Raw genomic sequence first — 66440 nt, 5'->3', positions numbered from 1 at the left:
TCTTGTTCCTGATCTTATGGGAAAAGTGCTTCCTCTTTCACCATTAAGGATGATGTTAGCAGGTTTTTCACAGAAACTCTCTATCACCATGACAAAATTGTATTCTATTCCTAGATCACCATGGATTTTTACTATGAATACTATTTTTTTTTTACAAGTTTGCCATGTTTGGATGTTGGGTTTTGTCAAATTAGTTTCTACATCTACTGAGATTATAGGATTTTCCTTTTTCTTAAAAATGACCACATTGGTTTATATTCAAATGTTAAACTGTGCTTGTGTTCCTTCCTACAATAAATGCCACTTGGCTGTGATATATTCTTTATGTTTTGTTGGATACAAGTTGCTAAAATCTTAAGAACGTTCACATCTGGGCAGCCCGGGTAGCTCAGTGGTTTAGCGCCTGCCTTCGGCCCAGGGTGTGATCCTGGAGACCTGGGATTGAGTCCTACATCGGGCTCCCTGCATGGAGCCTGCTTCTCCCTCTGCCTGTGTCTCTGCCTCTCTCTCTCTCTCTCTCTCTCTCTCTCTCTTTCTACTGTGCCTCTCATTAATAAATAAATAAAATCTTTTTTAAAGAAGAATGTTCACATCTAATGTGCATGAGAAATTTTAATGTGCCTTCCTCCATTCTTTTGTCTTTTCTGGTTTCAAATTAAAGGTAATGCTGGCCTCAGAATAAATTAGGAACTCTTCCCTCATCTTCATGTTTCTAGCAGAGTTTGGATTGAATTGACTCTATTTCTTCTTCAGTGATCGGTAGACTTCTGTACTAAAGACACCAGGGCATAGAATATTTTTAATGAGAAGTTGTTGGTGGGGGGGGTGGTTGTCTGTTTATTGTGTTTCATTTTGAGTAGGCTCCACACCCAGCATACGGCTTGACCTCATGCCCCCAGGATCAAGAGTCACACACTTTACTGACTGAACCAGGCAGGTACCCTGGGCAAAGGTTTTAAATTATACATTTATCTTCTTTAATAGATACTGGGACATTTGGGTTATCTACTTTTTTTCATGACTAGGCATTAGTAGTTTGTGTCTTTCAGGAAATCAGTCCATTTCATGTAAATTGTGGAGTCCTGAGTATTTTAGTACACAGGGCATTACAAGGTTTTTCCATGTTTGCTGTTGGGAGCAAGACTTATTCCAGCCCATAGGAGTCCAGAGATTTTTTTCTACCTGCTTCTTTTCAGAAGTACTTTCAGATGCCTCAAGAATTTTCCTCCCATGCGTGACTGACTTGAGTGGAACGTGAGGACTCTGGGTGCTCCCTCTCCCTCCTTCCCTTCCTAGCTCTCTGGCTTCACACCCCCACCCCCGCCCCTCCTCTGGTAGGCTGCCTGAAAATGCCAGTCACTTTGGCCTCCCTGATTTTCCAACTCCGTCTCCTCATGTTGAGGAGAACCCTGGGCTCTGTATGGACCTCTCTCTTCCTGGAAACTCACTTACCTCATGGGGGAGGTTGGGACCAGAAATAAATATTTGGGAGCAAGTACACAGAGCTAGTAAATAAAACCGCAAGGGCAACTGGAAAGAGCTTGTGGTGGAGGCAGGACGGTGTCCTCAATATAAAACCCACAACGACAAAGTACACACAAAAGAGACTGTGCTGTAGGAGGAGAAGAAAGACACCAGTAGAAGGAAGCTTGTCGGAGAATGAAGTTCTGGAAACCAGGGCAGGGAGAGTCTTAAGAAACTAAAGGGCTTCGAGTGTCCTTGCCCCAGAGGCCCTGGGTTCAGCGCCAGAGGGGCTTACGGGCACAATGCCACCCGTGCCATGGGCACATCCTGGGCTGTGACCTTCTATATGCCCTACATGCTTGTTTCACTGGTTTTGCCAACATGGAAAACTGGTCCCCTTCACCAGAGAAGACTCGAGGGGGGCGAGTGAATGAGACGGGCAGAAGTGGCACAGGCCAGACTTTGAGAAGCTTGGCAGAGAAGGGGAGGAACGGGGAGCCAGGGCAGGCAGGACCAAGAGGCTGGGTGGGGAAGGGACGCCTTCTGCTCAGTATGCAAGTCTTCGTCCGTGCGCGGTCTGAGCAAGGAAAGGCCCGGACGGGGCGAGCCTGACCTATGGCAGAAGGCGGATGACCTGGAGCCGGTCCCGGAGGTGGGGGCTTGGCCCTGGGCGGGAGGGAGGAAGGAGCGCCCGGGAGGAAGGCTGCAGATTGGAGCACGAGCAGGTCTGCAGCCCCCGCGCTGCTCGGTTCACCGCGACCGCCCGGAAGCAGGCCGCGCAGGTGTGTGCAGCGCGCAGGTGTGTGCAGCGCCCAGGTGTGTGCAGCGCGCAGGTGTGTGCAGCGCGCAGGACCGCACCTCCGAGCCCTGCCCTGCAGCCGCGCAGGACGCCCCATCACGCAGGAGCCGCGGGCGTCTGTGCTGGGGCCCAAGGCCGCGGTCCGACCCCCTGGGCTCCCCACGCGGCGCGGCACAGACGAGACCCCAAGGACGTGCTTCTCCGGCCGCACGGAGGCAGGAGGCTCCACGGGGAGGTGCACCCCGAGGTCCACGACGCGGCGGCGGGCCCTGGGGGCAGGAGGCGGCCCCCCGAGGCGGCGGAAGCCGAAGACGGCCGATGGCGCTGTCCTGGCGCGGCTCAGGCCGGGGCACCCCGGGTCCCCGACGCACGGGCAGGGGCGGGCGGCGCTGAGCCGGGGACGCGGGCACCGGACCCCACGCGCTGCGGCGGCGCCTGCTTCGGCCTGGCCTGGCCGCGGGGTCGCTCCTCGGAACCAGTCGCCAGGGCCAGGGCCAGGGGCAAGGAGCCCACGCGCGCCCCACGCCCCGCCCACGCCCCGCCCCCCGAGCCCCCGCGCGCAGACCCCGCCTCCCACGCCCTGACCCGCGGGGCCCCGGGGGCGGGGCCGGCCTCCTGCGCAGGCGCGGCCGCGGGGTCGCCCGTCAGTGACGTCACAGGCGGCGCGTCAGAGCCCCGCGCCCCGAGCCCGGCTGCCGGCTGGAGCCTGCGGGTGCGGCGTCCGAGGGGCGCGGCGACGGGGACGGGGACGGGGCGGGGAGGCCCGCGGAGCCCCCGGCGGTCGGAGGGACGCGGAGGCCGAGACGCGGGGCCGCCCCGGCCCGGCCCGGGAGGACCCGAGGATGAAGGGTAAGGGACGTGCTGGCGCGGCGCTGCGGGGGGGGGGGTCGGGGGGAGGGGAGGGGCGGGGCTGCGCGGGGGGAGGGGCGGGGCTGCGCGGGGCTGCGGGGGGGGGTCGGGGGGAGGGGCGGGGCTGCGCGGGGGGGAGGGGCGGGGCTGCGCCGGGGGGAGGGGCGGGGCTGCGGCCCCTCCTCCACCCGGCCCCGCCCAGGCGCTGGCGTCAGCATCTCGGACGGGGTCTCGGGGGCGCGCTGGGGTAACGGCGACCCTCGAGGGTTGCTCGGAAGCAGAACGACGTGAAACGCGTAGATGTGGGGGCGCGGGGGGGAGGGGCGTGACCCCGGGGTCCCGGGATGGAGGCCCGCGTCGGGTCCCCGCGGGGAGGCCGCTTCTCTCCCGGCCCGAGGCCCTGCCTCTCTCGGTGTCTCTCGTGAATAAACAAGCTCTTTAAAAAAAAGAAAGAAAGAAAGAAAAGCCGCGGGTCTCGGCCCTGCCAGCCAGAACTGATCACTTCTCGTCCTCTCGTCTGCTTGGATCCCGCAGGTGCCACCTACCGTGCGTTTTCCCAGAAAGAGGCGAAGGAGCTGGAGGTTCAGGTAGGGCGCGGCCGGGCTCGGCGCCGCGGGGCTGGTGTCCTTCGGAGCCTTCCTCCTCGTCTCCAGCGCGCGTGTCGGGCCCAGTCGAGGCCTGCTGTTCCCATGGCCCTGCCCGCGCTGGCCTCTTTGCCCCCCTGTCGGGTGAACTGGGACGCCCGGACCCGGTGTCGTCTCCCGCCGTGTAGGGCCACTGGGCTGTGCCCCCCTAATCCTGCTGCTGAGCGCTGGCACCTCGCGAGTGCAGTTTACGGGGGACACCTGGATCCCGCGCACCTTCTTTGTCGGTTTGGCCGAAGCTCCACTGGTGACTCGTAATGAGGGACCCAACGTGACCACAAGGTCCTACGGGACCGATAGACCTTCACTTGGTTTCTTCATGAAGGAAGGCAGCTTGAGTACCTAAAGGAAGCAAATAATTGTCCTGTCGCTGTGATAATAACGGTGATAGTGAACCTAGGTAGAGTCTAAAGCCGGCTGCCACCCTTGCTGTGAGCACCCTGAGGGTTAAGTGGATCCCATCTTCATAGCCCCGTCACCCCTGCTTCTCCATTACGGAGAGCTTGATGCCCGACACCTCGGCCTCATGTGTGTACAGCCTGGTTAGCACGTCAGGGCTTCAGGGAATGGCTTGGCCAAGAGGCAGGACTCAGGAAGACGGTGCTCCCCGGGGCTGGGGCCGACCCAGGACACACGCGCCTGAAGGACGGGCGACCAGTGGAACTCCCACCCCGAGAGGCGGTGATGTTAGGAGTTCTCTTGGGGGTCGCGCACAGCTGTGGCAGTTCTGTTGCCCACAAGTCCGAAGAGCCTGTGCTAGGTCAAGACCAGATGACGCTGTGCCCTCTGTGGGGAGAGTGAGCACGGGAGGCTGGGATGCCCTGGCACCCCCTTTCTGCCGGTGATGTGCGAGCCGACTGAGCGAGCAGCCGTGATGCGTCCGTCCACAGGGCCCCGCGCAGGCGGACAGGAGGATTGCGACAGGGACGCAGCGTCCCGATTCCTACCCCCCGAGGCCCGGCCCACTCCGGGGCACCACGTGGTGCCCTGTTCCCAAGTGTTGGGATCATCTCACCCTCCAGGGCGTAGCTGGGCTCTACTCTGAGCTTGCGTTTGTCGCGCTGTGAGTGAATGAATACCGTTGTCGTACGTTTCTCAGCCTTTCCTCCCTGCCAAGAGTCAGAGAAGCGTTTTATTCCAAGTATAAAGGGTCGGTTGTTATCAGGGTGTTTTTTTGTTTTGTTTTTCAATCCATACCGAAGTATGCCTCAGAGAAATAGGGTAGGAAGTTGAATTTTGACGAGGCTGTTTTGTGGGGCGGTCATGAGTCTGTACCTGAACGTGACTTTTGCATCTGGACAGCTGTGGGTAGCTGACCTGGAGCAGATGAGAGGCTGTGTGAGGCCTGGCGGGGAGGTGGGTGGTCAGGAAGGCACCCCGTCTGCGGGGTGTAGCGGGGCCCGGGATCTGGGGCTGCCCCAACCAGAGCGGTGGACAGCGAGCCGCCTTGTCCCCGTGCAGCTTCCGGGAGTGCAGCAGGCCGAGGCCTTCGTGAGAGCCTTCCTGAAGCGCAGCATGCCCCGCATGAGCCAGCAGGCTTGCGAGGACCAGCTGCAACGCAAGGCTGTGGTCCTGGAGTACTTCACCCGCCGCAAACGGAAGGAGAAGAGAAAAAGATCCAAAGGCCTGTCCGCCCGGCAGAGGAGGGAGCTGCACCTCTTTGACATCACGGCAGAGCAGCAGAGGTATGCCCGCCTTCCGGGTCCTGCTGGGCCTGGGGCGCTCCTCCTGCGTCGGCCACGAGGGGGCAGCCGGCCTTCACTTGGCTTTGAAAGCCTGTCTGGCGTCTGTCCGTCTGTCCGCGCCGTAGCTGAGGCCCCGACCATACGTGAGCCTGGCACCCCTGGCAGCAGGCCGTCTGTCTGTCAGCTTTCCTAGAGAAAGAGGACCTGATGCATCTGCACGTTACTCTTACAGCTTTCAGTGGCCCTAGACGGAGCCCTTCACTGGGGTTCTGCTGCCGGAGAACGTGCTGCCCACGCGAGCCAGAACTTTCTGGGCAGGATGCGTCCCTCTGGGGGGGGGGTTCCTCCCTCCAGCCCACGCTACATCCCTCCTTGGCCGTGGTTCTGCGTGCGCGTGTCTTCAGACTGTGTAGACTTGGCTCCAAGTCAGTAGTCAGAAAGCCGCCCACGTCCCTCGGGACCAAGTCAGTCACTTTGTCCGTGGCCCTTCTTGCAGAAAGAGCTGGGCTTCGGGTGGAGAAGGAGGAAGGGGCCACTGCTGCCCACGTTTTCCTGGCTGGTGTCTGCACCAGTAGAGCCCACTTGGAGTTAGAGCCTGAGGTTCCCGTTTGTCTGACCACAGTTTCCTGAAACAGGTTCCCCATGAGGCGCCGGGACCGTCATCATGACCCCAGACAAAGCCTTTGAGGTGCCCTCACCTGGTCCCTCCCCTCGGGCCTGCCCCTTGCTCACTCACCTTCCAGACGGACCCGTTACCTTATGTGGGGACATGCACGACAGCCAGCAACTCCTGTGTACCCCCCGCCTCCCCCCGGGGTCAGCTCTTAGCACACGACCTCACAGCAGCGCTTAAGCGAGACAACCCTCATGAACGGAAGTGTGGGTGAGCACCCCCGCGGGCTGGTGTGTCGCCCTGGGTGCATCCTGGCTGCTCCGCGTCTGCGTGTTGCCTCGTGGTCTGCGGGATCCACTTGGGCGCCAGCTGTCCAGGCTGCAGCCGGCCGGCAGGAAGGACGGCGGGGCCAAGGAGGCCAGCAGCTTCCTCCCGCCGTGGCCTTGAGAGGGCTCTGGCAGTGGGACCGCTAGAGGTTCAGGGCCCGAAGTCCTGATTGTAGTCAGGTTCCCCACGGTACCACCGGGATCCAACCCGGCTCGCAGTCCTTGGCCTCAGGCTACGCGCTGGCTCTTCCGATGTTCCGTCCCAAGCTCACGTCGCCTGACTCTGCTTCTCTGTAACTTTGCCGCAGGTACAATCTTTTTCTCCCTCTGCATGAGCTCTGGAAGCAGTACATCCGGGACTTGTGCGGCGGTCTCAAGCCGGACACGTGAGTTGCTCTTCCGAAGCCTTGCCCTTTGCACAGCCCCAGTCCTACGACCACAGTGAATGGCCTCGGGGCCAGCTGGCCGCACAAGTTTGCGGACTGTGTGCTCCCTTCGGGACTCCTGATGGTCGTATACTGAGGCCTCTGTTTACCTCCCAGGCAGCCACAGATGATTCAGGCCAAGCTGTTAAAGGCAGACCTTCACGGGGCTCTCATTTCAGGTAACTGGCCTGAGAGCGCGTGGTCCCCCGCACACCTGTGCCGTCACTCGGGGGCCGCGCGGCTCTGCTCGGAGTCAGGCACGCCCCTTGTCACGTGATCACCCGCATTGAGGGTGGGAGGTGAGCAGTTCTGGCCACTCTGTAGATCCTCTAATGGTCTTTGTGCGCCCTTCCGCACGGGACCCTCCTGCCCCCCGAGGGCACAGCAGCTGCCGGCACTGCCCCCAGCCCTGAACAGAACACAACGTCCCTTTGGTCCGTTGACCTGCAGTTTCGAGGATCCGCTCACAGTCCCCTCCGCAGGGCAGCCCTTCCCTCGCCTCTTCACTCCTCCAGCTGCCCCCTCCCCCCACAGCCACCCACAGGTCCAGAGGGCGCCACAACCTCCAATCCCACAACAACTCCGCCCCTCCTCACGTCAGCCCCTGGCGTTCCCATGTCCGCTCTCGGTACCGGTGCGTACCCTGGCTGTTCAGGCCCAAACCCCAGGCGGGATTGCGTTTTCTCTTTCCTGAGCCTCAGCACCAAGCCCTCCCGTGTCCTCACCGAAGCTGAGCCCGCACCATCTCCTCTGCATGCCTCGAGCCTAACCCCTCCCCGCGGGCACACCGCTTCACCCCCAACAGGCAGCCAGAGGGAAGGTCTTGTCCCAAAGCTCAGGCCGTGTTTCTCTCCTTGCCGCGTCTGAAAGGCACCCGGTCTAAGCACAGCCGCCTGCTTTCTGCTGCTCACACACCAGGGTTGGCCCCGCCTCGGGGCCTTTGCACTTGTCCTCTCCCTGTGCCAGGGTTGTGCGTTCATAGACTGACCGCTTCTCGGTGTTCAGGTCCCCAAGGGCCTGCCATCGCTAAAGCTGACCTTCGTCTCCATTACCGTGGCAGTTACGTGATCAGAAAAAATCGGTTGTCTGATTTGGTCCACGTTCCCCTCCTGCTCCTTGAGAGCAGAGCCCAGAACAGCCTTGGTCCCTGCTGCGCAGGCGCCGTCCTCCCGCAGTGCCAGGCCCATAGCTGCTGCTCCGTGAACGTCCGCCGGCTACGGGGGCGCGGGTCAGGAGAGGCGAGGGGTCGGCTGCCTGTTCACCTCGCTGCTCCACAGCCTGTGGCAGGATTCCGTTGTGGCCAGAGCTCGGGAGGTGGTGGGAAGGCCACGACGGACGGGTGCACTTTCAGGTCCCGCCAGGCTGCCTCTGGGTCTCGGTGCTGCTGGACCCCGTGACCTCTTGGCTCCACGGCCCTCCCAGGCCCCGTGGCCGCAGGCCCTCCAGGGGACGCCGCGTCAGGGCAGCCCAGAGGCTGCGGAGCCACAGGCGGGGGGGTTGGGACCTTGCTTCTCATCGTTTGGGCCCTGTCCCGCTGACGACCCTTCCCCAGCCGCCCCCACCCCGCTGGTTGTGGCTCCCCCAGCACCAGCGACGCTCAGGCCTTGAATGTGCTTCCCTCCGCAGTCACAAAATCCAAATGCCCCTCCTATGTGGGTGTCACGGGAATCCTCCTACAGGAAACGAAGCACGTTTTCAAAATCATCACCAAAGAAGACCGCCTGAAAGGTAAGTGCGTGTGTCTCGGTGACGTGGCCCGCGGCCACCCGGCTCCGTCAGCCCTGTCCTCGTGGCCCCTCGGGGCAGTTTGGCCTCCCACGTCAGCACAGATTGCAGGTCGCTGCTGACTGCGTGCCCGGCTGCGGAGGGCGCCCCTGACCCTGCCCTGTGCCTCTCCCTCAGGCGTCCGGGAGCGCGGCCAGCAGCCTCGGCCAGATGGGATCGCAGGAGGGGCCGCCTGGTGTGCTTGCAGCCACGGGGGTCTGTGTCCATGGCTGGGGCGTCCCTGCCCAGAGGCTGCTGCCCCGGAGGGTGGAGCTTAGCTAGCGCCTGCCCCTGGAGTTGCAAGACCTGGGCCCGCTGGCGACCCTGGGGCTCCAGAAGCGAGTGCAGGCTCTCGCTCCAGTGTGTTGGCACGTCCACGCCCCTTGCCCACGGGCCTGAGACCAGCACCACCCCGGGAGCTGTTCCTTCTGGAACTTGGGCCTTTGACCCTAGAAGCTGGGTATCGAATTGTGTTTAAATCTGAATAATAGCCAAGAGCGCCTGTCGTCCCGGTGCTGCCAAGCTCTGTGGGTCCCCACTTCTCGAGCTTGCCTTCTCACGAGATGTTTTAGGGATGACGTTATGTGCCAACGTGACCTTCACTGTCGGGATTTTTTTGTCCTTTTTCCTCCTTTTCTTCCAGTTATCCCCAAGCTGAACTGCGTGTTCACAGTGGAAATCGATGGCTTCATTTCCTACATTTATGGAAGCAAATTCCAGCTTCGGTCAAGTGAACGATCAGCAAAGAAATTCAAAGCAAAGGGAACAGTGGACCTGTGAGGTCTTTGCTGCGGAGGCGACTGTGTGTGCCCCGAGGACTGGGACCGCCTGCGTGCCCTCCTTGCACGAAGAGGTGGCCGGGCCGGCTGTGGTTCTCGACCAGCGCGGCGCGTCACCACCAGAGTTAGGAACCATTCATCGGGGGGTCCCTGGGTGGCGCAGCGGTTTGGCGCCTGCCTTTGGTCCAGGCGTGATCCTGGAGTCCCGGGATCGAGTCCCACGTCGGGCTCCCGGCATGGAGCCTGCTGCTCCCTCTGCCTCTCTCTGTGTGTGTCTATCATGAATAAATAAATAAAATCTTTAAAAAACAGAAAAGAACCATCCATCATCTGGAAAGAAACCCTGCCCTGAGCTGCGGAGCAGGGAACGCGGGGCTGCATGTGTCTGGATGGCGTCGAGTCGGTCCCGCCCCCGGGGGAGAAGAGCCTGGCAGGACCCGCACACCATGACCTGCCTGGTGGCAGTAGTTGGGTTTTACTTCTTTTTCATCCTTTTCTGTGTCTCGTGAATGCTCTGCGATGAACCCGTCATTGACGTCACAGTAAAACATCCACGTAGGCGCTGAGAGGCTGTTGGTGAAAGGTGGTGCCTGCTGGCGGCGCCGCTTCAGGTGCAGACAGCTGCCCTCAGGCGCCCGTTCCCGAGGACAGTGGCTGCTTTAGCTCACGCCCGCCCTCGACCTCTGGCCGACTGCGGTTTCCTTTGCTGTTCCGGGAAAGCAGACGAGCGACGGCGACGTTGCCGAGGGGCTGGGGCTCGTGGGCTCTGGGCGGGAGAGCTGGGACGGCCCAGGGGCAGGGAGCCAGGTCGGCGGTGCTCCTGGTGGCCCTTCACCGGGAGCCCGGGAGCTCGGTCCACAGGGATCCACCTTCCCGTGGCTCTTGGGCTCCTGGACTCCGGGGCAGGGGTAGGCGGACGGGGGCGGGACCGCAGCGCCCCCGAGGCTGACCCCAGGGGCGTCCCCAGCACTCCCCGCTCAGCGGAGCCCTCGCCTTCTGCGGCCGGAGGCCCGGGCTCTGGGGTCAGGCTAGGCCCGTGTGGCGGGCACCTATAGCCCACGAGCGCGGCCCCGCGGGGCAGGCCCGGGTGGGGACGGGGTTGGGCCGGCTTCCGTGTGCCTTGCTCGGAGCGCCGCGTGCTCAGGACCGACGGCCCCTTTCGGGGAGAAGTTGTTGTGCCCCCGACCGGGCGAGGCCAGAAACATTCCTGGCCGCAAACCCGCAGCAGATCCCGGGCTGCTGCTCCCTTGGCTCCAGGAGCAGCAGCAGGGCCGGACACGTGGTCCCTGGGTCCCGCGGGGCCTCCGCCCGGGAGGACAAACCCCCTGGGACGGGAAACGTGAACTGGGACTGGCCGGGCAGGAAGGCCTGCCTCGGCGCCTCCCAGGGCTCGGGGTCGCCGCGTCCGTGCCCACGGGGCCTTGCCCCAGGGGTGGTCGCTGCCCGGGCCGCAGCTCTCGGCCCCCGGCACCGCCTGAGCCCTGTGCGCCCACAGCCTTGCGGCACCGCGGACTGGCTGCCGAGCCGGGGTCTGTGCGCGGGGATGAGGAGGCTGCTCTGCGGCGTCACGCGGGCCTTTAGCACCTGCGCTCCCGCTGGGGCCGGGGGCGTTTGCGACGCCTGCCTGTGCCCGGTGCCCACGGCCGGGGCGCCGTGACTCCCTAACCGCGCTGCGCGTGCCAGCCCTCAGCTGGGGAGGGCGCCCCTGGGTGCACATGCGGCTGCTTTCCAGAAACATGGTGGTGCCACTCGCCTCGTGAAACCCGCTCTTGTTTGGTGCAGACTCACGTCTGCGGTGAACGGCTGTTTCCTCTGTGGGCTTCCGTCCCCTTCCCCCAAGGACGCTTGCGGAGAAGGCGCCTGCCTCTTTCTAGGATGCCCTGGGGTCCTGTGCCCTGAGGACCGGCCATCCTCCAAGGGCCCAGCCCAGGCGGACACTGGCTCTCAGGGAGCGCCCCGGGAGGCCGAGGCCCGGGGAGGTGGACGGGGCCGCTCGTGGAGGGCGTGTGGTCGTTTGCAGCCCAGGCCCCTCCTCCACGGCTGGAGCAGGACCGAGCAGGGCCGAGGCCGTGTCGGCCTCCTGCGCCCACCGTCGGGCACCAGAGACCCCGGAGGGCCGCACGGCAGCAGAGTGGTCACCTCAGGGCGAGACTCGGGAGCTGCGGGCCGGGGGGCATCAGCCCGGGACCCTCTGTTCTCCCAAACGCGAGTGGGCCGAGCGGCCAACTGCGGGGCCCACAGGACAGGCCGGAGCCTCTCCAGGGATGGTGCAGGACGGTGGGGCCGGCACGGTCGTCGCCGCGGCGCTGGCTCGGGCCGCCTAACCGCTCTGCCGTCGGCTGCGTGGACACCAGAAAATTCTTCACCTGCTGCCCCACGGCTGGACGCCCAGGACTCGGGTGGGCCGCAGGCTGGGCCCGCTGAGCGCCGTCTCCCTGGCCGCCTTGTTGCCGTGTCCCCACCTGGCCTCTGCAGCTGCGGGGAGCGCCGTCTGGCGTCTCTAACTCTTGTTAGGACAGTGGCCCTGCGGGTTACGGCGCCACCTTTAGGGCCTCCCTCCACCTCCGGCACCCGGGGCAGGAGGCCTGCAGGGAACTCGTGGGACGTCGTCGAGTGCACGTGCCGGGGCCCCTGCTGGAGCCCCTCCGCCGCCTGCAGGACGCCGTCCCAGGAGCCCGGCCGGCTCCCCCCAGCGCTGGGTCAGCACCGCTCAGGAGCCGAGCTGCTGCCGCCTGCCGTCGCCAGCCCCGCTCCCGCGTCCCCAGACCACCGAGCCCCTCCGTGCCCCCGCCAGCGGGCCGGGCTCGGTCCCCTCCTGCCGCGGGAGCCTGGGCCTTCCTGCGGCCCGCGCTGCTCTGCTCCGTCACGCGGGTGAGGCCCATGGACTCCAGATGGGGTCCGGCCGCGACGCCTGCCTGTGACGGAAGATTGGGGCTCGGGGTGACGGGTTCCAGATGCTGGGAAAGATGGTCAGAAGGGCTCATCTCAGGTTCTGAGGAGGAAACAGTCACATTCCCCAAAAAAGCCATAAATTACGGTAAAGAGCTTTCTTTCTGGACAATGGCTTTTGTTTTAATTTAGTTTGCATTTCTTCGCCATAATGCCTAATTAGGACATCTGTTAAATGTCTATAATATTAATTTAATGGGGGGGGGTTCCTAATAGAACTGTTCTGGAATTGTCCGTTTAATTAACCTCACGGGCCCCTAATGGATGTCTTAAATAGGCGTCATTAACACGAGTGCTAGACAAATTAGAATTAGAGTCAATAACATTCTTGGTAATTTTTCCTGAGCCGTGAAGGACGCGCGGTGCTAAGTAGACCCGCAGAGGCGGGCGCACAGGGCGGTGTGGGGCCGGGTCCCCAGCAGGGTCCGGAACCGACCAGGCCCCCCCGAGGGGCCCAACCCCCGTGGCCTGGCCTCCCCTTGGTGCACCTGCCACCGCGGAGCCGGAGGGCTGGGGGGGGGCGGGGGGCCGGCGGACGTGCCTTAGTGGGGGCGCACCGCGTTGCCCCCACCCTGCACGGAGCCGGTGCGTTGCTGTCCCAGAGCCAGCGCTCGCTCCCCGTGGGCACATCTCCTGTGGCCTCTCGGGGCACCTGCCGCGGCTAAGCCTTCGCTCCGTCCTGAGGCGTCTGTGTCCCCCGCCCCCCACCCCACGGCCACAGCACAGCCCGGGGCCTTTGTCACCGTCCTGCTCCAAGCCCACACGTGGGTCTGACCCGGGTCATGGCCCCCCCAGGGTCCCGCCCCCCAGACCCACCCTCTTGAGTTACAGCGACCACAGCGGCCTGCCCTCCCTGTCCCCTCCATCCCCTCCAGCTTCACCCGTGGGCCCGGTGCGGGCGACCTGCCTGGGAGGTTGACCTGCCTCAGGAAACCCGAGCTCAAGGCCCCCCTGACCCCTGACCTCCATTTTCAGCCCCGAATGACGTGATTCGGGGAGTGTGGTGGTGGTGACCCATGCATTTGATGCATTTAACCTGCAGGAGCTGAGCCCTGCAGGGGGTGCAGCCCCCCTTCCCCCCTCCCCCCCTCCCCATTCCCCAGTGTGAGCTGAGATGGAAAGCACCCTCCTGGCTCTTTGTCTCCCCAGGACGTCTGACCCTAACGCTGTTCCGGTCACGCTGCCGGCCCAGGAGCGCAGGGTCACACCTCCTCCTGCCTCTGGGAGGGTCGGCGTGCTGGGCGTGGGCTCGTCCCCAGGGACCCGCCAGCCCCGGGTGCAGGAGGCAGGGACCGGGTTCCAGCCCGGGGAGCCCACCTCCGCGGCCTCCCGCAGGGCACGGAAGGGTCCCCTGGCTCGTCGGGGAAGCCCAGGTTCCCGCTGTTTCTCTGCGTGTCTTATTCCTACTGGAAACGTGGGTGAGCAGAGGAGCCCGAGTCCGCAACGTGGGCACCTGCCCAGCATCCCGACGGGAGCGTCTCCCGCCCGTTGTCTTGCTCCCGCCGCGGCCTGCCTCTGCCTCAGGTCACCCTCTGGGCCCCCTCTGCACAGGGAAGCCCCCGTTCCTGGAGAGGCCCCAGGTCTCCGCTCCGGTTGCAGTCGGCCCAGGGCGGACTCTGGCCACGGGGCTCCTGCGTCCGCGGTGTTGGGGGACGTGGGGGGAGGAGAGTGAGAAGGGCCACCTGGGGCTCAGCTCCCTGCGGAGCCCTGAGTCCAGGGCCAGAGCTGCGGATCCAGTCGCAACAGGAAACAGACGGGGGAGCTCTATGTTCTCGTCGCTTCTGAGCGCGGTGCACCGGGGTCGGTGCCGAGCATAAGCCACGCTGACCTGCACACGGCCTGACTCGCCACGGAGAGCTTGGCCCCCATTTCTCGGTGATTTGGGTTTATCACGGCGACAAAATTACTTCTGGACGTCTCATCCCTCATTTTCGAAATTAAAGTCTCCGGGAAAATGTGAATTGAGTTGGTGAAGTTCGTATATACGTAATTTTTAACAAGTGGAGCGCACAAGCTCCTTGGCGCGTGAACACTTAGGAAGCACCTGCCAGGCACTATTCTGAGCGTTTGGCACGCTTTGTCCTCCCAGCTACCTGATGAGGTCAGTGCTGTCTTGTTCCCATTTTGCAGATGAGGACATGGAGGCCCAGAGGAGTGAAGTCAGGGGCCGGAGCGAGCTGGGAGCTGAGGCCCTGCAGCTTGGCCCCAGAGTATGGGACAAATACGCTGGCACAGGGAGCCCCCGAGCCGCTGGCCCTCCCCGAGGCTCTGCACCCGCCGACAGTCTCCCTTGTCGCAGCCTCTCGGAGCTGAGGCTCTAGGCTCCACGTGTAAAACCCCAACGGCGCCAGAACGGCCCTCCTCGTCCTGGCGAGCGGGAGGAAGCGCCAGCTTCTCCGGCTCCGCGTCCAGTCCGGGGCCCTGGTGACCTTGAGATGCAGCTGGGATCTGTCCCTCAGGTCCAGGCGAGGGCGCCGAGGCCAGGGTCCCCTCGGGAGACGTCGGCGGGGGTGCCTGGGGCGCAGACTGTACCTTCGCAGGGAGCAGCAGCGCGGGGCAGGGGCCCAGGGACCCCGGTCCCGCCCTCGGGCCACCCGCTGTGCCCCCTCACCCTCGGGACCCCGCAGGGCCCGGCCCCACCGCAAGGATTCCCCGAATGTCAACCCCGGGCGGGAGCACGAGCCTCAGCTGCCTCCCCGCTCCTGGGCTTCCCCCTCGCCTTCCTGCGGTTTTATGGGGGGACAAAAAACAGTAACAATAAAATTAAAAAAAACACACAAGGATCCCTGGGTGGCGCAGCGGTTTAGTGCCTGCCTTTGGCCCAGGGCGCGATCCTGGAGACCCGGGATCGAATCCCACGTCGGGCTCCCGGTGCATGGAGCCTGCTTCTCCCTCTGCCTGTGTCTCTGCCTCTCTCTCTCTCTGTCTCTCTGTGTGACTATCATAAATAAATAAAAATCAAAAAAGACACACACACACACACACACACACAGAAAAATAAATTACTCAGGAATTTGTTTTTCATTAAGCAAGAAGGCTGGATGGGGCCTGGCCGTGGCCTCAGGAAGCCGCTCCCGGGTGCGGAGGCCTTGGGTCCAGGCGCGAGCCCCACATCAGCCCGGAGCGCTCAGGTGCTGCCCCCCAGGTCCCGCGAGACGCGTCCCCAGGGGTCCTGTTGCCGCCACACAGTCCGCAGGCCGGAGGGAAGCGGCCACGCTGTCAGGGCAGCCCGGCCGAGCGCCCACGCCGCCGCACCTGCTCACGCGGGTCTGTGGGTGGCCCCGGGCGGCGCCTGCCGCATCGCTCAGAACCCACGGCCCGAGCCGGGACTAGGCCACTCGGCGGTCGAGCAAGGGCAGAGGTGCAGGGCTCGGACTCCGCCACGCTTGCCTCTCCTGTGTGACAGCGGCCTCGCTCCCAGGCCGGGTCCCTGCGTCCGCGCTCCCAGGACCCAGGAGGGAAAAGCCTCTTCCCAAATCCCTCTTCCCCTCCCCACCCCACCCTGTCTCTCCCCCTCGCCCCTTCTCTTCCCCTCCTCCCATCTCTCCCCCTCCCCCAACTCTTCCCTCCCCTGCCCCGCTCCCCCTCCCCCATCTCTCCCCCTCCCTGTCTCTCCCCCTCCCCGTCTCTCCCCCTCCCCCCCAGGCTCTCCCCCTCCCCCGACTCTTCCCTCCCCTCCCCCGCTCCCCCTCCCCCATCTCTCCCCCTCCCCCCAGGCTCTCCCCCCCACCCCGTCTCTCCCTCCCTCTCCCCACAGCTCCCCGGGGAAGGCTTCTCTGTCTGAGTCACGCAGTGACCCGTCACCACGTGTGCTGGATCTGGACGGTCGGAAAACAGAAACCTGGACACACAGAGGTGGGAGGGGGAGGAGGGAGGAGCCCAGCGCCGGGAGACAGGGGTGGGGAGAAGGTCCGCCCCCACCCCCCACCCCTGCTAAGGCCCCGGACAGACGGACAGACGGGAGTGTGGAAGCCTGGCTCCACCGCCCCGCGTGCCTCCCGGGCGTTTCCTCGGAGCCTCGCCCCCCCAGGCCCGGAGCCGTCCTCTCAGGTATCCCGACTGCGGTTCCCCGTGGGCCCCGGTACCTCGGGTCCCCCAACAGGGATGAAGGCGGCCCCGGGAGCCTGAGGGTGGCGGCTGGGACTTGCACCCCGGCAGGGACAGACTCAGAGGGGAACCGAGGAAGCCGCCGCAGGTAAGGCGGGGCTCAGGGCTCGTGGGGCAGGTGGCCGGCCGAGGTTTGCGCGCAGGTGGCCTGCGTCAGCGTCCGTCTAGCAGGACGAGCCCCCCTCCCCGTGTCACGGTGCCACCTCCACGGGGACGCCGGCCGCCTGCACCTCCTGCCGGGGCCCGGGGCACCCCCCCTGGCCAACTGTCCCGACCAAGGCCCCAGGCTCCGGCCGCTCGTCAGTCACGCGTGTGCGGCTCGGAGGCCGTGGGGTCTGTTCGGGTCGCCCCCGAGACGGGCGCTTTCGGGAAACTTTTCTCCCGGGCTCTGGGTTCTGTGGAGCCCCGGGGGAGAGCGGCACGAAGGCGGTGCTTTTAGGTGAGAAAGGCACCTACGCGCACGCCGCAGACGACACGCAATTTCAAGTCATGGAACAGACTGTTTGGGCCACATTCGTGTGCCCGAGGATTGTTTAGCAAACACTGACACTGTGTGTGTGTGTGGGGGGGAGGGTAATGATATTAGCATCAAGGAATAGAACTCAAGGTAACATACGTTTTAAAAAATGTCTCATTTTGGGGATCCCTGGGTGGCGCAGCGGTTTGGTGCCTGCCTTTGGCCCAGGGCGCGATCCTGGAGATCCGGGATCGAATCCCACGTCGGGCTCCCGGTGCATGGAGCCTGCTTGTCCCTCTGCCTGTGTCTCTGCCTCTCTCTCTTTCTCTCTCTGTGACTATCATGAATAAATGAAAAAATTTAAAAATAGTCTCATTTTGGATCCCGGGGTGGCTCAGTGGTTAAGCATCTGCCTTCAGCCCAGGGCGTGGTTCTAGAGACCCAGGATCGAGTCCCGCGTCGGGCTCCCTGCAGGGTCCTGCTTCTCCCCCTGCCTGCGTCTCTGCCTCTCTCTCTGTGCATCTCTGATGAATAAATAAGTAAAATCTTTAATAAATAAATGGTGTCTCTTTTTGATAAAATGAACAAATCATCAAGAAAACCTGGGACAGACCAGACAACAGTCGAAGAACATCAACCAGGATAACGACACGCCAGGCGCTTCGGGAGAGAACGACTTGAATTTCAGTGGGTTCAGAAAATTGATAACACAGTTGCATATTTTTGCAAAGCAGACTCTTGCGACCCAGAAACAAGATGCGCCCGTTACGCAGAGGGTGTCCCACCGCGCGACCACACGGTGCTTGACCAGGGACGCGGCCGCCCGACTGCCGTGACCCGGGCTGCGTCGGCCCAGAGAACATGCGTCGGCTTCGATGGGACACGAGCGCTCACAGAGCTTGACCCCACTCCTGCAGGACACGTCACTTTCCCTTTTTAAAATTTCTCTCTGATGAAGAGTGACTCCCGTTACGGGATCCACCCCCCGCCCCCCGCCCCAGATCAGAAGGCCCTGCACGCGCCACAGACCCGGGTGGGGCCGTGGGGCTCCCTCCTGCGGCACGAGACTCGCAGGGAAACGGCCCCGTAAGTGGCAGCCCCACGCCAGGCTCTGGAGTCCCGGGGCTCCTCCCGCAGAAACCAGCTCCCGTGTGCGTGGCTGCACGGGAGGCGGCTGCCTCGAGCTCCCCGTGCTTCAAGACACACCCACGGCGACCACACCTGTGAGCACACACGAGGTCCTTGGGGCCTTCGTCCCAGGTCAGGAGGCTGAGCCGCAGAGCAGCGACCCAGGCCGCCCGGGCATCAGGGGCGCCTCGTGCTGGGCGGCCAGTTCCCCGAGGCCGGAGGCTGCCTCTCCCAGGTGGAACTCCCATGGAAGAGAGTTCCAGAAAGCAGCGAGAATCCAGACGTGCGAGGAGGCTGCCGGCCAGGCGTGGACACGGGACCCAGAGGCGCTGTGAGGCCCCGGGGGCCCCGGAAGGAGCCGCGGGCAGGGCCGCCCCCACCCAGGAAGGAGGCCGCAGGGGGGACACCCGCCCCGCAGAGGCCGCTGGGCCCGCCGCCCAGAGAGGACACGGGGGCTCCGACCCTGGGGGAGGCCTTCCCGAGGGCCGGGCAGGGGGACGCAGCCTCCCAGCAGCAGCCCACGCGTGGGCCGGCCGCATCCCGTCGGGGGGGCCTGTGCTGCCGGCACTCTGCGGCCCGGCTGTCCCTCGCCTCTGCTGAGCTACTCGGGCGGTGAGCAGGTCACTCGGCGTGTGCTGCGACGTCGGAGGGACGCCCCGGCTCGGAGGCACACCTGCCGCGGGGGTCAGCGGCGGCACTGCGGGGTCACAGGCCACGGTGAAGTCGGGGAGCGGGTGACACAGCCGGACGCTTGGGCTCTAGATGGTCCGACACCCTCTGGCCGGGGGAGCCCGGCCCTAGTGGACGCGGACTGCAGCGGGGCCGTGCGACCTGTGTGACCCTTGCTGGCGCCAGGGAGGGGTGTGGAGGGGAGGGCTCGGGGCTCTGCAGCTTCCGCACCGCAGGAGGGAAACCGAGCCCCCAGGTTCTCCACGGGGCATACGTGTTCCCCAGTCCTCGCGCTCAGGACGCAGCGCGGCTGCCTTTGTGCTCTGAGCTCCGCTGCCCCCTGACCCTCCCCTGCCCCCTGAACCTCCCCTGCCCCCCTGACCCTCCGCTGCCCCCATGACGCTCAGCGGCCCCCTAGGCTCAGCTGCACTAAGGCCCACAGCCTGAGGGGGCAGATCCCTTCCTCCAGGAAGCTGCAAGTTCAGTCTGTAAGGTCGCACTCAGTCCCCTGAGCTCCAGGCGCTCAGGACGCCCAGCTCCGGCTGAGGCTACAGGCTTTCGGGCTGCATGGTGTTTGGGGGGGTTGCATGAGTGCGGAAGCTGCTCTGGGTAGGGGAGACATCGCACAATGAGACCTCGCCTCACACCGGTGAGAAGGGCGACACTTAACAGGACAGGAAACCACAGATGTTGGAGAGGATGCGGGGAAAGGGGAACCCTCTGCACTGTCGGTGGGAATGTGACCTGGGGCAGCCACTCTGGAGGACTGTGTGGAGGTTCCTCAAAGAGTTAAAAATAGACCTGCCCTACGACCCAGCAATTGCACTGCTGGGGACTTACCCCAAAGATACAGATGCAGGGAGACGCTGGGACACCCACACCCCGATGTTCACAGCAGCAATGTCCACAATAGCCAAACTGTGGAAGGGGCCTCGGTGTCCATCGACAGGTGATGGATAGAGAAGCTGTGGTCTGTGTAGACAGTGGGATATTCCTCAGCCATTAGGAACGACAAATACCCACCATTTGCTTCGACGTGGATGGACCTGGAGGGTATGATGCTGAGTGAAGTGAGTCAGTCAGAGAAGGACAAACATTATATGGTCTCACTCATCTGGGGAATATAAGAAAGAGTGAAAGGGATTATAGGGGAAAGGAGGGGAACTGAGTGGGAAAAATTAGAGAGGGAGACAGACCACGAGAGACTCCTGACTCTGGGAAACAAAGGGCTGCAGAAGGGGAGGTGGGTGGGGGGTTGGGGTGACCGGGGGACGGGCACCGAGGAGGGCACTTGATGGGATGAGCACTGGGTGTTACATGTTGGCAAATCGAATTTAAATATAAATAAGTAAATAAATATTTTTTAAAATAAAATTAAAAATCAAAAAATTTTAAGACTTAAAAGCCTGCACGGCGGAGGCCAATCAGGGAAGAGCTGCAGGTGTCCGGCTGGGGGAGGAGAGGGGATGAGGGAGGCACTTCAAGGTAGGCCTCTGGGGGCTGCTCTGCTTGTTTTTTTTAAACCTTGAGATTTAATTTGATGAAGCGTTTGGGACGTTTTGTTGCCATTATTTTTGGTCTGTTGGTTTTACGGTCAGTATTTTCCAGTTCTGTTCCCGCACACACTCGCCCACAGGCTCCTCACAACACTGACCCCGGCGGTTGGAAGCTCTCCGGCCGCCGGAGCTGCCCCAGCCTGGTGAGGGGGCTCGGGGGGGTGGGGGGGGCAGTGTCCGCCGTTTGGTGGACATCGGTCGCCCCGCCGTCCCCGCAGGGGCCTGGCCACAGACTCCAGGCAAGAGCCCTGGGTTCCAAAGAGGCGCTGCCCTCCCAGGATGGGGAGCAGGGGTGCTGGGAGGCCCAGGCAGGCGGGGGCACCCAGTCCCGGGCGCAGCGGGGTGCTCACCTTCTGGGGTCAGCACAGTTTCTGCCTCTGGGGCCTAGACATGTATTTCGTTGCAAGCAAAGGAAATCCGGGAGCTAGCCGGGCAGACGTGGCAGGTGTCAGGGGACCCGGGGCAGGAAGTGGGAGCGCTGTGACGTGATTGTCCCGTACCTCCAGGGGACCGTGGGGGCGCGAGGGCCCATCTCTCCCCCAAGCCGCTCAGGACCCGGCCTGTCCGCCTGGGATGCGGGGTTACGTCCCGCGGTCCCCGACCCCGGCCCCCCTTACAGGCTGGGGCTTGGGGCGGGGGCTCCGCAGCCTCAGGCACTGCTCCTTTCCCCCAGGATTCCGGAGCGTGGGAGCGAAGGTCTCCGGGCCTAGCTGGGGTTTGAATTGTTCTGTTCTGGATCTTTCTAGTCGTACTTGATTGCACTTGGCGCGGCGGAGCTGTGCGTTGCTGCTGCTGTGGTTGATGGCACGTGTCTCATTCTTGCTGACTCGTTTTTATTTATTCCGAGTCCTGCTTGCTGGGGTTGGGGACGGAGGCCGCGGCTCTGTACCTGGGAAATGCCCCCCGGTGGCTTCCCCAGGGGAAGGGAAGTTCCTACCCCGCTTCCCAGTCAGGAAATGACTGAAGAATTCCTAGCAGAATGGAAGGGGGCCCTTTCCCTAAGGCCTCTGGCCACAACGGAAGACTGAGCCCGCTTTTTTTTTTTCCTCCTCACTAACAATAGGTAACTTGGAAGTTTTCCAGCATGATTTTCTTTTCTTTTCTTTTTTTAAAGATTTTATTTATTTATTCATGAGAGACACACAGAGAGGCAGAGACACAGGCAGAGGGAGAAGCAGGCTCCCCGTGGGGAACTGATGCGAGACTCGATCCCGGGACCCGGGGTCACGCCCTGAGCCGAAGTTAGACACTCAACGGCTGAGCCCCCAGGTGTCACCAGCGTGATTTTCTTTAGTACCTAGATGGCCACTAATCCACAACTCCCAGATTTTACCATTAAAAAGAAAAAATCTAATATATTAAACTCTTGAAACACACACACACACACACAAATTCGAAAATAATTGGCAATCGTGCAAAGAACAAATGTGGGAAGTGCTCTGTGTGCTCGGAGATCCTAAATCACAGATGACATAAGTGTGTATTTTACTAAGACTCGTGGTTATTTTTTAATTGACTTCTAGTTTCACAAAAGCACACCCATCACCCCTAAGTCGGCCTCATGTTGCTCCCGTGCAGTCAACCCCACACCTGACCAGCTACAGGGCCGGTCGGGCCTTCCTCTGTGCGGTCCTGTTAACAGGTCTGGTGTGGACGAAAGTCTCTATTTCTCCGAGGACGCGCCCGTGAGCTTGCCGGGCCGTACGGTGGGAGCACGCTTAACTTCCCCAGACACTGTGGACCTGTCTGTCCCACGGTTGGGCCATTTTGCACTCCTCGGAGCCAAGTGTGAACGCTTCGGTCATGACAACCTCGCCAGCACCCGGTATTGCCGTCTGTTGGGTCTGGTCCCCAAAGCCATTCAGAGGGGGGCCTAGTGGCTTCTCAGGATGGTTTCCATTTGCTTTCCCTACTGCCTAACGGCATGGAGCATTTCTCACTGCTTACTTGCCGTCCGTAAACCTCCTTTGGTAAAGCATCTACTGAACTATTTTGACCTTTTAAAAATCGGACAGTTCTCTTTCGGTCCAGTTTTGGGAGTTCTTTATATACACTGAATATTTATCCCTTTGTCAGATGTGTGATTTGCAACTACACACCCCTGGCCTGTGGCTTTTCTCTTTTTTTTTTTTTTTTTTTTTTTGCTTTTCTCTTTATTTAAAAGTGTATCTCACAGAACAAGAACTTGATTTTGGTAAAGTCCAATTTTTCATTTTTTTTTCCTTTCTGGATCATGCTTCTGGTATCTATCTGAGGACTCCTTGCTTCACCCAAGCTCAGAGATATTCCCCAATGTTTTCTCCTAACAGTTTGATGAGTTTGACGGCTTATGTTTAAATCACCAATCCACTGTTAGTAAATGTCTACATAAGATATGAGATATAGCTGGAAGTGGCTGGAAGTTCTTTTTTTTTTTTATTTTTTATTTTGCATTCAGACATCTAATTATTCCAGCACCATTTGTTAGGAACACTGTCCTTCTTCATCCTCTTTTTTTTTTTTTTCCTTCCACATCCTCTTTATGGAGTCTAAGCAGAGAAGTTCGATGAGATGGCTTTTGAAGATGCTGCCAGAGTTTGTCTCAAGAAACAGGAATAGAGCACATCATGAAGGAGGTGACGATTTTTGTTTTCAAGAAAACTTCCAATAGCCAAAGCAATCTCGGGAAGGAGGAACAGAGCTGGGGCATCATACTCCCTGATTTCAAACTACATTACGGAACCACAGTCACCAAAATAGTATGGTGCCGGCCTAAAAAGAGACACGCAGCTGGGTGGAATGGAATCGAGAGCGCAGAAATGAACCCACACGTACATGATCAGTTATTTTACAACAAAGAAGCCGAGAAATACGACGGGGAAAAGACAGCCTCTTTAATAAATGGGGTTGGAAACCGGACGGGCACGTGCGAGAGAAGGAAACTGGACCGTGACCTCACACTATCAACAGCAATTAACTCAAAATGGATTAAGGACTTGACTGTAAATCCTGAAACCATGAGAGTCCTGAAGGAAACACGGGTGCTGAGCTCCTTGATATCAGTTTTGTTGATTTTTTTTTTTTTTTTTTTTTGTATCTGATGCCAAAAACGAAGGCAACAAAAGCAAAAATAAACAAGGGCGGCTTAGTGCAGGGATCACGACATATATAAATATCGAATCATTATGTTGGACACCTGAAGCTAACAATGTTATATGTCAATGATAATTAAACAATAAAATGAAAAATTTGGGGATCCCTGGGTGGCTCAGCGGTTTAGCGCCGCCTTTGGCCCAGGGCGTGATCCTGGAGTCCCGGGATCGAGTCCCACATCGGGCTCCCTGCATGGACCCTGCTTCTCCCTCTGCCTGTGTCTCTGCCTCTCTGTGTCTTTCATGAATAAGTAAATAAAATCTTTTTTAAAAAATTAAAAAATAAAATGGAAAACTAAAAAAGAAAATTAAATTTTTAATCAAAAAAGGAAAAAGAAAATTTCGCTAGGTGAATTAGAGCTCTTCCATTTCTTCAGTTGGAGAGGAGGAGAGAGATGAGGGTTTGGGAAAGTGCACAGGCAGGGAGTCTGGAGACATTAAAGGTGTCTGGAGGTTGCGGCCTTGGGTGGCGGGAGTACTACCGGCGTATCCGTGTCTACTTGGGGTCTTCCAAGAAGCAGACACCAAGGCAGGGGGCGCCTGAGTTGGAGGGAAGACCCGTGAAGGATAAAGAAGAGGTTTCCAGGAAAGGTAGGGGAGAGCCTGCAGACGGCTCTGCGGTGGGACACCCAGAAAGAGGGGGAGACGGAAGATTGGGGGAGAAAGAGTCTCAAGCTGCAGAGCAGCTCCAGGAACGCTTCGGCTGGGCCAACGGGGAATCCCTGAGCCCGCGGAGCCCGACATGAACTGAGTGTGTCCCCTCCAAAATGCGTGCATGGAGGCCTAATCCCAAGGTGATAAGGTTTGGTCCTTCGGGAGGGACAAGGTCCTGAGGGTGGGGCCCTCATAGGAACGGGATTAGGGCCCTCATGAGAACAGGCCAGAGAGCCAGCCTGCGCCTCTCCCTCATGGGAGGGTTCAAGGAACCGATGACGGTCTAGAACCCAGAAGAGGGCTCTCGCCGGAACCCCACCACGCTAGCACCCTGATCTCAGACTTCCAGCCTCCAGGGGGGTCACAAATCACTGCTTCCTTTCTAACCTCCCCGTCTATCACTTGTGAAAACAGCCCAAAGTAAGACCTGGCCCGAGAGGCCCACTTCTCACGGGATTAGACCCGTACCAGCACCCTGGATGCTCAGCCGTTGGCGGGAGCACGTGGACGCAGCAGGGTGTCGACACGGAGGGAGGGAGCCGAGCCATCCGCCTGGGCCACCCACCCCCGTGCAGCCGGTGGGGGGGTCGGGGGGCATCAGGTGTGTGCGTCCGGTTGCAATGGATGGGGCTTCCCCCCCACATCCAAGCGGTTCTCGGCCACCAGCTGGGCGTCCTACGATCCTACTCTATTCTGCCACGACCTACCTGGAGACGGCATCAGATCCCACGGGTCAGGGACTCAGTCCCACAAGACGGACTCCCTCCCTGTCACCTGTTTCAACGCATCCCTCTTTGGCTTGGATTAATTACTGTTATGAATGACAAGCGTGTAGCATTCTTGCACACTTACCTTGGCGGGCCCGTGCTCTCATTCCTCTCGGAGATAAACACTGAGGAGTAGAACGTCTGGGCCACAGGGTCGCAGAGGTTGAGCCCAGGAGACTCTGCCAAATGGTTTTCTGAAATAGTTGCATCCGTTTACGCTCCCTCCAGCCACATATGCAACACTTGACATCGTCAACATTTGTGATTTTGGCAATTCTGGTGGGTGTCGAGTTCAGATTTTATTATTTTATTTTTTATTTTTTTCAAGTTCAGATTTTAAAATTCAGCGTGCTGGCCAAACAGAGAGGGTCTGTGAGCCTGCAGGCAGCTAGTGTGAAACTTCTGCACCCAAGCGCTGCTCAAGCTCTGCACGTGGGCCGCCCTCCCCGCCCCCCCAGCACCCCTGGAAGTCACTCGACTCCTCCTCCCCTTCGCTGAGCACTCACGTGGAGCCCCCTTGGGCCAGGTCTCATTGCCCTGCACTGGCTCCCACCTCTGCAACCCGCTTCGACCCGCCGGAGATTATCCCTGAATGCACAGTCCATGGTGAGCACTGGATTACGACCAAGATTACGACGACGAGCATCACCACCACCACCACCACCATTTGGACGTGCACGGACGCACAGGCACAAAGGCTAAAGGAAATAAAAGGATGGGAAGTTATCTGTTCACATAAGAAATTATCTCAAAATTTGGTGGCTTGAGATAATAGGCAGGTCATGGGGCATCTGCGGGTCCGGAGCTGGGGGGGCTCAGCTGGATCCTTCTGCCCCAAGGCCGCCCAGGGGGCTGCAGGCAAGACCCCATGTGGTGGGGCCCCGCGGCCTCCCTGGGCCCGGACAAGCCCCCGCGTGGTGCTGGCGCCGGCGGGAGGCCTCGCGTCCTCCATGGGGCTGCTGGGCAGCCTCGGCACCAAGGGGTGTCTCCCCCTCGCGCCAGTGATCACGAGAGCAAGGCAGGCGCCTGGGAAGTCACGCACGGGCGTTTCCACGGTCTCCGCTGATCACGCAGGCTCAGCCGCGAGGGTGCGGGGGAGGCAGACAAGGGTACGAGTGTGGGTCCCCCCAGCGTCGGTCCGCACCTCCCTTTGCCCTTCCGGAGGCCACCGCTGGGACCAGTTGCCCGTGAGCTGTGCCTGCAATAGTTTTCACACCCGCACAGGAGGTCACACGTGCGTGCACGCTTTTGCATCTTAAACTTCTCCTGCTCCGTAGGTCTTGGAAATCCTTCCACCTCAGCCCGTGGAGACCTGCCTCCTTCCCTGTCGCCGGGGCAGCCCGGCCACCGTGTGCACGTGCCCTGACCTAGGTAGCCGCCTGCGCTGGGGATTGGGGTTGGACCATGACTTCCCTGTTGTAAGCAGAGCCATGACGAATCAGTGTGAGCGTATATCCCTTTGCACAAACACAATAATGTCCAAGGATAAGTTTCTCGGAGGCTCCTGGTCCCTAAACTTCCTGTTCTTGACGTAAATGCAGCAGAGCAAGAGTTCCCTGCCAGCCAGGCCCCAAAGGCTGACTTTCTGGCGCCAAAACTCTGCTCCCAGACGTGTCATCCAACACAGACAGTTGTCACCCGGGACACCCTGTGCCCTGTGCTCTGGGCGAGCGGCCCCGCTCCTGGGGAATCGCGAGGCTTGCCCAGGTCTGCCCTGCTCCGGGGAGCCTCCCGACGCGGGCGCCTCTGCACACCCCGCTCGGCCGCGGCGCCCGGGAGCTGCCGAAGGAATGAACGCCCGAGAGGGAGCCTTGTCACCCGGGGCTGCCGGGGCCGCGCGGCCTCACGTCTCCGAGGGCGTCGGTGAGCCTCGGCCATCCTGAAGATTCTCTTCAGGGGCGACATTCATTTCCTGCATCTGAAGCCTTTGTCGAAGGGCAGCCTTTCTCACGGTTCTCGTTTTCCCCTTTGGCCTGGTTTTCCCCTTTGGCCTGGGACACCCGGGATGGGAAACAGGCAGGACGGCGCCCGCAAACACGACAAGGATGTGCAGACTCGGAAGGACAAACACGGGCAAGCGCACACCCAGCAAATATTGACACTGCGGGGCCGGGCCGGGGCGTGCAGGAGGGGGCCACGGCTGTCCTGCCCACGGGAGACCGGAGGTTCCCTCTCAGTTTCAATCCGATCCTGCAGCAACCCAAACTCCAACAATCCTTCCCATTAAAAAAAAAAAATTGCAATCTTGAGAGATCTTCCTGTGACATCAGTTTCCAAACCTCTCAGGGGCTCCTCCTGCAAAGCCAATCTCAGAGCCATTCCAGGAGGAATCGTCCCCGGCGTCCCCCGCCTCCACGGCTTGCACACTCAGCCTCAGGCGCGTCCTTGATAAAGCAAGCCGCGTGCAGAGTGGTGGCCAGCGACCCAATTTGAGGTCGAGTCCACGACCTGCCCGTGATAAGTAGGACAACCGCTGTTTCGCTTTTTTTCTTTATTTGTTCCCCCAACCTTCCGTTTTGAACACTCTCAGGAGAGCACAAGGGTCGTAAGAACCGTCCGAGGGACATGTCAAGTCGGGGGTGGGCCAACCCCAGCCGGTGGCCTGTTTTCGCGTGACCCGTCAGCTAACAATGGCTTTTATATTTTTAAGCGGCTGGAAAAAAAGGAAAATAATGTTTCACAACACACGGGCGGTCACGTCGGCGGCGCTGAGGGAAGCTTGCCCACGGGCCGCCGCCCCGGCCAGGCTGCTCTGTGCACCGCAGCGCCGCTTGCTTGCCAGGTCTGGGCTATTTGACCCTGTTCAGGACAAAATCTGCCGACCCTGACCTGGAGTCGTCACCTGTCACTACTCTGCCCCATTTGCCTCCCCGCCCTCCTGCTGCCACATTTCCCTTGGTCTTGATCCTTTGCCCCAAATGCTTCGAGTCCGAGTCCGCCTCCCTTTCCCAAGCTCAATGCGGGGAATGACGGGCCTAATCCGGCCTAGTCCGAGCAGAGATCAGCTACTACGGACGACGCGGCCACAGCGCTTCGCGCTTAGACCAAACTTAAGAGGAAGATCCAACACGCATTTCTGGCATTTTCCACCGGGGTGATTGCCCGAACTCCCAACCTAACATCCCGAGCCTCGGCAGCCCCCCGAAGAAAACCTGCTCCCTGAAGTCTGGAAGGCAGCTTCCCTCCGAAAGTTCTTCTTACCCGAAGTGCAAATTTAAAAAAACAAAACAAAACCAAACCCTCGGGGAGAGCTCATTTTTTCCACAGCTTGTGGCTTGGCTGAGTCACCCTCTGCCTTTCCCGGAGTCACGAGTTTTTCCTCGTACTTGCAGGAGCGCGGGCCTCCGCCCAGGTCTGTCCGCCCACAGCTGGTCCCTGCTGGGAAGGGGCGGATGGACTGACAGACAGGACAGGCGGACCAGCAGCCTCCCCACGGCCGCAGGGCACTTCCCAGAGCTCCAGCCGGAGGCGGCGGGGATGGCGGCGCTGGAACCAGGGACCAGGAGGACACTGAGGCCCCGGAGGGTCCTGGGCCAGCGGGGAGACCAGCCCCCGGGGGTACTGACCCCTCTCAGCTCCAGGGCCGACGGGTACGCGTCCTCCCTCTGGCCACCTGCTCCGTGCCAGGCGCAGGGCTCGGTGGCGGGGTGCAGTCGCACACGGGACGGCCCTCCTCCCGAGGCCACCGCACCGCAGCCAGGGCCTTCCTTCCCCCGAAGCCCCTCTTGCCGGGGAAGTGGGGGACCTGGCACGGAGGCGGTCGCGGAACACTGTCCCCCTCCAGTGCCACCCCCTGGCCCCCAGCCCCCGGCCCCTGGCCCCTGGCAACAGGCAGTGTGTACCCTCGGGGCAACGTTTCCCGGGGTGTCAGGGTCCCCGCCGGCCTCCCTGGGTCTGAGTCGGCCCCGGGTCCTTGGGCCTGGTCTCCCCTCCGCAGGTACAGAGGCCCGGCTGCCCCATCGGGACTCAGCACTGCGGGTGCTTATTCATCCGGAAGCACCCAAGAGGGTAAAGCGGGGCGGAGGGACCCACAGACAGGGTGGGGACCGTTGCGGATGGGGTCACGTGCCCAATCTGAAGGGGACAGTTCCACCCGGAGACCGGGGACCGTGTTTTCTGATCCTCTGATTTACCAGAAGGTGAAAATCCTGATCCGAACGTGAAAGCTCTCCCTGCGAGTCGGGGGGCTCTATGAGGCCGCGGCCTGTCCCCGTGCGGAGCTAACCGCAGGGAGGGTGGGAGCAGCCCTCCCCGCCGGCCACCTCCACCCCTTCCCTCTCCGGCCTCTCCCGCCTGCCCTTCTCCTCCCCTGCCTCATCCCCTTCCCTCCTTAGTCCGCCTGCCAGCCGCACCCCTGGCTGTACCCCAGGCCTGGAGGGGCACATCCCCTCCATCCCCTCCTCACGGGCTGTGCCCACCGGCCGCACCCCCACCGCTGCCGGGCTCAGGCCCCCTGGCTCCAGCCTCCAGCCTCCAGCCCGGAGCAGCTCTGGCTCCCGCCTCCCCGCCCGTGGACACCGCGTGGCCCAGCCGGCTCCTCTCCGAAGCGCCCGGGGCCTGCCCTTCTGCGCGCGTCTAGGGAGCCTGGCCTCGCTCTAGCGCTGGACGCACGGAGGGAGAGGAGTACAGGGCGGCCGGGGGCTCCCTGCCCAGCTGGGGGGACAAGCCCTGGGCACTAAGCAAGTGAGCGGGTAAGATGTACACACTGTACACCTGGGTGAGGTCGCGCGGGGTGGGGGTCGGGGTGCGGAGCTGCCCGAGGGCCGGGGAGCGAGGGCCGGGACCCCAGAACCAAAGGTGCAGCCATCCCAGGAAGGTGTAGGGGGGAGGGACGTGCAAAGGCCCAGAGGTGGGACCGCCTTGGGGTTTTGAGGAAGAGGAAGAGGACGTGGGAGATGAAGTGCGGGGAGTGGGGTGACCAGAGGGAGGCTGGGCAGGCCTCCTGGAGGGGCGAGGACTTGAACTTCCTTCCCCGTCCCAGGAGGCGGGAGGGCCTGGGTGGGGACGCAGCACATGAGGAGCCTCGTCCACCAAACCCGATTCTCCTTCAGGCTCCGCTCAGGTTTCAAAGGTCCCGTGATAAGGTTAAAATGTAAAAAGGATTAAATGCTGCCGGTTTGTCGGTTTGTCACACGCGGAAACCTACAGTAGTTGCTGAGGGAAGACTGGCAGCCGGCAGCAGGGAGCCCCCCAGGCAGTCGCGCCCGCGGTGACACCCCCGCTGCCCTCGGGGTCCCGTGAGCACCCTCTCCAGCGCAGGGCGAGCAGCCTGGGTGTGGGGTGCGTACAGCAGGGGACCAGGGGGCAGGGGGGACCCGGGGGAGTCACCCTGGAGCAGCAGCCCTGGGAGCAGCCGGGGTGCGGGGGACGCAGTGGGGGGGCCTCTCGGGGTCTCCCTGGAGCAGCAGCCCGGGGAGCAGCCAGGGTGAGGGGGTGCAGGGGGGCACCCGGGGGAGTCACCCTGGAGCAGCAGCCCTGGGAGCAGCCGGGGTGCGGGGGACGCAGTGGAGGGGCCTCTCGGGGTCACCCTGGAGCAGCAGCCCGGGGAGCAGCCAGGGTGAGGGGGTGCAGGGGGGCACCCGGGGGAGTCACCCTGGAGCAGCAGCCCTGGGAGCAGCCGGGGTGCGGGGGACGCAGTGGAGGGGCCTCTCGGGGTCACCCTGGAGCAGCAGCCCGGGGAGCAGCCAGGGTGAGGGGGTGCAGGGGGGCACCCGGGGGAGTCACCCTGGAGCAGCAGCCCCGGGAGCAGCCGGGGTGCGGGGGACGCAGCGGGGGGGCCTCTCGGGGTCTCCCTGGAGCAGCAGCCCGGGGAGCAGCCAGGGTGAGGGGGTGCAGGGGGGCACCCGGGGGAGTCACCCTGGAGCAGCAGCCCCGGGAGCAGCCGGGGTGCGGGGGACGCAGCGGGGGGGCCTCTCGGGGTCTCCCTGGAGCAGCAGCCCGGGGAGCAGCCGGGGTGCGGGGGACGCAGTGGGGGGGCCTCTCGGGGTCTCCCTGGAGCAGCAGCCCGGGGAGCAGCCAGGGTGAGGGGGTGCAGGGGGGCACCCGGAGGAGTCACCCTGGAGCAGCAGCCCCGGGGAGCAGCCGGGGTGCGGGGGGCGCAGCGGGGGGGCCTCTCGGGGTCGCCCTGGGGCAGCCCGGGGTCTCCCGCAGGGTCAGTGCGTCCGGGTCCGGGGGGCCCGGCCTGGGGCGCTGGGGCTGCGCGCACGTCCCGCCGCGGGCTCGAGGTCGCGCCCAGGCCCCCCTCCGCGGTCCGGGAGCCCGATTGGCTGGGCCGGCGGGGGCGTGTCCGGGGCGTGTCCGGGGCGAGTCCGCGGGGAGGCGGCCGGGGCGGGCGGGGCGCAGACCCGGAGCGGAGCGCGGCTGGCTCGGCGCGCAGGGCCCCGCGGCGGAGGTAGGGCCGGGCGGGCGGGCGGGGGCGCGGGGGGTCCCGGGGGGGCGCGGCCCCGGGGCCTGGGTCCTCGGCCCGGCTCTGGGCTCCGCCCCGGGGCGCGGGGGCGCGGGACCGTGTGGGGCTTGGGGGGAGCATCCTGGCCCCGCGGCCTCGGGCTTGTGCCAACCGGGGGGGGCGTGGGGGCCGGCGGGACCCCTCTCCGGGCCCGAGGCCGCAGGTGCCCCCGAACCCCGACGGGTTACGCAGGGCAGCGGTGCTGGTGGGAAGAGGAGGGCTCCGAGACCCCAAAGTTGGGAGGCGCCCGGACCCGACCTCCGCGGGGCCAGGGGGACGCTGGTGCCGCCGAGCAAGGCTGTCAGCCCCGCGGGGGGGGAGCCGGGGGCGGGGGAGGCCGGGCCCTGCCGGGGTCACTGCGGCGCCGCTTCCCCTTAGCCGGGGCTGCTCCGCGCATAGTTTCCACTGGGGTCTGTGCAGGCGGGAGGTGACTGCCCTCGGCCCGTGTCCTGCACACGTCAGCCCCGGGGCTGCCAAGGGCCTGAGGCGCCCGGCTGGGCTAGGGGCCTGCCCGGACCCCCGAGGGACCCCCGGGTCGGGTGCAGCAGGGGTCGGGCGTTCAGAGGGCGGGAGCTGCCCTCTGGACTAGAGGATTTCCGATTCTTTTTTTTTTTTTAAGATTTTATTTATTCATGAGACACACAGAGAGAGGAGCAGAGACAGGCAGAGGGAGGAGCAGGCTCCATGCGGGGAGCCCGAGGCGGGACTCGGTCCTGGGACCCCGGGGTCACGCCCTGGGCCAAAGGCAGACACTCCACCACGGAGCCCCAGGGTGTCCTGAGGATTCCAGATTCTGTCTTGGGTCGGGAGCAGCCCTCCTGGAGCTGGGCCCTCGGGCAGCAATTTTGATGAGGGAGGTGGAACCTCCCCTGGGGGGCTTCTGCCGGGCACAGCCTCGCCTCCTTCCTGCTCCGGGCCAAGAGCACCTGTGGCTCACTTTCCTCACTCCCAGCTTCTTCATGGAGAAGGGCCTCCGGGAAGCACGGCAGGGAGGGGGGGACACGGGGTCGATGCCTCTGGAAGGAGGGGCCCTTGGGTCGTGGCGCCCTCCGACTGCCCTTGGACAGAAACCCAGATCCCCGCCTGGGCCCAAGGCCCCTCAAGCGTGGCCTCTGCTGGCCCCTTCCGTGTTACCTCCTGCGCCTCGCTCCTTCCTCTGTGGCCGCCGCGGCTCTGGAGCTGTTCCCAAGGCCCAGAACATTCTCCCCCCCTCTCCAGGCTTTGCAGGACTGGCTCTTCCCGTTCTGTCAGGTTGGTGTAAGGTTACTTCCTGGCGGCCTTGCCTGACCCCCCCCTCCCCGCCGGCCAGCTGACCCGCCCTCGGCCTCCCGCACTCGCTCAGAAATGGCCTGTCCCACGGGGAAGTCTGCAGGACGGCTGGGGGCTGGGCTCTGCTGCTTTGCCCTAAGCTGGTGCCAGCCCGGTAGGACCGTGGGGGGCGCACGACGGGGCTTCCAGGCCATATTAGGAAGGCAAAACCCGGCAGGTGTGGGAGCTCGGTGGGGCCTGGGGCTGCAGGGAAGGGGGGAGGCCGTGCGTCAGCCTGGCCCCAGGCAGAGAGGCCAAAGGACGGTACAGGGGCCGCGTCCTGACTCCAGGCCTCTGACCCTGGCCGGGGAGCCCCCTCTCGATAAGCAGTGTCCCCAGCTGTAGGTCTAACAGAGGGTGGCCCTGGGTGCCCCGCCGAGGTCCTGCTCTCCAGGGTTCCCGGGGGCGGGGGCGGGGCAGACATCGCTCTCGAACCACACAGGCTGCTTCTGAGCGGAGGACAGGAGAGAACAGGGTCCCCCGGGGCGCATCCCCGGAGCCGGGCCCTCTCCCATTTGCCGCCTCGGGGGTGTAGACCGGGGATCTGCAAACCTTTCCTGTAAGGGGCCCAGCGGTAAATATTTTAGGCTTTGCCAGCCAGTCTCTGTTGCCGTGTCCCAGGGAACTGGATTTAGAAAAGTGGGCAGGGGTCAGACTGGACGCGCACCTGCCGGCCCCGCTGTAGCTGGCGTGCGAAGCCTCCGCCGCGAGGCCCAGGACCGAAGCCACCCCCCAGTGCTTGGGGCACGGCTCCGAGACCCAGTGTTCGCGGGGCACCGTCAGCCCCCTCGGGGGGATCCCCTGTGTCTGGGGTCCACCCAGGAGCCTGGCAGCCTCCCAAGCCCTCCCCCAGAAAGCAGGTGTATTCATTTCCCTGCGCCACACACCGACCCTTCCGCAAAGTCCGCCCCCCGCCAGCCCTGGGCGGGGCACCGCACCGCAGGCACCCGAGGCAGGCCGCCCCAGGGACAGTGGGATCAGCCTGTGTCCCCAAGGAGGGAGGCTCACCTCTTTGGGGAGAGCAACAAAAGCAGGACTCCCCATCTGCTTGGGCGCGGGGCTGCTGCATTTACAAGACGAATCACCAGGCCGCATCAACCAGGGTGAAGTGACGGGCGTGGGAAGGGTGGGCGCACGGGGGCGGAGGCAGCTCTCCCCCCAGTGGGGACCCGCCCGAGGCTCCTGGGGGGGAGAGGGGCAGCAGAGCCTCTGGGTACCCCAATCCGCGTATGCGATCGGCTCAGAGCCCAGCTCCCCTGCACAGATCCCGGCCTTCCCGGGCCAGCAGCTGGCCTGGGACCCTTGGGGCCTGCAGAGGGTCTCAACGCTGCCACTGGGGCCAGGTAGCAGGGCCCCTGGCGCGGGGGTCCCGGCCCCCCACAAGGGACAAGGAGGCGGTGTTGTGGGCCCTCTCTTGCCTAAACCTCTCCGCTCCCCGGGTGCTGCTGTGCGCGTCCTCCGTGCCGCCCACCTGGGCCCCTCGGGTCCGAGCGGGGACCTGGGCGGGCTGGCCTCTCTTGCTCACCGGACCCCGCAGGCCGGATGGGGGGCCGTCTCCCTCGGCGCAGAGCCCGCCCGCCTCCGTGCCAGATGTGTCAAGCCTCGGCCTGTAGCCCCAAGATTGGGTTTCCGGCCGGTTCGGCCAGGCAGCTGGCCCCGCAGGTGCGCCCGGAGGGAACAAGCGGCATCCGTCCTCGGGGCCCCCTCCCGGCATCTCCTGTGTCCCTGTGCCCGGACACCGCGGTCCGGGGGGCCCCGCCGGGCGACCCAGTGCAAGCCCCACGGGTGGAGCCCCAGCCGGCGGTGGACACCTTCCTCCTACGAGGAGAGGGAGTCGCCCAAGCCCGCGTTCCCGCCTCCTGGAGTTGCCGTCCTGGGAATCTGTCCCTTTGCTGCTGCTCGTTTTAAAGAAAAGCAACAGAACGTGGTAGATGAAGGTGGAGTCGCACGCGCCCCCGCCCGTGGCTGGTGCCCTCCAGGTGCCCTCCCCGGCCAGCCTCTCCCGACTGTGCTGGGTCCATCATTGGGGTCCAGCGGCCTTCACCGTTCGTAGGGGGTGAAGTGTGTGTCACCCAGTGAGACATCCCGCGAGTCCTCGGCCTGGGCGTGGGACGCCTCTGCCCTATGACGTCACAGCCCTTCTTCCCCATCCCCCCGAGGCCTGCAGCCACCTTTCTACCTGTGCCCCTGCCTTTGGCTGCGTGTGATGCCGCAGGGGAGGGGACCCAACCTGTCCCACTGCGGCCGGCTTATCCCACTGAGCGTCAGCGTCTTCGGGGTTCCTCCGTGTGGTGGCAGGAGGTGTCAGAGCCGCCTTCCTTTTAGGGCTGATTACTCCTCCGTTTGCACATTTTGCTCAGCCTTCCGTCCGCCGATGGACGTGTGGGTTCCTGGTACGGCTCGGCTGCTGCGGCGATTGCCCCGTGAACACAATGTGCCCCCCGGCCTGGAGGCCCTGCTTTTGGTCCTGTGGGGAGACCCCCAGGATTGGAATCCCGGGGCCGCACGGTTTCTGTGCTCGTCCCCTCCCGCGGAGCCTCTGCACCCTGCACCGCACCCCTTGTACTTCCCACCGGGAGCCCACGGGGCTTCGACTTCTCCGCATCCTCCCCAACACCTGTTATTACTGCCTGGGGTTTTTGTTATTTGGGGCTTTTGGGTGTTTTTTTTCTTTTTTTTGATGGTCGCCACCCTCATGAGTGTGAAGTTCCATCCTTTCCGTCTTCACTCGTAGGTCGAGTTCTTGAACACTTGAGACGTGTGATGTCGACACGGACGCTGTCACATACCGTTTGGCAGGTTGCTTTTCCACTCGGCCTGTGACGTCTGTGCTCACTCCGTCTTGAGCCGCGTGGACTGGGTGAGTGGTCGTAGGTGCCGACGGCCGCCCCGGGTGCGAGCCGCCCGGCCGGGTGCCCCGTCCCATCCCCCGCCCCGTGCTAGGCGTCTCTCAGCTGGGCTGCAGGTCGCCAATCCCCTGCTCTTGGCTGCGTCCCTGTGCTGCGCCCTGAGCGCCCCTCCCCTCCGGGGAGCCCTCAGCGGGCCCGTCCCAGCCCCCAGCCCCCAGCCCAGGGGCCAATAATCAGCTAGGTTTGCAACACATGGCCAAGATCAGCAACCTAAAAGTAGTGGTTCTTACATAAGGCAGCAGGGGCAGCACTCCTCAGGATGCCTGTGGTCTGAAGGGGGCAAGTGGCATGTGACTCGGGGGGCCCCCAGCACCCCTCTTGCGCAATGAATGCATGCAGCCTGCACCCTGGGCCCCGCTCTGGCTTCCCACAAGCCGTCTGACTTAGAGAACTGCAGCGTGGTGACCCAGAAATGTGTGATCTGCGTGGCCGGGCGCACGGAGGCGGCGGTGAGCTCAGCTCTCACCTGCTTCCTCTTCAGGAGTCCGAGCTGACTCATGCACAGCGCGCCCTCGGGCAGCTTTGCAAAGGCTCCTCCGCTCACTAGCGACTCCCGACTCCCGACTCCCGGGACGCCTGTGCTCGCCCCGTCCCAGCACCGGGGCTGCTCTAGTGACCGAGAAAGGGCCCCTGGTCTCCCGGGGCGGGAGATAGGAACCCCAGAGAGACAAGAAGACGCTCGGCCCTCCGAAGTCCCGTGGAGAGAAACACAAAGTAGGGTAACGTCTTGGAGAACGACGCCGGCAAGCGTTTTCCGTAGAGGCCAGGGGGCATCCTAGGCTTCGCGGCCGGGGCTGTGTCCGCCGCGGCAGCACGAACGCCGCCAGGGACCCGGGTAGCTGAAAGGGTACGGCTGTGTTGCAATAAAACTTTATTTACAAAAATAGGCTGTGGGCCAGATGCGGCCCTCGGGCCCCAGTTTGCCGACCCTGTGCGGGGTTAGGGGAGGCTCCCTGAGCTGGGGCTGTCGCAGGGCCTTTCTGGGGGGAGATGAGAATCCAGAGCCCAGTCATAGGAAGGAGCTGGCGAGGGACGACGTGATGGCACCTTGCTGTTGCTTCAGTGTGTAGCTGCCTGGTGAGACGGGGTGTGGGGGATAAAACTGTGGAGCTGGGGCGCCTGGGGGCTCAGCGGGTGAGCGTCCGCCTTCGGCTCAGGGTGCGACCCCGGGGTCCTGGGATCGAGTCCCGCATTGGGCTCCCTGCAGGGAGCCTGAGTCTCTCATGAGCAAATAAATTAAATATTAAAAAAAAAAATGGTGCAGCTTGCTCATGGGTTGAGTGTTGGGGGTACAGGAAGGAGGAAGTTCAAGGATGTTCCTGGATTTGGGGCTTGAACCAACAGGTGAGCAGTGGTTCTGTTCATGGAAAAGAAGAGCTGGAGGGAAAGGCGGGCTTTGTGTTGGGCTTGTTGAATTTGAGGAGCTTCTCCCATGAGCAGGTGGGAGGTCGTGTGGGCAGGTGGACGTCGGTGCAGAGAGGCCAGGGCTGGAGGCCTGGACTGGGGAGTCAGGGTATTTGGGGGGCGGGTGTGAGTCTGGGGGGTCACCGGGAGGGTGTGTGGCCGGAGCAGAGGGGCCTGGGTGAGATCTGGGCCACCAAGTTTTCGTGCTTGGCAGAGGGGGACGGAGGGGGCCTCACAGTCCATGGAGGAAGGCCCCGAGCCCCCTGCTTACTCACAGAGCCTCAGTTTCCCCCGGCAGCAGGCGGCTCTGCCTCCGAGGGCTAGTGTGAGGATCCATAAGGTAGTCGCTCGGCGCGGGGTGCCTGGGGCGCCGGCAGGGGTGACCCCTGAGCCCCAGGCCGAGGGAGCGGCTTGCAGGCCTGTGAGGGTGGCGCAGTCCGCGGTGGCCGAGGGGTGCAACACCTGTTGCCTGGCCCTCACCGTCCCGCACGCGCGCCCGCAGCCTCCTGCCCGGGGAGGCCCTCCAAACCCCTGCCCTTGGGCGGGCAGCGTGCAGTCGTGTCCTCGCCGGGCTCCCAGGCCCCGCGGGGCGCCAAGCCCCACCCCCCCGGCCTCCAGGGGCTTCCCCGTGGTCCCCCAGGTTGGCCTGTGGCCTCCAGGGCGGCGCGTGTGCGGTTGGGTGGCCGCCGGGGGTGACGCGCGGCGGGTCAGCGCGCGGGGGGCCCGGGCGGGGTGTGGGCCCGAGCCCCCCGCTGACCCCCCGGCCCCCGCCAGGCCGCCGGCGACGATGGTGGATTACCTGGCCAACACGGAGATCAACAGCCAGCGCATCGCCGCGGTGGAGAGCTGCTTCGGGGCGTCGGGGCAGCCGCTGGCGCTGCCGGGCCGCGTGCTGCTGGGCGAGGGCGTGCTCACCAAGGAGTGCCGCAAGAAGGCCAAGCCGCGCATCTTCTTCCTCTTCAACGACATCCTGGTGTACGGCAGCATCGTGCTCAGCAAGCGCAAGTACCGCGGCCAGCACATCATCCCGCTGGAGGAGGTGACGCTCGAGCCGCTGCCCGAGACCCTGCAGGCCAAGAACCGCTGGATGATCAAGACGGCCAAGAAGTCGTTCGTGGTGTCGGCCGCCTCCACCACGGAGCGCCAGGAGTGGATCAGCCACATCGAGGAGTGCGTGCGGCGGCAGCTGCTGGCCACGGGCCGCCCGCCCAGCACGGAGCACGCGGCGCCCTGGATCCCCGACAAGGCCACGGACATCTGCATGCGCTGCACGCAGACGCGCTTCTCCGCCCTCACGCGGCGCCACCACTGCCGCAAGTGCGGCTTCGTGGTCTGCGCCGAGTGCTCCCGGGAGCGCTTCCTGCTGCCGCGCCTGTCGCCCAAGCCCCTGCGGGTGTGCAGCCTCTGCTACCGCGAGCTGGCGGCGCGGAAGCGCGAGGAGGAGGAGGAGGAGGAGGGGGGCGGGCCGGGCGGCGGGGGCGCCCCGGGGCAGCCGCGGGCCTACCTGGGGGGGGCCGAGTGCGGGGCCTCCAGTGGGGACGACGAGGACTCCGACGAGGACAAGGAGGGCGGAGGGGACGGCGACTGGCCCAGCCGCGTGGAGTTCTACGCCTCGGGCGTGTCCTGGTCAGCCTTTCATGGCTGAGCGGCCGCCAGGCGGGCCCCCGGGTGCCCCGAGACGGCGGCGGGGCGCTGGGATCGGCCCCGGGGCCTTCGTGCCGGGCACGGGCACCCTCCTCTGGCACCTCGGGGGATTCCCTTTCGCCTTGGCCTCCTGGGAACTCGTGCCTTTTCTCACCTGCGGCCCCAGGTGACCCCTGGAGCCAGACAACGCCAGCACCTTCCAGGACCAGAGGGAAGACGGGACGGGAGGGGGCCGCTGAGGCCCTGCAGCCCTGCGCCTGCCTCCCAGACGCGCACACCCGCGGGAGGGCCGGGGCCTTGGAGACCGGGTCGGCCCCCGCCCCTCGCGGTGCCCGTGCCCGCCTGGCTGGCCCCTCGCCGGCCCAGAGCCTGCCCTCCAGCCGTGGGGCCCGGCCTCCGGCCCCATCTCGCCCCTGCCCGGGCGTCCAGGGCTCTGGCCCCCCTCAGTCCTGCCCTCATCCGTCCCCGTGCCCGGGAAAGCAGCGTTCTCTGTTAGGACCCCTCCTGGCAAGTGACGGGACCCCTGCCCAGGCTCTGCCGTCACAATAAAAAGAACGTTCATTGACTCGTGTGGTCTCGCCTCAGTCACGGCTCCTCAGGGGCCGAAATCCTGGCAGGTGAGCCGCCCGCCACGCCGGGCGCCCCTGGGAACACTGGCGGCCCAGTGGGTCGGACACGATGCCACACCCGTGGTCCCCGAGCACGTGTCCCGTCCACCTGGGCCCACCTGGGGCTCTGACCACCGCCCGGCCCCCGCAGCCCCGTCCCCTGGCGTGAGTCGTCTAAACAGAAGGGCAGGGAGCAAACGGAGCCCCTCGTCCAGCTCCCCCGGGCCTTCCCGGGTCAACGCTGCCCCTGCGGCCTCCCCCCGGCCTGCCCCGGGGACGGCGCCGTGGAGTGGGCGGCGACTGGCCTCGCTCAGAGCGAGCGTGTCGGGGCTGGGCCTTGAACGCCAGCCTCCCGGGGCCCGTCCCGCAGCTGGCTACGGGCCGTGGGTCCTTGGATGGCCGCCTGGCGGGCCTGGGCCAGAGCCCGCCGGGGCAGAGGGGACGAGGGCAAGGTCGCCGGCTGCTCAAGTAGCGACTCGGGCCAGGAGAGCGTCCCCAGGCCACGTGGCAGGTGCCGAAACCCAGCCCGGCCGCTGGGCCCCGGGTCACAGCCGCTCTCCTGGAGCCTCCGGTGCCTGGGAGAGGGGGAGGCGCCGGGCAGCCTGAGGACGGGGAGGGAAGGAGGCCGGCCCGAGGCTGCTGGGGGGCCCCTCCGGCTCCTCGACAGGGACCTGCCACACAGGGACGTGCGCGGGGCCCAGAGCACAAGACCCTCCGTGCAGGGCAGGTGGCCCGAGCCATGCCCTCCCCACCGGACCCCTGGAGCTGCTCCCCTTGTCCCTCCGCCCAGGACTGCAGGACGGGCGCTGCCTCCTGGGGCCACGGTATCGGGGGCTGCGAGGACTCCAGGGCTCGAGTGGCCAGCGACCCTCGGGGGCCCTCATTCATGCGGGCTCGCTGCTCTGTGCCTGCCTGGGGGACACGGTGCGGGTGAGACGCGCACGGTCCCCCCTCTTAGGGTGTCTCGCCTGGCAGAGGAGTCAGGCAGGCCCAGGAGCAGGTGGGGCCACGCCAGGGACAGGGACGGGGCGTGACGCCGAGGGCAGGCGGGGGGCGCACTCCACAGGCCAGTGCCCCGCAGGGGTGAGGACGAGGGGAGGCGGCGCTCCTGACCAGGGAACGGCAGTGCAAAGGCCCTGGGGAGAGGAGTCCATGTGTCCTGGAGCAGTGGGGCTGGGCTGCGGCCAGACGGGTGGTGGGGCCAGTTCAGACATCCCAGAAGCCTCTAGAACCTTCCGCAGGCAGCAAGTGTGCTCTTTGGTTTCAGGCCCCGGCCCTGATGGCTGTGTGCAGAGGGAGCGGCTGACGGCCACCCCAGACCCCGAGGATCCCCGGGAGGGGAACCGGGCCCCGGAGGCCACGGAGGCCCGCGGTGGAGGGTGATGGACGGCAGCCGTGGCTGTCCCCACTCCTCCGGCAGGCCTGGCCGCTCCCCTGTCCTGGACGGCGGCCGACGCTGCACCCTGGCCGGGGGCTGGCAGGACCCGAGGAACCTGATCCCCTTGGGATGGTGGGGCGGGGGGTCCCCGTGGTGACTCTGGCTGCCACTGACTGGGACCCATCTGGCGCTGGGACGGGGAGGCGGGGCCAGGGTACACGAGGCCATCCTGAGTCCTGACAGGGACAGGCAAAGCCAGTGGCCACAGGTCCCAGAACAGTCATGCGATCCGGGAGGGCTTCCTGGAGGAGGGGAGGTGTGGTCGAGCTCCAGGAGGGCAGGACTTTGCCAGAGAGGACAGTGCTCTCCACAGGACTGCGGCTCGGGCTCTCCCTGTTTCCTGTCCCGCCTGTCGCTGCCACTGGAGGTTTGTGGATTGACCGAGTGAATCAAGTAGGAGGTGAGGTCGGGCCCTTGGGGCAGAGGTCGGGGTAAGGAAATGGCCCTTGCGCCTCCCCCTGGGAGGGTGGGGAGCAGCCCCTCCCCCAGACCCTGGCCGCAGGGGCAGGAAGTGCCCCCCCAGCTCTCTGGGCGCCGCCGGGCCTGCTCTTGGGGACTCAGCCAGGAAGAGGCTGCGGGGGGGGGGGCAGCCCCCGCCCGGCGTGAGGGCAGGGCTGACCCCATTCTCAGCCGGGATCCGGCACCAGGCACCCACTTCCGCGGGCCCGCGACACCCCCAGGGCTGCAGGAAGGGGCCTCCCGAGGCCTGCGGGCGGGAGGCCGCCTCCGGGTCCCGGGGCTTCACACCGGGCGCCCCCGGCCCTCTCCGCGCCCAGGCTGCCCTCCACGGGTCGGCCCCCTGCACACTGCAGGACCCCCGTGCCCGGGGCGGCACTCGGGGCGCAGGCTGCGGCTGCAGGAGGGACTCCGGCCCCGGGCTTGTCCCAGTGACTTGCTGACGCTGAACCCGCCTCGGCCTTTGCCTGCCGCCTCTGGCCCGGCCTGTGCACCCCAGCGCCGCCACCACCTGCACCCCGCAGCCTCCCTGCTGCCCGGGCCGGCGTGGCCGCCCCATCTGCCCCCCAGGGCACCTGCTGCCCTGCTCCGGCTCCCACCCTCCGTGTTTCATGAGGGGCCTGGGTGGGCCTTCGAGGCCGGGCTGCTTGAGGGCTGGGGGCCCCTCGCTCATCATTCGCCGGCAGCCCCGCAACTCAGCGGGTTCCACAGACGCCCCTCCTGGAGGGTGGCCTTGGAACTTCCCCGAGTTGTGGGGGGTCGGCTGGGGTCACGGCGCCCTCAAAGGCCCTGGGTCCCGAGCTGACCCCGCCGGCTTCCCCTAACCAGCTGGTCCTGCCTCCGTTGGCACCTGCACCTGCACCTTTGAGCCAGACGCTGGGGGGCCCTGACCCTCCCCTTGCCTGTCCCCACCCTCCTGTGCCCTTCTCCGCAACCCAGGCCCAAGTGGGGAGCCTTGGAGCACTGGGGCCCCCAGAGCCGGGCCTGGCCACGCCCCTCGAGGTAGAGGCCTTCCTGCCCGACAGCGACAGTGAGCACACACGCACACCCCTCCCGCCCCTCCCAGCCTGCCCCCCGCCTTCCTGCTACCCCCCCCTCGGTCCCCCTGGCTCTGGAGCAGCCGGGAAGGGAGGAATAGAGGGTGACGGAGGAATAGAGGGTGACGGTGGGGCTCAAGTCCGGAATTGAGATGAAAATCCAGGAGGCACCGCTGGGAGGCCGAGGCCCCCGGGGCAGGTGCACCTGACACTCACGGGGCAGGGTCGGTGCCAGGGAGAGGCTGTGGCCCGAGTCCTGTCCCGTGTCCCTCCCGGCGTCCCCGCTCCTGCTGGCTCCCGTCACCACCACAGAGCCCGGCTCTGACTGGAATGTTCCGATGCCGAAAGCAGGCGGGCTGGTGGGCAGGGAGGGACAGACGAGGGCTGGGGGGAGACCAAGCCAGACATTTCTGGGCAAAAACAAGGGGAAATTTCAATCCCTGGAGTGTCTCTGTAGGGGGTCCTGCCAGATGTTCTGAGCCCGAGCCCCAGGAGCAGCTCCCAAGCTGGGAGGGAGGCGGGGTGGGGGGGGGGTGCCCGTGGCCAGACTCGGCGCTGGTGCTGCCCGATGTCTCCACACAGTGGGGCTCCACGGGACCCCCACACCCCGCCCACAGCCACAGCCAGGGGTGGGGCCTAGGCTTCCAGGGTTTGGGAACCCCACACACACCGGTGGGCACACGGTCACACACACGCTCTCCTTTGTGTTACACAAGGAAGCTTTATGCAGTTTGCAAACTGCCAACATTCTTCAAATGCCAAAATGCTTTCCTTTGCATCCCACCCAAGCCTCCTGGAGCCCCCCCCCGCCCCCCCAGAACTAGAGGAACCCTCTCGGCCTGGGGCCCAGCTAGCCACAGGCTGGAGCTGGAGCTGGTCTAAGAGAGGAGTCAGGCAGAGGCGCTGGGTGAGAGGAAGCCCGGCAGGGCCGGATGCAGTCATCCCCCTCCCCCGGGACCTGCCCCGGCTCCCCACGCCCTTCTGTTCTGCACTCACGTCCTCACCCTGGTACCCGGTGGGCTCCCACCTCCTTGCCCCCCTGCTGGAGGGGGTTCACGGGCTGGGGGGCGCCTGGGGCTTTCCTGTGCACTCGTTCCTCCTTCAGGCGCTCACCCCCTGCTGTTTCCTGCCTGAAATAATAAAAAAAAAAAAGCGGGGAGACTGGTCTCTACTCCCAATTCCTAGCACAGAGCTCCCAGATGCCTTGGAATGTCCTGGATGACAGGGGGCCTGTGCCCTAATGAGGCAGAGCTTAGTGGGCACCAGAAAGACCAGGCCGTGCTCAGAAGCTTGGAACTTGTAGGGGGAGGGCACCAGAAACTCATTTAATGACCAGTCCTGATGAAGGTGCCATGAGGACCCCAGAAGCACGAGGTTTGGAGAGCTTCTGGGTTGGGGAACCTGTGAAGGTGCTGGGAGCAGGGAGGTGCTGGAGGGAGGAGGTGCTGCAGGGGGTGTCGCTCTGGGAGGGGGGAGGTGCTGGAGGGAGGGGGTAGGCACTGCAGGGGGAGGCCCTGTCGGGGGGGCTGGAGGGAGGAGGTGGTGCAGGGGGGAGGTGCTAGGAGGGAGGAGGTGCTGTAGGGGGGAGGCCCTAGAAGGGGGAGGCTCTGGGAGGGGAAGGCACTGGGAGGGGGGAGGCGCTGCAGGGGGAGGCACTGGAGGGGGCAGCCCTGGAGAGGTGAGGAAGCCCGGCCCGCCCACGTCTTCCCCGGGGCGGGGTTCATGTGTGTCGTCTGCTCTGTCCTTTATCATAAAGCAGTGAACTAACATTTTCCCCTGAGTTCTGGGGGCTCTGCCGGCAGATTCAGCCCCCGGAGGGGATCGTGGAAGCCTGATTGCTCTGCGCAGGTGAGGAGGCCGGGTGACCCCCGGGGCTGCCGCTGGGGGACGTGGGAGCAGCCCGGTGTGGCCCGCACTGACCTGGGGGACCTGGGGCACCGCAAGCCGGCGTTGGGTGCTGGGGAGGGCGGGCGCGGGGTGCGGGCCGGGCCGGCTGGGAGCGCCAGGAGCCTGCAGGGGCCCCGCAGATGAGGCCGGCGCGGGGGTGTTCGTGGCGGGGGTGCGCCTCCGGCTGTGGCCACTGGCCTGGGCGAGCCGACCGTGCACACCTGGGCACCGCCGGTGGGGCTGGGGCCGCCTGCACCTGCCCCTGGTGCAGACAGGGTGGCCCTGGGTCCTGCAGCGGGGGCGCCCGGCCTGGCCCTCTGGAGAGTCGGGGCCCAGGTTGGGCTCAGGACGAGGCTGTCGCAGGCTCCGGGCGGATGTCACTTGAATTAGGGAAAACAGCTCGTGGAACAGAGCCTCGGGCGTGGGGCAGCGGGGCTGCTCCCTTCATGCGAGGCGGAGACACGGCGACACCTCACCAGGCGCTCGCGGGTGGTTGCGGGGCTCGGGGCTCTGGCCAACACACCCAGTTCAGGTGCAGCCCCGGTTTGGGGAAACCAAGCGCGGCCAGCGCCGTCCAGTTAGGACACCGGAGAGGCAGAGGCGCCCAGAGCGCCCAGAGCACCCAGGGCCCCCCAGGGTCCCGCCTCCAAGGGTAACTGTTCCCCGTAAGTCGTCCTCTGGCTTTAAGATTTTTTTTCTAGCTTTATAGGCACAGGACCCCGCTGTGTGCATGGTCTGTGCCTTCAGATGAAGCGCAGGGCACCCCCCCCCCCCCCCGCCACGTCGGTGCCTGCGGCTGGTGCTTCTCGGGGCGGAACAGTCCGTGGGGCCAAGCCTGCGCAGCTGTGCCCACCCCGCTGTGCACGGGCACCGCGTTGTTCCCAGGAGGCCGCGGCCACCGAGGAAACGCCGCGACCCTTCCGGACCGACCGCGGGGCCCAGGACAGGCGTCCAGGTGGTGCCAGCAGAGGCCGCCGGGCAGGTCCCCGCAGGGTTCAAGCGGTTGGCGGCCCGCTCGGCAGAGGCGGCTGCAGGTGCTCCCGCTCCTCAGCGCCGCCCGGTACCGAAGGGCTCTGTCCCTGCGGTGACCCTGGAAGGTCACTTGGAACCCGGGCCTCAGACGCCAGCCTGACTTCAGGGCTCCCCTCGGGGGTGAGTGGGAGGCAGCCTCTGCCCGAGTGGGTGCGGGGGGAGGGTGTGGGGGGAGGGCGTCCGGAGGAGGGGACGCGGGAGGAGGGGACGCGGGAGGAGCAGGGGTGGGAGGTGCGGGTGCAGCGCTGGGCCTGTGGGCTCACAGGGGAGATGGGAAATGAAGCCCGAGGAGCCCCGCGCAGCCTCTACTCTGCTTCCTGGGTCCCCAGGGCGCTGAGGCCACGGCTGGGAGGGAGGCAGGCAGGCAAAATCGCCTTCGTGGAGCTCCCGCGAGTGAAGACGAGTGAGGGCGTCGCACCCTCTCCTCTCCGTGGGGGCTCCTCCAGCACCGAAGGGCCCAGCCCTGGGGGGAGCTGTGGAAGCGCCCCACCGGGCCCTCCCCAGCTCAGCTCCAGGGGTCGCCTTTATCGAATTGTTTCCTTCTTTTTTTTTTTAGATTGATTGATTGATTGATTGATGATAGACACAGAGAAACAGACCCAGGCAGAGGGAGAAGCAGGCTCCATGCCGGGAGCCCGACGCGGGACTCGATCCGGGGACTCCAGGATCACGCCCTGGGCCGAAGGCAGGCGCCAAACCGCGGAGCCACCCAGGGATCCCCTTGTTTCCTTCTTTTAAAAATTTAATTTAAATTCAGTTAATTACCATATGATGCATCATTGGTTTCAGAGGTAGAACTTAGGGGTCCGTCAGTTGCACACGCACCTGTGCTCACCCCATCGCGGGCCCTCCCGGAGCCCCTCCCACAGTCCGCCCGCACCCCTCCCCTCCAGGGACCCTCAGTGTTTCCTAGGCCCAGCGTCTCTTGTGGTTTGTCTCCGACTCTGTTTTTCTTAGTTTTCCTTCCCTTCCCCTGTGCTCATCCGTTATGTTTCTTAAATTCCACATATGGGCGAGATCACACGAGAACTGTCTCTGACTTACCTCCCTCAGCACGATAGCCTGCAGCTCGCCCACATGGCCCACGCGGTGCCATCCCCCCTCGATGGCGGAGCCCTGCTCCGGGCTCTGCACCCTCGGCTGCTGTATCTACTCTCCCACCGGTTTGTGTTCTGCAAGGGTGATCTGGGCGCTCGTGCCCTGGATGGAGATGCTCTCCGCGGGGTGGGGGGCGGCCGAGGACCGAGTGCTACACGGGGGCCGCGAGGCCCGGGTACAGTTCCAGGCCGAGTGGCCAGCCAGGCGTCACTGAGGTGCGCCCGAGTGAAGGCCTGAAGGACGTGGGCCGGCCTTTGGGAGAAGAGCATCCAGGGCAGGGGAAGCGGCGAGTGCAAGGGCCCTGGGGTGGGTGGGGGGATGTCCCCAGCCTGGTGAAGGAGCAGGGAGGAGGCCGGTGAGGCTGGCAGAGCTGGGGGGGTGGCGGGCGGTGAGGACCCCGCGGAGATGAAGTAGGGCCCGGAGGCGTCCTAAGGACTCGGCTGTGCTTGGAGTGAGAAACAGAAGCCGTGGGAGCTGTTTCGGTGGAGAAGTGGCACCGACTCTCCTTTGAGGGCGTCACCGGCTGCCCTGAGCCGGGTCGGGGTGGGGGGCGCGGAGGGGGCGGGAGGGGAGGCCGGGAGCCAGGGAGGAGATGGGTCGCCAGGGCCCGGCAGTAGGAGCAGCAGAATGTGCTGGTGGCCGGGGTGCGGCTGTGAGCGGGTCCGGGGCTGGGGCCTCCGCTCCTGGGGCCCAGCTGCTTGGTGGCGGCGGGTGTGCTCGGGGCGGCTGTTACGAAATAAAGCTGCCACTTCACATTCGAGGTTTCGTGTGGACATGTCTTGGGTTCCCCGGGGGGCATTCCTGGGCCGGGAGTTGTTGGGTCATAGGGCAACTCTGTGCTTAATATTATCTTGAGGAACTGCCCAGAGGTTTCCCAAAGTGGCTGCAGCATTTTAGGTCCCACCCGCATCGTACAGAGGGTCCGGTCTCCTCCCCTCATCGACACTTGTCATTTCCTTTCTAATTTCAGCCACCAGAGGTGAGAAGCGGCGTCTCGCTGTGGTCTTGACGACGGAAGGCGTGCAGCACCCTCTCATGCACCTGCGGGCCGTCTGAATGCCATTTTTGGAGAAATGTCTGCTCAAATCCTTTGCCCATTTTTGAACCGTTTTTGCCCATTTTTGTCTCTTTATTGCTGGGCTGGGAGTTCTTCGTATATGCTCCATACTAGTCCCTTACCAGATACATGATTTGTGATTCTTTTGTCCCATCTTGTGCTTTCTGCCCCCGCCCCCCCCCCCCACTTTCTTGACGGTGTCCTTCGAAGCACAAAAGTTTTTAACCTTCATGAAATCCCACTGGTCTTTTTTGTCCCCTGTGGCTTTGCATCATATCGACAAACCACTACCTCATACAAGGTCGTAAAGACTGGTTCTCATGTTTTCATCCAAGAAATGCCCTATTTTGAGTTCATTTGTCATCATATGGTGCAAGACAGGGGGTTGTCCGGCTTCCTTTTTCTGCACGTTGACGAGACAATTACCCCCCCCCCCCCCCGGAATCGTCCCCACACCTCATTGAAATGTTCTTGTGCTTTGCTCCGGGAGGAACGGAGGCGGGTGTGGATGGTGGTGAGCGGGAAGGAGGGAATGACGGGAGCAGCGGCGTCCGGAGGGAGAGGGGTGTCCAGCGGAGGGGCTGGCGCCCGCCAAGGTCAAGGCCAGTGAGTAGGACCAGGAGGGGACATGGGCACAGTGTCCACAGGGACCTGTCTCTCGTGTCCGCACGGAAACGGGCGCCAAGGCAGCACCGCCGGGGCCGAGGCCGAGGCCGAGGGCCGGGAGCCGGGGACGGGGTGAGCGGCAGTGGAGGTGGCTGGGGAACCCAGGGTGCTCGCCGGCAACACAGCTGCGCCCGATGAACCGAGTGACCCCGGTCCGTGGGGTCACGTGCTGTTCTTTGGCCGCATCAGGGAGGCAGGTGCAGGGGGAGAGAGTGCAGGGACCCGAGGCCTCTGAGGCTCTCTGTGGGGGCAGGAGGACAAGGCCGGGTCCAGTGGCTGCAGCAAGCAGCCCTCTGCTGACGATGGTCAGGGTCAGCCAGGGAGGAGGTCTTTAGCCTGCAGCCGCCAGCCGGTCCCCTCGAGACCGGGGGACAGTGCCACTGCCCCTCCATCTAGTGAGAGAGGGCGGGCAGGGAGTCACCAGTAGGTCCTCGCTGTCCCAGGGCCCCTCGTCCGTCTCAGGGGGCTTGGGCTGCCACAAGGAAGCCCCGGAGACCGGGTACTTAGCCTCTCGGTGGACGTTCGTGGCTCACGGTGTGGAGGCTGGGAGCCCAGGAGAGGCGGACCCTGGGGGGGCTCTGGCCTGCAGCAGCCCTCTTCCCACCTTGGCCTCCCCCTGCTTCTCCCCCCTTCCCCTCCGAGAGGCCCCTCCTCTAAATGCCATCACACTGGGGGTTAGGGCTTCAGAATTTGGCTTCGGGGGACACAGTTCAGTCCACAGCATCATCCCAGCTGCTCTTGACCTCGAGGGAGCCCAGCTGCTGGGCTTGAGACTAGGGACGGGGGGAGGAGGCTCCTACCCTCACAGGGAGAGTCTGTGTCCCCGGCAGCCCAAGTGGAAAAGGACCATCTTCCAGCTTTATATTTTCCCTCCTGTATCTTGCGGAGCGGTGAGGCCCGAGGTGGCGGCCACTGGCCATACGCGGGTGGCACGTGGCTTCAGAATGGAGATGTGCAGGCGTAAAAGCTACACAGCAGGTTCCAAAGCCTCAATATTTTTAAAAAAGGAAAATATCCCAAGAGCCATTCATCTCAATTACACGTTGAGGCGATAATCGCTTGGTGCGCTGGGCGAGACTCTATTATTAAGTGAATTTCACCTGTTTCTTCTTACTCTTTAAAAATGCGGCAAGTAGGAAATCTGAAGTTATGGTTGTGGCTCGCACTTGTGGCTTGTGTCACGTCCTGTTGCAGAGACACCAGAGAGAAGACCCCACATCCCAAAGGGCCCCCGGCTCGGCAGGCCCTCCTGCCCGGAAGCCTAGGTGCCTGTGCCACCCGCCTGGGGATGAGCGGGACCCGTTCCCGTGCCAGCAGGGCCAGGCCTCCTAGAGGGAGGGCCTCCAGGCCAGTCGGGGCGGCGGCGGACGGTCCCTGGAGGCAGCCCCGGGAGCTGGGGGCCAGGCTAGTTCTTGTTTGGTTTCGGGACAGGTGCATAATCCACGTGTTTACACTCTGGAATCCCCCGGGGCTGGAGGTGCCACACCCGGAGATCCTGGTCCACCTGTGCGGCTTCCTCTGAGCCAGGCTCTCACTGCCCGGGAACCCGAGCGGTCCCCGGCACCAGTTCCCGTTTGTCTTTCTCTTTATTCCCCCCAAGCCCGTAAGTGTGAAGTTGCTGTGGGGCAGACGCGGTGTAGGCGGCCGATCTGAATCCCAGAGGCCGATCCCCATCTCCTCCGCATTAAAATCAGTGATGAGGCTGCCCAGGAGGCACCTTGACTCCCTCCCTGGTGCTCGGCCCTGGGGCGGCTCCCTCCTCTCCCGCGGCCCCAAACAGCAGGGCCCTGGGCATCTTGATCTGGTTTCCGTTGAGATTCTTGTCTCGTCCTGTCTCCCTGAAGTGCAGTGTGTTGGCTGGAAAGTGTGTGCAGCTTCCTGGTTCCTGAGCCTTTTCTTCTTCAAGTCGCTCTCCCAGAGGACGGTGTCCCCGCGTGTGGTCGCTGCCGCTCCGTGTGCGTCGTCATCCTACGGCCCTGCCAGTTTGGGTTGGGTCTTTCGTATGGACGTTCACCCATTAATCGTTCAGGCCTTTGCTTCGTTGCACAGGAGAACGGGGAAAGGCCGTCCCTGAGACGCACACGAATGAAAGAAACAGCCACCACGTCAGTACTGGAGAGAAACCCCTTGCGGCTCCCTGTGCCTGCCAGCATCTGGGGTCCCCACGGCCGCCCCAAGGCTGCCAGTCAGGCGGCCGGGCCCCAGCTTCGCCTCCTGACCCGCTGTTAGCAAGTCTTCCGAGAAGCCTCCTCTGGCCAGTAAAGCCATTTACCTCCCCACAGCCCCCTTCCCGGGGTGGTTTAGGCCAGTCCTGGCGGATCTTCACTGCCATATGTTGATTGTTTGGGATCGAGACTCGTTCTGGTTTCTCTGCAGACACGTTGCAGGACACATGGTGACGCTGTGTTTGTGGCTTATTCAAACCTCAGGAAGACCCCAGCCCCCTGCCCAGGGGAAGTCCTAACAGGGCATCCTTGAGGAGCCACCTCCTGGCCTGGCAGGTGACCCAGGGAGGCGGGAGGGAAGAGAGAGGATGCGCCGCCTTGCCCACTGGATGGTTCCTCTCAATGGGTAACGGGGAGAGGACCATCCAGCCCAGACATCTCAGAAGACGGAAAAATAAGAGAGTTCATTCCAGCTAAAAATACAACCATCTGCCTGTGAAGAGCCTTGCTCGGCGCTGTCATGTCCACACCCAAAGCAGGTTAATAACTGGCCTGAACAGATGGTTTCTTTCTATAATTACCGGGTCCCCCCCCACCACCAAGGCTCCTCCTCGGCTGCTTCTTTGCCCTGCTGGCAGCCCCCTGCTGTTTCCGGCCACCCCGTTGTCACTGCCCACCTGGCCACCACCCTGCCAGCGTAGGGGCCAGCCCACAGCCAGCCCTCTGCTCAGGCTGGGACCCCCTCACCCCCTGCTGGGAGTCAGCCACTGGGCCTGGGGGGCGTGCGTCAACACCACCTGGGGAGAGGGCCAGCAGGAGGCCACCCCGGCCTTGTCACCCCCACTAGCAAAGAAAACCGAATCCCACCAGGATGTCCATAATCACCCATCTAATGAGGAATTTTGATGCACCATCCTCCTGTGTCTTGGTGCAGATGCAGTGAGATGTGTACCCCAGACCCTGTGGCGGGGAGGGCACCTTATGGACACTCCCTGTCTTGAAAGAACTTTGGTTGAACATAAGACCTTCAGAAACACCGCAGACTTTTGGCTCCGGCAGTCTTACTCTGGGGAACGTGTCTGTGCGAGTCCAAGATGTGAAGGAAGGAGGTTAACACAAAATGTTCGCTGCAGCAGGGAAAACCACACCGGGGACCGGGCTCAGTGCCGGGATGCTCCACAGCCATGACGCATATTTACAAAACATTTTAAAGGACGTCACAGATGTCAGTGTTAATTGGTAACAATGTTCAGAGGAGTCTGAGCGGGAAGAATGTATGTTGGAGATGCCAGATGCCGACACGAGGTGTTAGAGGGTGGGCTGAGCTGGGGGCATGTGTTAAAGGTGATTTTCTGGGTGGTGACACTGATAGTGGTCTCCTGATCCTTTTCTGCATTTTTCTAAGCTTTCATCAATAAACACAAGCGCAAGGAAATGATTATGGTTTCCAAAGACCATTTCAAGGGGAGTAAGGGAATACCCAAGACCGGGGCACAGTGGCTGCCCCTGGGGAGGGGGCTGGGGTAGGCCTGCATGCTGGGGGAAGCCTCGCCTTTCCATCGGTCCTCTCTGGAGTCTTCCAAGTTTTGCACCAGGCTCTTATTACCTGTTAAAAGAATAAATAAAGGAAGATTTTGCAAAGGAGACACAGAAGGAAACACTAAAGCACAGGAGGCGAGGGGAGAGCCGGAGGGAGAGCCAGGAAAGTGCTTTCTCCTCCCAGGTTAGGACTGGAGGTCTGCTCTGCCCTCTTGGGCCCAAAGCCCATCCCAGGGCACCCCAGGACCCCGCTGGTCCCAGGTGACTTCACTCAGGAAGGGCTGCTCCATCTGCTTCAACTCTGGTCAGGAGTTGGGTCAGTGTCTTTCCCAGGTATAAAGGCAGGCGGGCCAGGGGGTGGGAGGGGCTCCCGGGGACATCAGTGTGGGCATCTGAACCAGGACCCCGGGGCCGTGAGTTGTCACACAAGGTGCCTGAGGGGTCGAGGGAAGCCTCCCCGGTTGGTTGCTCACGCTGGGCCCAGCTCTCCCAGACCCAGGGGTCGTGGGGTCCTAGTTCAGAGGCCCTGGTCTGGCCTTACTCCGCGTGGGCTCTAGTTCAGCCTGACACGGTCCTTACCCCCCTGGAGGTGCCAGGATGCCGTCTCCTCGGCAGCGGTGCCCCTCCTCACCCCAGGGCGGCCTGGGCCGGGTGCCCTGCCCAGGCCTGGGGACCCGAGGGACACTGTGCATGGGCTCGGGGAGGCCTGGGGATGCTTGTGGCCGTGTGGGCACAGGGCAGCAAGGGCGCCAAAGCGGGCAGCCTGCAGGGTCAGGCCTTGGGCACCGGACTTGGGAGGCTTGTGTCGTTCCTTAAAGCCACAAATCCAGCGCCTTCCCTTGTGCTCCGTGCGAGCGACCCTGGATGTTGGAGACGCTTTACGGAAAAGGCCCGTCCGGAGACATTTATTGCAATTTGATGACACCGAGTCCAGCTACGGTTCTGAGAGCAAAGGGAACCCAGAATAAGAACCGTGTAGGGTGGACGCATTTCCTAGATCCTATCACTGCAGAAAGACCAATACTCTCGACTGGAGGCATTTAATTTACAGAGCAAAACTCAACAACTACCACAGCCTGCTGGATGGGGAGACTGAGGCCCTGGGGACGGGACGGGTGCCTGGGCGCTTGTGGCTGCAGTCGCCGGGCCACCGTCCGTCGGTGGGGCGGCTCGAGGTAGAGACAGCAAGGGGCACACGACGTAAGCAGGATTCCCGCGGGGGCCAGCTCCCAGGTCCCGAGACGCGGTGCCGCCGGGGAGGGACGGGTCCCGTAGCAGGTGCTGAGGACGGGGCCCCCACGGGAGCAGAGGTGGCTTCAGGAAGCGCCCCCCACGTCCGCGGCAGGCACAGATTTGCTCCTGGCCAGGCTCCCGGCGAACGGGGTGTCAGGACCCCAAAACAGCGTCTTCATAAATAATTTCCAGTACACGATGCGGCACAGTAGTAGCGTCTCCAGCGCGTTTCACTCCATCTACGGCACTACAGGGGCGATGTGGGGTTTCCCAGTACGCGTCCCCTCCTGTGCGTCCGGGGGACCTGAGCCGCCCCAGGAGGAGCCTCTAGTCCCCGTACTGGACTTCGGCCCGCAGCTCCTTGGTGATGTAGTTCACCAGCATGGCCACCAGCTGCTGCTTCAGGGCCTCACTGCCCATGACCAGCATGGTCAGCTGCACGACGTCCGTCCACTCCAGGTGCCTGACGATGGCGGTCACTTCATTAAAGAGCTTCTGCTGCTCAGAGGGCGGCAGCTGCATCAGGATCTGAGGAATCGGCTGAAACTGTCCGCTTGTCATCCACGCGCCCAACAGGCCCCCAACGGCCCCCCCTGCAAAACAAGGACGGCTTCGATGAGCTGGGCCTTACGCGTGCACGAAGGCCTGGGTTCCTGCTGGGAGCACGCCCGCGGCCGTGACGAGTGGGCACATTCCCGAGCAGGCCAGCACAGCCTCGGCCTTGTGTCCCTCCACCCACAGTCGGGGGGCAGAGGTTTATGGGGACTGCGGTCCATTAGGCTCGGATAATTGACACCCAGCATGCCCTTCCCTAAGCTCTGCCCTCCCAGGTGCAGCAGGAGGAGTCTCCTCGCAGCTGCGCCAACTGAAGTCTTCCCCAGGGCCTGGGGGTTTCCTGCCTCCCGCAGAACCCTCTCGTCTGAAAGCAGAGCTGAGAAGCAAGTGCATCTTCAAGGAGAATCATCTCCGTGGTGGGGCTGGGTCTTCCCCATCATCGCTCTTTGTCCCTGAACTTTGGAAATGTCAACTGAAAGCACGTGCTTAAGGGACCCTGGGCACAGAGGAGACCTGTACTCTGGAGGCCCTGGTTGTCCACGCCAGCCCCCCAGAGTTGTATGGTGATAATCATCCAATGTAGGTTACCTGCTCCTACTCTTCCCGTGACCCCAAAGGGGCATAATCGACATTTTTAAAGGAAAATTTAGGACCCAGTTTCAGGTGCACAACTTGGGGACTCGAGGGCTTGTGTCGAGGGACGGTTGTATCTGGTCGGGTGGGCCTCAGGTTTGCTACAGGAAGGGGCCCTGGGGCGGGGGAATCACACTCGGGTGCCCTCTGGGGCCAGGCAGGAATGAGGGCGGCTCAGGGAGCCCGTGGGTGACCAGGAGCTGGGTCCCTGCCTAAAGGACGTGGCTACCCCTCGCCGGCCCACGGCTACCCCTCGGATGCGAGGTTTCTTCATTAAAAATCCCATGATTCTTGAACATCATGACGAGATGTTAATGGATGCAGCTCAGCTACTTAGTGACGCTGAAAGGGCAGAGCCTGGACAGGGGAGACGCTGGGGTCACGGTGGACAAACCTGGCAAGGACCCCCTGAACCAGAGGTCGTGGCGGGCGTCCCCAGGGAGGCCCCGTGGAGGTCACGTGTCCCTGAAAAGGGGCCATGAGCCGGGCGCCCCCCCTCCTCCGAAGGTCTGGGACAGGAAGGGACCGTTGACGCGAGAACCAGCAAAGTCCCGATCAAGCGCGGGAACGGAGAATAGTGACGCGTCGGGGTTGGTTGCTGACTTGTGACAAATGCACCGCAAGGACCCAAGATGGGAATTTGGGGGAACGGAAGCGGCTGAGGGGTTTGGGGGGTTCCCCGCACGGTCCACCAACCGCTCTGTGCTTCCACGGCCCGGTCCAAGTGAAGGTTTCTCTGAAAGGAGACGCCGGGGCCAGAGGGGCCCGGGCCTGGGTGGACCCCACTAGGAGGCGGGAGCCTGCAGCCTCCCAGGAGGCCCGGCGTGGACGCAGCTGGAAACCCGCTCCTCCCCGGGACGCAGCCAGGCCGGCCTCGGGCCCGGAGGCAGAACGCGGCCCCGGCCAGGCTGCCCCTCGGCTGCAGAGGAAGGAGGACCGGGAGGGGAAAGCAGTCGTTCCCAAGGTCTGCTGAACGTCCCCCACGACGCCCGAGAGACGCTTCGAGCCGGCGGCAGGTGCGCTCCTCTGCACCTGGACGGCTGTTGCTGCTCCGGCCTGGGACCGTCTGCTCCCGGACCCGGCGGTCTCTCCCCATGAGCAAGTGGAGAAGGGCCCCCTCGGCCGTGCCAGCCTCCCCCCGGCTCCCTCTGCAGGGACACGTGATGGTGCCAGGGCAAGGAGGCCGGCGGGGACCCAGCACAGCCCCACTGTCGGACGCTGGGACACGTCCCTGCGGGGAGAGGCGCCCCGGGTCTGCGTGGACACGTGCCATTTGCAAGGATGCCCGGATTCCTGAGACATTCACACTCAAGCCCGTGTTTCCCATAGGATGAGTTAGGTACACGGAGACCGTGTCACAGAAGCAACCTCAGCTCAAAGCATCGCACACGGGTCACCCTTCCGTGGGGTCTCTGTGGTGTCAAGGGCTGTTTGTACGACGCCCTGGAGGCTGGCCGCCCCCCGCGGAGCTTGCACTTACCAACAGCTAGTCCGGGTGGGCCTCCGACCAGACCACCGAGGAAGGCCACAGCCCCAGTGACCAGGGCGCCCTTCCCAGAGTGCTTGACGGCTGCCTGCATTTTCCTCTCCTCAGCGATGGAGCAGAGCAGCCTCATGACGTCTTCCACCACGAGGGGCATCTTGGCGAGCCTCGAAGGAAGCATTTCTAAGGGAGAGTGTTAATGAGCATCGGACTATTTCCGCCCAAACACTAGTCCTCCTAGAGTCGAGGCCGAGTCTCGCGTGGACGGCAGCAGCTCGGCTGGAGCAAGGCCAGGACGCGCGTCCCCCGGTCACCCGCGGAGGCCAGTGTGCCCTCCTGGCGTCCGCGGCCTTCTGCTGGCTCCCGCATCCCCGGGGCCTGGAGCCTGGTGGGGGGCACGACGGCCCGGCCTCGATCCCGGCCCTGGGACAGGGCAGGGGAAGGCGCTGGACGCGGGGACCGCGTGTGCCCGCCCTGGGCCCCTGAGTACACTCGCCCAGTCCTGCGTGTGAAGTGCAGACACACCAGCTACAGGCTGGGCTCCCGAGGGTCCGAGGGGATCGGAGGCGGGCACCCGGCGGGGGTCAGGGTGGCCCTGGAGGATGTTCTCTCACCCATACACGCCTCTGACACGCCACTGACGCCAGTGGGGCTCCGCATGTGGGCTGTGAAGGCAGGGCCAGGTGACCTGGGAAGGGCTGCGACCCGAGAGGCAACACAGCCGCGGTGCAGGCTGAGCTGCTGCCTTTGCCACAAGCCTCCAGCTGGCGTCCTGACTGCACTGTGGACAGCAAGAGCCTAGGAGAGCACGACCCAGGACTCCTGCCACCTGCCACGTTGCCCTGGAGCTCAGAAAGCGCCACCCACATCCCCCCAACGTGTCTGCTTGACCAGGTGGGGTGTGGAGGCCGCGCAGGGTGCTCCAGGGCCTGGAGGAGGTCGGGTGCGCCTGCCCCGCCCTGGCTCCCTGCGTCCCGGACCTGCCAGGACACCCGTGGCGCCCCGGCTCCTTTCCCCCCACTGCAGCCCTGGCGCAGAGTCCAGGCCCATCCGCCACCCTGGAAGCGAGCCGCCGGGACGGGTGAGCCCCGTGCACACACAGGTCACAGTAATGCACTAGCGTCCTAACAGCAACTGGACTGCACCTGGCGCGAGTCACCGAGAGAGGAGGGGGCGCGGGGTGTGACTTGGTTTACCCAGTCCCAGGTGCTGCGCAGCTATGCCAATAAAATGAGTTTCGCGTCAAATACTACTGCATTTCGAGTATTGAGAACCCATGGGTCTCATTTCACGGTAGGTCCCTTGGTAGAGCGACGGTCCTCCCGGGTCCCCGCTGTGTCGTTCACACCCGGCTCATGCTGGCTTTCTGGCCGTCCGCTGTGCTGGGGAGCAGGGAGACCGCGGGCCGTCCTGGCAGGCCCTCTGGAGGCTGCGGGGCTGGCTGCCCGGGGCTGCCCTCACCGGTGGGGAGGATGCACCCGCACTCACACTGCGTGGCGGGCAAGGAAATGCGCTAAAGGGGCAGGAGAGGCCCCGTCCCCCCAGTGTCCCTCAGGGAACCTAGCTCCCCAGCTGCTCTGAATGACTTCCCAGAAGCGCCAGGGGCTAGGGAGGCCTCGTGGTGCAAATGGCACCCCTGGGCCCCCGGAGCCCAGCAGGGCCGCGCAGGGCACAGGCCAGGGCTGCGCAGAGCTGGGGAGCCAGCCGGTGTCAGGCGGTGGACGCGGCCCACCTCTGGCTGGGTGCAGGGGCTCCCCACCGAGGCCTCAGTGCGAGACACCCCTGGGTGAAGCTCCTTGGGGCCTCATTAGCAGGTAGAGCATCAGCCGACCCCGTGGAAGGGCTGGGACCCGGGGCCCGGGGCCTCGCTGAAAGCCCGGCTCCTGACTCGTGACTTCACCACGCGGGGCGGGAAGCTGGTGCTGCATCTCCCCACTCCTCGCCTGCCGTCTGTACCGCAGGGACGCGGGGGGACAGGCCCAGGGTGGGCGGCACCTCCCCATGGCGCACCTGTGTCGCCAGCAGGTTCACGCACAAACGGGCTCTGGGTCCAGAGAGCCCCTCTGCTGCCCGGGGGGCGGGGGGGGCAGCGCCAACTGGTGGCCCCGATGTCACCAGCACCAGGCTGGGGTGCTGCACCGCTGGTTCCGGGGAAGAGGGAGGTGAGCCCACTGGGGAGCGCAGCGCGGCTTCTGAGCTGGACCAGGTGGTGCGAGGAGGGGGAGGCTCCCGGGAGGGAGAGCCTTGGAGGAGGGGGAGGCTCAGAGGGCATCTGGTGGCCTCACAGAGCCCAGATGCAGCCTCAGTGGCCTCAGTCCTGCCTCTTCTCTGTTGGGCTCTATAGGGTCTTGCCGTGTAGCCCCAGCTCCCACGGGCCTGTCTTCCTCCTCGGCAGGCCGGGGCACATGTCCCCGCGGCCCCCCTCCGGCCCTGTGGCAGCAGCCCCGACTCCTGACAGACTGGGGGTGGCCGGTGCTGAAACCCCGGTGTCCACGGCCATCTGCGCTGACCTGTCCTGACCAAGCGCAGGGCCGCCCTGACCCCTTGCCCTAGGGGAGCAGGTGCCGCCTCCCTGTGCCCCAGGCCCGGGCCGGGCGGCTGTCCCTGCCCTCCCAGCGTAGGGAGGTCACCCTGACCTTTTGGCATCTTGGCATCTCCTCATGTCTTTTTGTACAGGCTAAGGAAACTTCCAGCCCTTCGGATATCTTTTATTATTATTATTATTATTATTATTATTATTATTATTCATGAGAAACAGAGACAGAGAGAGAGGCAGAGACCCAGGCCGAGGGGGAAGCAGGCTCCACGCGGGGAACCCACGCAGGACTCGATCCGGGATCCCGGGTCACGCCCTGGGCTGAGGGCGGCGCTAACCTTGAGCCTCCGGCTGCCCTCTCTGCCCTCCCCCGGGATCTTCCCCATCCTCCCATCCCCGGGACTTCCGGCGGGCGGGGCGGGGCGGGTGCTGGCACCTGCATCCTCCTAGGACGCGCCCTGCTCCCCCGGAGGGGCGCACAGCCCGGGACCCGGAGCTCACGCACACCCCGGCCACTGCGGACGCCCCGCTCGGCGCCAGCGCCCTGAGTCCCGCCCCCGGGGTCGCAGCCCGCTAGGCCGCCTGTGCTCCCTGGGCCGTGACTCGGCCTCTCCGTGCCTCAGTGGTTCATACGGGCCCTGGACACCTGGCGCCGGGGGCGGGCCCCGCAGCCCGTAGGTCTCCTGGCACTGCGCCCCGGGCGCTGGCCTCTCCCGTGGGTGCCCAGACCCTGCACCTGCCGGGCTGCGACCCGGGGAGACCCAGGCCCTGCACCTGCCGGCCGCGACCCGGGGAGACCCAGGCCCTGCACCTGCCGGCCGCGACCCGGGGAGACCCAGGCCCTGCACCTGCCGGGCCGTGACCCGGGGGCGCGCAGGCTCCGGCTCCTCAGGCCCCGCGTCCCCCCAGGCCCTGCTGCCCGCAGCCCCGCCCCGGCGCGCCCCGCCCCCAGCGCCGCCCGCACCCGGGTCCCCGCACCCCTCCCCGCCCCCGCGCACCCCTCCCCTCCCCCTCCCCACTCCCCGTCTCCGTCCGCGTCCCCGTCCCCGCCTCCTCCCCGGTCCCCGCGCACCCGCCCGCACCCCAGCGCCGCCGCCTTCCGCTCACCCGCCCGGGCCCTTCCGGCGTCCGCTCCGCCGCCGCGGCTCCCTCCTCCTCCTCCTCCTCCTCCTCCTCCCCCTCCCCCTCCCCGCCCCTCCCGCCCGCCGGGCCGGCCGCGCCCCTCCCCCTGGGGGCCTGGCCTGGGCGGCAGCACCCACGAGCCCGACCTCGCAGCGCCCCCCCCGCTGGGCTCCCGCCCCTCCCCCTGGCGCGGCCTGGACCGCAGGCGGCTGACCCGGGCGCCCCTCGGTGCCACGAGCCCCCCGCGACCCCCAGGCCCGGATGCGGATGCCGCAGTGACCCGGACCGCGCGGGACCTCGCCCGGTGTCGCCCGGTGCTGCCCGGGGCCGCGGGTCTGGGCCTTTGAAAGACTGAGGCCTGGGTTTACTCCTAGGCTTGCGGGGCATAGGTCACGGGGGTATGGACAACACCCCCACCCCCACCCACCCCCCACCCACAGACTCAGGCTGGCCTGGAAGCCTCTCAAATCTGAAAAAGGCTCCAGGGTCCCTCGGTGCCGACTCCACTTGATCAGCCCCCCATGCAGTGAGGTGCAGGGAGTGTCCCCCGGGGCACCCAGGAAGGGGGTGGAGGGCCCTGACTGCAGCCTGGGCCCCCCCAGCTCAGAGCCCTGCTCTCGGGGCGCCTGGCACCCCGGGCCGAGGGCCGCCGTCACCCTGCCTGGCTCCTTTCATTTCTTTTTCTTCTCTGGAATGGAAAGTAGTTTGGGAGTGAGTGTGTCCTCGCAGGCAGCCACAGCGCACGTACGCGGCCCAGGTGCCCGCACACACAGCACGCACTTGCACGCACATATGCTATAGCATATACCGGCCCCGTAAGGTGGTTCTTTCAAAAAGGTACACATGTGGCGACTCTAAAGAGCTGTGCCTCTTCACCGCATGCAGCTCAGTGAGCTGGGGGCCAGGTAGACGCCCGTGAGACCATGTCACCAGCCATCCCCTAAGCCCGTCCTTCCCTCCAGAGGTCTCCTCCCACCCTCCTTATTACTGTCACTTGTGCGCGCGGGGTAAGCCCACCTGACGGCCGGCGCGGCCCTTACTATACATTTGTCTACCGCACGGTCTTGGTCTTACCAGGGGCAGGACGGACACTCCCCGCCCACCCTGACATATCCCACCGTCTCCCAGTAGGAGCCCCCCCTGAGTTGGGGGGACGGCCCTCCGCACACTCGGCCCGCCCCGGAGAGCCTCCCATTCCCCTGCGGGCAGCTCCCTCTGGCGGCTCCTCAAGGAATCGGGCTGCCGACTCCCCGGAGGTGGGAAGGCGAAGGCAGGAGAGATGCTGGAAGGGAAAGCCACAGGCAGGGTCCTCCAGGGCAGGCGAGCTGCGGGCAGCCCCGCCACCTCTGCACCTGGGACCTGCACCCTGATATGAATGAAGTCGTGGGGTCGCACGCGCACAAGCCCGCCGGGGTAGCGCGGGACGCCGCGGTCTCCTCGTGGCAGCCAGGCCTCCTGCAGAGCGGGGCCTGAGAATGACAGGCGCGGTGCCCTGGCCCGGCATCCAGACAGCGGCCCCGTGACGCCCACCGTGCTGAGGTCTGGCTGGGGGACCTTGCGGAGGTCATTCAGCTGCTCTATGCCTCAGTTTCCTCCTTTGGGAAATGGCAACGATAATAGTGCCTTCTCGTAGGGTCGTTCTGGAGACTCGGGGAGGTGATGCCTGGGCATCTAGGTCATTCTTGTTGATGTCATAGACTCTGAAAACGAAGCCCATCTCCAGAGTCGCAGTGGGAGCCTCGCGCCCAGGGAGGCAGGAGACTGACTCCACCCCCCCACCCCCCCCACCACGCAGGGTCCACCATGCTGGAGGCCCAGGCTGCGTTCACAGAGCCCGTGTCGGACGTCGGCCCATCACTCACCGCACGTTAACTGAGCACCTTGGGCTTCCCGAGGTCCCTGGACTCTGTCCTGTGCCTGCTGAGGACGGGGAGGGGCATCCCTGGGCCCGAGGCTCAGAGAGCCTGGATCAAAGGCCGAAGGGAGGCTCGGGCCCCGGAGGCTCTCCAGGCTTGCGGAAGCTCTGCAGGGTGCAAGGTCCATCTCAACCGTGTGCGGGCTGGGGTACAGGACAGGGGCTGATGGGACGGGGTGCGGCCTAGGACACCCTTCCTTCCGTGGCCCCGTCTTTCCGGGGACGCACGCCATTCCCTTCGTACGTGGAATGTTCGGCGCACTGCTGGCCACGTAGCAGGGAGATGGATGGGTTGGCTAGAGCCCTGTGACGAGGGACCACAAACAAGGTCCTTGCACAAGTACCAGCGTCAGGGCTGCAGATGCCTCTCCAGGGTGACGCAATTCAAGGCCAAACGCAGGTATTCCACAAATGCCAGGTAAGCGTGTGAGGATGCACACGGCACCTGGGGCACAAGGAACTTTCAGGCTCAACCCATGCGTCAAAGTCGTGGAGGGACCATGGGGCCGCCCACCTTTGGTCTCAGGGAGCTTAGTTCAGCAAGGGCTGTTGTGGGACCGGCTGGCTGGAACTGGTTACGAGCCCATCCCGGGCTTCATCGTCCTTCTAAATACTTAAGTCGTCCTCTTCCTTGGTATTTACGTCCTTGCGATATTTGCAGACGGCGATCCTGTCCCTTTGTCTTCACTTAGCACCTCTCCACCTATTTGCCGCGTGCTGAGTGTGTGTCATCCTCATTCATATTATTATTCACTATTATGTCCCCCGTGCACACTCCCTGGGTCCCTGAGCCACCATCACTGCCGCGTGAGTTTCCTCCAGGTCCCCCCTACACGCTCCAAGTCACCGGGATGAACCGTCAGAAGTCAGTAGTCAGGTGACAGGGGACGGCTCACAGGCCCTCTGGCCTCCTGCTCCTCTGTCATTTTTGTCACTTTCCCCAAAGCCACATCAAATAAATAGATGAGCCGAGTAAAAACGGTGCAAATGCAGTTTCCAGACAACTCCCCTGCCCCTGCTTCCACCCAGACGGCCCCCAACGCCCGCAGCTACGAGATGAGGCTAAGAATCCGCGCCCTCGGCGCCCTCGGAGGAGGGCCAGAGTGGAAAGCGCTTCCTAAACTGCAAAGCGGGGAGCGTGGCGGTACCCGCGACGCATTCCACGCACGACTGCATCCCCGCGGAACGTTCCAGAGGTCCCCTGCGCTACAACCAGGAATTCTCAGTTAGGGTTTACGCAGCGAGCCTGGTAGAGCCGAGATGCACCCTAAAATCTGTTTGTTGAGAGAATAGAGAGGTGCCCTCCTCCAAACTCTACCAGGTAAAGTGTGGGACCCGGAGCGGCCGGGCCCTTGGGGTCAAGCTGCGGACGGCCCCGAGGGGGCTCTGGGAGGCGCAGCTGCTGCGGAAGAGCTGGGAGGCAAATCCACGTCGTCTTCCGTGTGGAGCTCGCTGAGGAGGCCTGAGCCCCCGGAACACTGACCCTCAGTCCGAGATGCATGATTTCCCATGGTTCTGTTGAACAGGCCAGGCTCACGCCAGTGTTTCTAGAATTATCCCGTTGCCGTCAGAACAGTTTCTGGAACAACAGGACTTTTATCGCCCGGCCGTGCCCGTCGGAATGACCTTCTAGCACAGAAGGGGTGCCAGGGTCGCTGCGGGGTGCTGAGGCCTGTGTTTCCAGGTGCTTGGAGGGCGGAGGTTCTTTCTCCCAAGTAGCTCTTCCCTGAGCGCGCCCCGCGCGGTTTCTCTTTCTTGTTTTAAACTTTGGCGCGTTCGTGATTTTGTTCTGTGATGAAATGTGGGGCTTTTTTTGTTGTTGTTCTGGGGGGTTAGCCAACACCGATTCCCCCAAGTTCTGGAGCCTGGAAGCCTGGACGCCGCCGGGGCGAGGGTTGCAGTCCGCGGTGCGTCCCGGGTGTCCTGGGACGGAGGGTCGAGTCTCTGCCGTCTCCCTTCCGAGACCATCCGTCCTGTCACACCAGGGCCCCGCCCTTAGGGCCTCGCGGACCCTAGGTGCCTCCTGATGGGCTCTGGGCTCCATCCCCGAACACGGTCACGCTGAATTTGCCTCCACGTGAATTTGGGGGCACACAGGGCATCGCGCTGAAGTTTTGTTATTATTGCTGAGGAAAACCCAGAGCCCTGGTGTCAGGGAGCCTGATACGCAACACTTCCGAAGGAGTAAATGATGAGAGGATGCTTGAGACCTTGAAACGTCCAGCGCAGCTCAGGTATGTAACCTCCTCCTTCAGGCGGGAGCCCACGGTGGGGAGAAGGGGGACGGGCAGGAGGCCCCCCTTAGTTCACTGCCCTCTGACCCCCTGTTGGAAGCGCGGCCTGGATCCCGAAGCACGTCCCTGACTCCAGCACAAAGGTCTTAGCAGCCGGGACGTCACCGCCTCTGGGGAAAGGGTGGTCCCCCGATCCTGGGCATCACTCTTGGTTTAGGGCCCCCCCGCAGTGACAGGTGGGAGGACCCCGAGGAGTCCCCGAACACCTGCCCACACACTCCAGCGCCGGCAGCAGCACCTCTGCCACCGCCGCCACGTCCGCGCGTCCCTGGAGAACCGCGCTGTCAGCTCAGAGCCAGAGCTACCGACGGGGACACGTCCTGGCCCCGGGGAAGGGCCGAGGCTCCCAGCCACAGCCCCCCACTAGACGGAGCTCCCGTCCTCTCAGCGTCCTGGTTTCCAGATGGTTCCTCAGGCTCCCCAAGATGCAGGGAGAGGAATGGCCTCTCCCGGGTTACACGGCTCGCGACAGAGTGAAGTCACACCTCCAGACCCCTGGGCGCGCGTTCTCCCCGCAGCAGGGACGGGATGGAGGGCCCTGCGGGGGGACTGGGGGCCGTGGAAGGCAGGGGGGCTGCGGGGTCGCACGCACACCCCCCCCATGAACCAAGCCATCGGCGGGAAAACGACCCTGGAATTCTCCAGCACGGAGACGCCCCCACGGTGGGAGCTCCTGGGAGAGGGGCGCCCCGCAGTGGCCGGAGCTCTGTTGGGGTGCCACAGCCTTGGGAGCTGCCCGGGGTCTCCCCTTGCCCCCACGCCCCTTCCCGCCGGCAGCTGGCTGTCCCTGCTCCCCTGGGGGGCACCCGCCGGACCTGAGGCTGGAAGGCGGCGGGGAAGGGGGTGCCGTGGGCGCACATCCCTTCTCGGGCCCCCTTTCTGCCGGGACAGCAGAGACTCCGTCCGTGTTCCCCCAGGGCTTCCCGGCTGGGGCCTCAGGTGCACGAGGCTCCGTCACCCCCACGCGCGGCCCTGAGCAGGAGGACTCCGGGGGGAGGCCTGGGCGGATAAACAGGCGGCAACTGTGCAGCTTCTGTGGGTCAGGTCGTCAGCGATGCAAGGGGCGCCGTGTCCCCCAGGCCCTGCTCCGGCCACGGCCGCTCCCCCGTCCCCCTGCCTACGCCGGACCCGCCACGGGGGTTCCCTTGGCAGCTGCCCTCAGGCTTGGCCGCGGAGCCCACGGGGGAGCCAGCCCGGGGCGAGGCCCGCAGGCCCGGGGGCACCTGCCTGGGGGGCGGGGCGGGGTGGCTCGCGGGAGCCAGGCATATCCGTCGCGCGAGCTCCTCAGAACATCTCCAGGAACCTCGCAGACGACAGGCCACGCGGTGGGAGCAAAGCCGCTTCCAGTGACCCCGGGGAGCCCCGGACAAGGCCGCGGCGCAGGGAGCTTGGACGCGGCGGGCACCCTGTGCCCCACTCCCAGCGCCGGGCGGGGACCCCGCTGCTTCCCCGGGACAAAGGCCCCGGGGCCTCTGCTGCGCGCAGGGGAGGGCGCCGCTCTGCACCCCCCCCCCAGCAAGCACGGAGCCCCGGGGCGCAGCCTGGTCAGAGTGCGTCGGGCCTGCAGGAAGCCCCTGCGGACCCTCGTGTGTGTGGATCTGCGGATGCGGCCCCGCGCCCCGGGCCCTTGCCTTCCCCCGCTGCTTGCTGCTGCCCTCCGGCAGGCGGTCTGCGGACCGTCCTACACGAATGCGTCGTGGCCCTGCCTGTGCTGTGGTCTCAGGGCACAGTCCTCCTCCGGTGCTATGGAGATCATCGGGGCTGCGGCAGGACGCGGGGGTGGCAGGGGCAGGGGGGGGCAGAGGGAAGGTGTCCTCCGGGCCAGAGCCCGGCTTCAGTCCTCTGAGCCAGATCGCCAACTCTTGCCGGGGGAGTCCGCCTCGGCCGGGGGAGTCAACGCTCTCACTCTGTCCAGCCTGCTTTTCTTGCCGGGAAAGCTCCAGAATCTACGTAGGAGGGGCTCCGGGGCAGCCGCGTCCTGGCAGGAGCAGGAGGCTCAGGGGCTTCTCTCAAGTTGTGTCTGCAAAGGGAGCACACCCCTGAGGTCCACGTTGCAACGTTTAATAATGTGAGACGTCCTCAAAGTGCTTTTCTAAGCCGCGTCAGGCTGAGGAGACGCCCATCGTTGGCTCACGGAGCTGCACCAACCTCACCTTACCTGGGATTATTGCTGCATGAGAGGTCGCGTCAAGACTTAGTGGCTTAGGGCAACAGTAAGGGTGTCCCACATCTCCTCCCAGCTCTTTGTGCGGGTCAAGAACTTGGAAAGGCTTTTCCCTGGGCTGGGGTCCCGTCATCTGAAGGCTCGACTGGGGCTGGAGGATGGGCCTCCGCCACGGCAGGCGTCTATGGCCGCGGAAGCTTCAGCTCCTCACCCGCGGGCCGCGCCGGAGGGCCTCCTGAGCACCCTCACGACGGAGCGGCGGGATCCTCAGAGCCAGCGATCCCGGCACAGAGCAGAGGCCACATCTCCGCCCGCTCTAGCTTTGAGAGTTACACATCCTCACGTCCTCGCATCCCAGGGCTCGTGCGGCCCAGCATCCGTCAGTCTGGCCGGGGCTGCACAGGATGTGAACACAGTAGGTGAGGGTCACGGACAGCGCTCGTGGACACTGGTCACCACTAGCGATGACCATCAGTTCTACTTTCCAGGGGTTTTCTGAGGGTCTGGAGGGCGGTTCGACATGGCTGACGCCGCCATCTCTCGCTTGTCTTTGTCGTCGACGGAAGCGACGTGGTCGCTTACTGTTAATGGTGTCCCGTGTCGCAGCCAAGCCGCCATCTGTCCAACAGACGTGGACTCGGGGCTCCTTCCGGATTGCGGGATAGAACAGTAGTCAAGAGGGACAAGATTCCTCATCGTGCGTCCCTTAGGGAGGACACGAGGAGACAAACGGACGGCAATTAGTGCTACAGTGCAGTAGAGGGGCTGTAGGTGTCGCCGGCAGTGGGGCCTCAGGGAGGACACCAGGCCGAGCGCCGTACTTGGGGGTCCGCGCACCTCGTTGGAAATCCGCGATGACCGTGCACGCAGTGGGGTGGCTGCAGGCCAGGTGTCAGCACAACCACAGCCTGGATTAGGTGGACTTCAATAGCATCCCCCTCTCCTGGGGCGCCCGCGTTGGCACGACACTCCCCCTCCCGAACGTGAGACCCACGGGAGAGGGACTGGCTGTGTCTTCCCTCTCCCCGTGTCCTTGGCACCCACCG

At 64.2% G+C, this 66440-nt stretch overlaps 3 protein-coding genes and 1 long non-coding RNA gene across 29 annotated transcripts; 3 read left to right on the top strand and 1 right to left on the bottom strand.

Moving 5' to 3' along the window:
* Positions 1-2932: 2932 nt before the first annotated feature.
* Positions 2933-9667, top strand: POP4 (POP4 ribonuclease P/MRP subunit). 2 transcript variants are annotated; one of them, XM_077856742.1, is made up of 7 exons: positions 2933-3112; positions 3647-3699; positions 5218-5441; positions 6689-6766; positions 6923-6984; positions 8432-8533; positions 9213-9667. In XM_077856742.1, the coding sequence occupies exons 1-7, from the start codon at positions 3106-3108 to the stop codon at positions 9347-9349; spliced, it is 663 nt and encodes a 220-aa protein (XP_077712868.1). In that variant the 5' UTR covers positions 2933-3105; the 3' UTR covers positions 9350-9667. The 2 variants fall into 2 exon arrangements, with proteins under 2 accessions (XP_077712868.1, XP_077712875.1); XM_077856749.1 differs by lacking the exons at positions 2933-3112; positions 3647-3699 and adding an exon at positions 4661-4819.
* A 6570-nt stretch (positions 9668-16237) lies between these two features.
* PLEKHF1 (pleckstrin homology and FYVE domain containing 1) lies at positions 16238-47993 on the top strand. Of its 22 annotated transcripts, XR_013356970.1 has the most exons (9): positions 31076-31157; positions 35254-35379; positions 40836-40922; positions 43319-43389; positions 43772-43863; positions 44604-45054; positions 45491-45619; positions 45988-46097; positions 47003-47990. XR_013356970.1 is itself a non-coding variant. In XM_077856806.1 (4 exons), exon 4 carries the CDS (start codon positions 37620-37622, stop codon positions 38475-38477), a length of 858 nt encoding a protein of 285 aa, XP_077712932.1. In that variant the 5' UTR covers positions 28128-28356; positions 28704-28774; positions 35254-35379; positions 37607-37619; the 3' UTR covers positions 38478-39041. The 22 variants fall into 22 exon arrangements, 17 of the variants coding, with proteins under 17 accessions (XP_077712971.1, XP_077713006.1, XP_077712973.1 ...); XR_013356969.1 differs by having other exon boundaries at positions 43772-45054; positions 47003-47993; XR_013356971.1 differs by lacking the exon at positions 44604-45054 and having other exon boundaries at positions 47003-47780.
* A 16-nt stretch (positions 47994-48009) lies between these two features.
* On the top strand, positions 48010-51358 carry LOC144288947 (uncharacterized). Of its 2 annotated transcripts, XR_013357014.1 has the most exons (3): positions 48076-49358; positions 49600-50459; positions 51054-51358. It is a non-coding gene; the product is annotated as an uncharacterized LOC144288947 (long non-coding RNA). The 2 variants fall into 2 exon arrangements; XR_013357012.1 differs by having other exon boundaries at positions 48010-50459.
* A 1125-nt stretch (positions 51359-52483) lies between these two features.
* On the bottom strand, positions 52484-61025 carry C1H19orf12 (chromosome 1 C19orf12 homolog). 3 transcript variants are annotated; one of them, XM_077856940.1, is made up of 3 exons: positions 60884-61025; positions 55361-55546; positions 52484-53285 (listed from the first exon to the last, which is right to left on the bottom strand). In XM_077856940.1, the coding sequence occupies exons 2-3, from the start codon at positions 55542-55544 to the stop codon at positions 53020-53022; spliced, it is 450 nt and encodes a 149-aa protein (XP_077713066.1). In that variant the 5' UTR covers positions 55545-55546; positions 60884-61025; the 3' UTR covers positions 52484-53019. The 3 variants fall into 3 exon arrangements, with proteins under 3 accessions (XP_077713066.1, XP_077713076.1, XP_077713080.1); XM_077856950.1 differs by lacking the exon at positions 60884-61025 and adding an exon at positions 59007-59070; XM_077856954.1 differs by lacking the exon at positions 60884-61025 and adding an exon at positions 58982-59045.
* Positions 61026-66440: the final 5415 nt, after the last annotated feature.

Source organism: Canis aureus, chromosome 1 (genome assembly GCF_053574225.1).
Source record: "Canis aureus isolate CA01 chromosome 1, VMU_Caureus_v.1.0, whole genome shotgun sequence".
In the NCBI taxonomy this organism is placed as follows: domain Eukaryota; kingdom Metazoa; phylum Chordata; class Mammalia; order Carnivora; family Canidae; genus Canis; species Canis aureus.
The sequence above is the reverse complement of the archived record's forward strand: the minus strand, read 5'-3'. Positions and strand labels throughout refer to the sequence as shown.

What these genes read in the sequence shown, in the direction of transcription:
- POP4 (XM_077856742.1), top strand. An exon ending in GGCGGTCTCAAGCCGGACAC is followed by an intron (nt 6,767 to 6,922) that starts GTGAGTTGCTCT and finishes TTTACCTCCCAG; the next exon opens with GCAGCCACAGATGATTCAGG. An exon ending in TCACGGGGCTCTCATTTCAG is followed by an intron (nt 6,985 to 8,431) that starts GTAACTGGCCTG and finishes TTCCCTCCGCAG; the next exon opens with TCACAAAATCCAAATGCCCC.
- PLEKHF1 (XM_077856845.1), top strand. Translation starts at nt 37,620, where the DNA reads ATGGTGGATTACCTGGCCAACACGGAGATCAACAGCCAGCGCATCGCC.
- C1H19orf12 (XM_077856940.1), bottom strand. Translation starts at nt 55,544, where the DNA reads ATGCTTCCTTCGAGGCTCGCCAAGATGCCCCTCGTGGTGGAAGACGTC. An exon ending in CCCACCCGGACTAGCTGTTG is followed by an intron (nt 53,286 to 55,360) that starts GTAAGTGCAAGC and finishes CTTGTTTTGCAG; the next exon opens with GGGGGGCCGTTGGGGGCCTG.